Source organism: Rhipicephalus microplus, unplaced genomic scaffold (genome assembly GCF_043290135.1).
Source record: "Rhipicephalus microplus isolate Deutch F79 unplaced genomic scaffold, USDA_Rmic scaffold_13, whole genome shotgun sequence".
NCBI lineage: Eukaryota > Metazoa > Arthropoda > Arachnida > Ixodida > Ixodidae > Rhipicephalus > Rhipicephalus microplus.
Genome location: NW_027464586.1, coordinates 5,452,608 through 5,524,374, shown reverse-complemented (window position 1 = coordinate 5,524,374; position 71,767 = coordinate 5,452,608). Strand labels below are relative to the sequence as shown.

The 71,767-nt window shown below is 52.5% G+C and overlaps 13 non-coding genes across 13 annotated transcripts; all 13 read right to left on the bottom strand.

Moving 5' to 3' along the window:
- Positions 1 to 969: 969 nt before the first annotated feature.
- Positions 970 to 1,046, bottom strand: TRNAN-GUU (transfer RNA asparagine (anticodon GUU)). Its single transcript has one exon. It is a non-coding gene; the product is annotated as a tRNA-Asn (tRNA).
- A 15,714-nt stretch (positions 1,047 to 16,760) lies between these two features.
- On the bottom strand, positions 16,761 to 16,837 carry TRNAN-GUU (transfer RNA asparagine (anticodon GUU)). The gene has a single exon. It is a non-coding gene; the product is annotated as a tRNA-Asn (tRNA).
- Positions 16,838 to 20,570: 3,733 nt separating this feature from the next.
- Positions 20,571 to 20,647, bottom strand: TRNAN-GUU (transfer RNA asparagine (anticodon GUU)). Its single transcript has one exon. It is a non-coding gene; the product is annotated as a tRNA-Asn (tRNA).
- A 3,595-nt stretch (positions 20,648 to 24,242) lies between these two features.
- TRNAN-GUU (transfer RNA asparagine (anticodon GUU)) lies at positions 24,243 to 24,319 on the bottom strand. The gene has a single exon. It is a non-coding gene; the product is annotated as a tRNA-Asn (tRNA).
- Positions 24,320 to 25,863: 1,544 nt separating this feature from the next.
- TRNAN-GUU (transfer RNA asparagine (anticodon GUU)) lies at positions 25,864 to 25,940 on the bottom strand. Its single transcript has one exon. It is a non-coding gene; the product is annotated as a tRNA-Asn (tRNA).
- Positions 25,941 to 28,934: 2,994 nt separating this feature from the next.
- TRNAN-GUU (transfer RNA asparagine (anticodon GUU)) lies at positions 28,935 to 29,011 on the bottom strand. Its single transcript has one exon. It is a non-coding gene; the product is annotated as a tRNA-Asn (tRNA).
- An 805-nt stretch (positions 29,012 to 29,816) lies between these two features.
- TRNAN-GUU (transfer RNA asparagine (anticodon GUU)) lies at positions 29,817 to 29,893 on the bottom strand. The gene has a single exon. It is a non-coding gene; the product is annotated as a tRNA-Asn (tRNA).
- Positions 29,894 to 35,697: 5,804 nt separating this feature from the next.
- On the bottom strand, positions 35,698 to 35,774 carry TRNAN-GUU (transfer RNA asparagine (anticodon GUU)). The gene has a single exon. It is a non-coding gene; the product is annotated as a tRNA-Asn (tRNA).
- Positions 35,775 to 40,202: 4,428 nt separating this feature from the next.
- TRNAN-GUU (transfer RNA asparagine (anticodon GUU)) lies at positions 40,203 to 40,279 on the bottom strand. Its single transcript has one exon. It is a non-coding gene; the product is annotated as a tRNA-Asn (tRNA).
- Positions 40,280 to 45,541: 5,262 nt separating this feature from the next.
- On the bottom strand, positions 45,542 to 45,618 carry TRNAN-GUU (transfer RNA asparagine (anticodon GUU)). The gene has a single exon. It is a non-coding gene; the product is annotated as a tRNA-Asn (tRNA).
- A 4,178-nt stretch (positions 45,619 to 49,796) lies between these two features.
- Positions 49,797 to 49,873, bottom strand: TRNAN-GUU (transfer RNA asparagine (anticodon GUU)). The gene has a single exon. It is a non-coding gene; the product is annotated as a tRNA-Asn (tRNA).
- A 3,746-nt stretch (positions 49,874 to 53,619) lies between these two features.
- On the bottom strand, positions 53,620 to 53,696 carry TRNAN-GUU (transfer RNA asparagine (anticodon GUU)). The gene has a single exon. It is a non-coding gene; the product is annotated as a tRNA-Asn (tRNA).
- Positions 53,697 to 57,980: 4,284 nt separating this feature from the next.
- On the bottom strand, positions 57,981 to 58,057 carry TRNAN-GUU (transfer RNA asparagine (anticodon GUU)). Its single transcript has one exon. It is a non-coding gene; the product is annotated as a tRNA-Asn (tRNA).
- Between the last annotated feature and the right edge of the window lie 13,710 nt (positions 58,058 to 71,767).

The following is a 71,767-nucleotide window of genomic DNA, read 5'->3' as shown; positions in this document are numbered from 1 at the left end:
ATTGCGCCGCGGAGACAGTCGTGCTCCACTCTCACCACCGTGATAACATATCTTCAAAGCTATCAGCCCAAAAAAAAAGCAACACACCACTCCCGGGAGGGCTCCAACCTCCAACCTTTCAGTTAACAGCCGATCGCATAGCCAATTGCGCCACGAAGACAGTCGTGCTCCACTCTCACCACCGTCAGAACATTTCTTCAGAGCTATCAGCCCAAAGAAAAAAAAGCGCCACACCACCACCAGGTGGGCTCGTACCTCCAAACTTTCGGTTAACAGCCGATCGCGCTAGCCAATTGCGCCGCGGAGACAGTCGTGCTCCACTCTCACCACCATCAGAACATATCTTCAAAGCTATCAGCCCAAAGGAAAAAAAGCAATACACCACTCCCGGGAGGACTGGAACCTCCAGCCTTTCAGTTAACAGCCGATCGCATAGCCAATTGCGCCATGGAGACAATCGTGCTCCACTCTCATCACCGTCAGAACATTTCTTCAGAGCTATCAGCCAAAAGGGAAAAAATGGCCGCACCACCACCGGGTGGGCTCCAACCTCCAACCTCTCGGTTAACAGCCGATCGCGCTAGCCAATTGCGCCAAGGAGACAGTCGTGCTCCACTCTCACCACATTCAGAACATATCTTCAAAGCTATCAGCCCAAAGAAAAAAAAGCGCCGCACCTCCACCGGGTAGGCTCGTACCTCCAACCTTTCGGTTAACAGCCCATCGCGCTAGCCAATTGCGCCACAGAGACAGTCCTGCTCCACACTCACCACCATCAGAACATATTTTCAAAGCTATCAGCCCAAAATAAAAAAAGCAACACACCACTCCCGGGAGGGCTCGTACCTCCAACCTTTCGGTTAACAGCCGATCGCGATAGCAAATTGCGCCACGGAGACAGTCGTGCTCCACTCTCACCACCATCAGAACATAACTTCTAAGCTATCAGCCCAAAAAAAAGCAACACACCACTCCCGGGAGGGCTCGAACCTCCAACCTGTCGGTTAACAGCCGACCGCGCTAGCCAATTGCGCCACGGAGACAGTCGTGCTCCACTCTCACCACCATCAGAACATTTCTTCAAAGCTATCAGCCCAAAGAAAAAAAAGCGCCGCACCACCACCGGGTGGGCTCGTACCTCCAACCTCTCGGTAACAGCCAATCGCGCTAGCCAATTGCGCCACGGAGACAGTCCTGCTCCACTCTCACCACCATGAGAACATATCTTCAAAGCTATCAGCCAAAAGAAAAAAAAGCAACACACCACTCCCGGGAGGGCTCGAATCTCCAACCTTCCTTTTAACAGCCTTTCGCATAGCCAATTGCGCCACGGAGACAGTCGTGCTCCACTCTCACCACCGTCAGAACATTTCTTCAGAGCTATCAGCCCAAAAAAAAAATGTGCCGCACCACCACCACCATGTGAGCTCGTACCTCCAACCTTTCGGTTAACAGCCGATCGCGATAGCAAATTGCGCCACGGAGACAGTCGTGCTCCACTCTCACCACCATCAGAACATATCTTCTAAGCTATCAGCCCAAAAAAAGCAACACACCACCACCGGGTGGGCTCGTACCTCCAAACTTTCGGTTAACAGCTCATCGCGCTAGCCAATTGCGCCACGGAGACAGTCGTGCTCCACTCTCACCACCATCAGAACATATCTTCAAAGCTATCAGCCCAAAGAAAAAAAAGCAATACACCACTCCCGGGAGGACTGTAACCTCCAACCTTTCAGTTAACAGCCGATCGCATAGCCAATTGCGCCATGCAGACAATCGTGCTCCACTCTCACCACCGTCAGAACATTTCTTCAGAGCTATCAGCCAAAAGGAAAAAAATCGCCGCACCACCACCGGGTGGCCTCCAACCTCCAACCTCTCGGTTAACAGCCGATCGCGCTAGCCAATTGCGCCAAGGAGACAGTCGTGCTCCACTCTCACCACCATCAGAACATATCTTCAAAGCTATCAGCCCAAAGAAAAAAAAGCGCCGCACCTCCACCGGGTAGGCTCGTACCTCGTTAACAGCTGATCGCGCTAGCCAATTGTGCCACGGAGACAGTCCTGCTCCACACTCACCACCATCAGAATATGTTTTCAAAGCTATCAGCCCAAAATGAAAAAAGCAACACACCACTCCCGGGAGGGCTCGAACCTCCAACCTTTCGGTTAACAGCCGATCGCGCTAGCCAATTGCGCCACGGAGACAGTCGTGCTCCACTCTCACCACCATCAGAACATATCTTCAAAGCTATCAGCCCAAAGAATAAAAAGCAACACACCACTCCCGGGAGGGCTCGTACCTCCAACCTTTCGGTTAACAGCCGATCGCGCTAGTCTATTGCGCCCCGGAGACAGTCGTGCTCCACTCTCACCACCATCAAAACATATCTTCAAAGCTATCAGCCCAAAGAAAAAAAGTGCCGCACCAACACCGTGTGGGCTCGTACCGCCAACCTTTCGGTTAACAGCCGATTGCGATAGCAAATTGCGCCACAGAGACAGTCGTGCTCCACTCTCACCACCATCAGAACATATCTTCTAAGCTATCAGCCCAAAAAAAAGCAACACACCACTCCCGGGAGGGCTGGAACCTCCAACCTTTCAGTTAACAGCCGATCGCATAGCCACTTGCGCCATGGAGACAGTCGTGCTCCACTCTCACCACCGTCAGGACATATCTTCAAAGCTATCAGGCCAAAGAAAAAAAAGCGTCGCACCTCCACCGGGTGGGCTCGTACCTCCAACCTTTCGGTTAACAGCCGATCGCGCTAGCCAATTGCGTCACGGAGACAGTCCTGCTTCACACTCACCACCATCAAAGCATATTTTCAAAGCTATCAGCCCAAAATAAAAAAAGCAACACACCACTCCCGGGAGGGCTCGAACCTGGAACCTGTCGGTTAACAGCCGACCGCGCTAGCCAATTGCGCCACGGAGACAGTCGTGCTCCACTCTCACCACCATCAGAACATTTCTTCAAAGCTATCAGCCCAAAAAAAAGCGCCGCACCACCACCGGGTGGGCTCGTACCTCGAACCTCTCGGTTAACAGCCAATCGCGCTAGTCAATTGCGCCACGGAGACAGTCCTGCTCCACTCTCACCACCATGAGAAAATACCTTCAAAGCTATCAGCCCAAAGAAAAAAAAGCAACACACCACTCCCGGGAGGGCTCGAACCTCCAACCTTTCGGTTAACAGCCTTTCGCATAGCCAATTGCGCCACGGAGACAGTCGTGCTCCACTCTCACCACCGTCAGAACATTTCTTCAGAGCTATCAGCCCAAAGGAAAAAGAAGTGCCGCACCACCACCGTGTGGGCTCGTACCTCCAACCTTTCGGTTAACAGCCGATCGCGATAGCAAATTGCGCCACGGACACAGTCGTGCTCCACTCTAACCACCATCACAACATATCTTCTAAGCTATCAGCCAAAAAAAAGCAACACACAACTCCCGGGAGGGCTGGAACCTCCAACCTCTCGGTTAACAGCCGATCGCGCTAGCCAATTGCGCCACGGAGACAGTCGTGCTCCACTCTCACCACCATCAGGACATATCTTCAAAGCTATCAGGCCAAAGAAAAAAAGCGCCGCACCACCACCGTGTGGGCTCGTACCTCCAACCTTTCGGTTAACAGCCGATCGCGCTAGCCAATTGCGTCACAGAGACAATCCTGCTTCACACTCACCACCATCAAAACATATTTTCAAAGCTATCAGCCCAAAATAAAAAAAAGCAACAAACCACTCCCGGGAGAGCTCGAACCTCCAACCTGTCGGTTAACAGCCGACCGCGCTAGCCAATTGCGCCACGGAGACAGTCGTGCTCCACTCTCACCACCATCAGAACATTTCTTCAAAGCTATCAGCCCAAAGAAAAAAAAGCACCGCACCACCACCGGGTGGGCTCGTACCTCCAACCTCTCGGTTAACAGCCAATCGCGCTAGCCAATTGCGCCACGGAGACAGTCCTGCTCCACTCTCACCACCGTGATAACATATCTTCAAAGCTATCAGCCCAAAGAAAAAAAAAGCAACACACCACTCCCGGGAGGGCTCCAACCTCCAACCTTTCAGTTAACAGCCGCTCGCATAGCCAATTGCGCCACGAAGACAGTCGTGCTCCACTCTCACCACCGTCAGAACATTTCTTCAGAGCTATCAGCCCAAAGAAAAAAAAGCGCCACACCACCACCAGGTGGGCTCGTACCTCCAAACTTTCGGTTAACAGCCGATCGCGCTAGCCAATTGCGCCACGGAGACAGTCGTGCTCCACTCTCACCACCATCAGAACATATCTTCAAAGCTATCAGCCCAAAGAATAAAAAGCAATACACCACTCCCGGGAGGACTGGAACCTCCAGTCTTTCAGTTAACAGCCGATCGCATAGCCAATTGCGCCATGGAGACAATCGTGCTCCACTCTCATCACCGTCAGAACATTTCTTCAGAGCTATCAGCCAAAAGGAAAAAAATCGCCGCACCACCACCGGGTGGGCTCCAACCTCCAACCTCTCGGTTAACAGCCGATCGCGCTAGCCAATTGCGCCAAGGAGACAGTCGTGCTCCACTCTCACCACCATCACAACATATCTTCTAAGCTATCAGCCCAAAAAAAAGCAACACACAACTCCCGGGAGGGCTGGAACCTCCAACCTCTCGGTTAACAGCCGATCGCGCTAGCCAATTGCGCCACGGAGACAGTCGTGCTCCACTCTCACCACCATCAGGACATATCTTCAAAGCTATCAGGCCAAAGAAAAAAAGCGCCGCACCACCACCGTGTGGGCTCGTACCTCCAACCTTTCGGTTAACAGCCGATCGCGCTAGCCAATTGCGTCACAGAGACAATCCTGCTTCACACTCACCACCATCAAAACATATTTTCAAAGCTATCAGCCCAAAATAAAAAAAAGCAACAAACCACTCCCGGGAGAGCTCGAACCTCCAACCTGTCGGTTAACAGCCGACCGCGCTAGCCAATTGCGCCACGGAGACAGTCGTGCTCCACTCTCACCACCATCAGAACATTTCTTCAAAGCTATCAGCCCAAAGAAATAAAAGCACCGCACCACCACCGGGTGGGCTCGTACCTCCAACCTCTCGGTTAACAGCCAATCGCGCTAGCCAATTGCGCCACGGAGACAGTCCTGCTCCACTCTCACCACCGTGATAACATATCTTCAAAGCTATCAGCCCAAAGAAAAAAAAAGCAACACACCACTCCCGGGAGGGCTCCAACCTCCAACCTTTCAGTTAACAGCCGCTCGCATAGCCAATTGCGCCACGAAGACAGTCGTGCTCCACTCTCACCACCGTCAGAACATTTCTTCAGAGCTATCAGCCAAAAGAAAAAAAAGCGCCACACCACCACCAGGTGGGCTCGTACCTCCAAACTTTCGGTTAACAGCCGATCGCGCTAGCCAATTGCGCCACGGAGACAGTCGTGCTCCACTCTCACCACCATCAGAACATATCTTCAAAGCTATCAGCCCAAAGAATAAAAAGCAATACACCACTCCCGGGAGGACTGGAACCTCCAGTCTTTCAGTTAACAGCCGATCGCATAGCCAATTGCGCCATGGAGACAATCGTGCTCCACTCTCATCACCGTCAGAACATTTCTTCAGAGCTATCAGCCAAAAGGAAAAAAATCGCCGCACCACCACCGGGTGGGCTCCAACCTCCAACCTCTCGGTTAACAGCCGATCGCGCTAGCCAATTGCGCCAAGGAGACAGTCGTGCTCCACTCTCACCACCATCACAACATATCTTCTAAGCTATCAGCCCAAAAAAAAGCAACACACAACTCCCGGGAGGGCTGGAACCTCCAACCTCTCGGTTAACAGCCGATCGCGCTAGCCAATTGCGCCACGGAGACAGTCGTGCTCCACTCTCACCACCATCAGGACATATCTTCAAAGCTATCAGGCCAAAGAAAAAAAGCGCCGCACCACCACCGTGTGGGCTCGTACCTCCAACCTTTCGGTTAACAGCCGATCGCGCTAGCCAATTGCGTCACAGAGACAATCCTGCTTCACACTCACCACCATCAAAACATATTTTCAAAGCTATCAGCCCAAAATAAAAAAAAGCAACAAACCACTCCCGGGAGAGCTCGAACCTCCAACCTGTCGGTTAACAGCCGACCGCGCTAGCCAATTGCGCCACGGAGACAGTCGTGCTCCACTCTCACCACCATCAGAACATATCTTCAAAGCTATCAGCCCAAAGAAAAAAAAGCGCCGCACCTCCACCGGGTAGGCTCGTACCTCCAACCTTTCGGTTAACAGCCCATCGCGCTAGCCAATTGCGCCACGGGGACAGTCCTGCTCCACACTCACCACCATCAGAACATATTTTCAAAGCTATCAGCCCAAAATAAAAAAAGCAACACACCACTCCCGGGAGGGCTCGAACGTCCAACCTTTCGGGTAACAGCCGATCGCTCTAGCCAATTGCGCCACGGAGACAGTCGTGCTCCACTCACACCACTGTCAGAACATTTCTTCAGAGCTATCAGCCCAAAAAAAAGCGCCGCACCACCACCGGGTGGGCTCGTACCTCTAACCTTTCGGTTAACAGCCGATCGCGCTAGCCGATTGCGCCACGGAGACAGTCGTGCTCCACTCTCACCACCATCAGAACATATCTTCAAAGCTATCAGCCCAAAGAATAAAAAGCAACACACCACTCCTTGGAGGGCTCGTACCTCCAACCTTTCGGTTAAGAGCCGATCGCGCTAGCCTATTGCGCCACGGAGACAGTCGTGCTCCAGTCTCACCACCATCCGAACATATCTTCAAAGCGATCAGGCCAAAGAAAAAAAAGCGCCGCACCACCACCGGGTGGACTCGTACCTCCAACCTTTCGGTTAACAGCCAATCGCGCTAGCCAATTGCGCCACGGAGACAGTCCTGCTCCACTCTCACCACCGTGATAACATATCTTCAAAGCTATCAGCCCAAAGAAAAAAAAAGCAACACACCACTCCCGGGAGGGCTCCAACCTCCAACCTTTCAGTTAACAGCCGCTCGCATAGCCAATTGCGCCACGAAGACAGTCGTGCTCCACTCTCACCACCGTCAGAACATTTCTTCAGAGCTATCAGCCCAAAGAAAAAAAAGCGCCACACCACCACCAGGTGGGCTCGTACCTCCAAACTTTCGGTTAACAGCCGATCGCGCTAGCCAATTGCGCCACGGAGACAGTCGTGCTCCACTCTCACCACCATCAGAACATATCTTCAAAGCTATCAGCCCAAAGAATAAAAAGCAATACACCACTCCCGGGAGGACTGGAACCTCCAGTCTTTCAGTTAACAGCCGATCGCATAGCCAATTGCGCCATGGAGACAATCGTGCTCCACTCTCATCACCGTCAGAACATTTCTTCAGAGCTATCAGCCAAAAGGAAAAAAATCGCCGCACCACCACCGGGTGGGCTCCAACCTCCAACCTCTCGGTTAACAGCCGATCGCGCTAGCCAATTGCGCCAAGGAGACAGTCGTGCTCCACTCTCACCACCATCACAACATATCTTCTAAGCTATCAGCCCAAAAAAAAGCAACACACAACTCCCGGGAGGGCTGGAACCTCCAACCTCTCGGTTAACAGCCGATCGCACTAGCCAATTGCGCCACGGAGACAGTCGTGCTCCACTCTCACCACCATCAGGACATATCTTCAAAGCTATCAGGCCAAAGAAAAAAAGCGCCGCACCACCACCAGTCGTGCTCCACTCTCACCACCGTCAGAACATTTCTTCAGAGCTATCAGCCCAAAGAAAAAAAAGCGCCACACCACCACCAGGTGGGCTCGTACCTCCAAACTTTCGGTTAACAGCCGATCGCGCTAGCCAATTGCGCCACGGAGACAGTCGTGCTCCACTCTCACCACCATCACAACATATCTTCTAAGCTATCAGCCCAAAAAAAAGCAACACACAACTCCCGGGAGGGCTGGAACCTCCAACCTCTCGGTTAACAGCCGATCGCACTAGCCAATTGCGCCACGGAGACAGTCGTGCTCCACTCTCACCACCATCAGGACATATCTTCAAAGCTATCAGGCCAAAGAAAAAAAGCGCCGCACCACCACCGTGTGGGCTCGTACCTCCAACCTTTCGGTTAACAGCCGATCGCGCTAGCCAGTTGCGTCACAGAGACAATCCTGCTTCACACTCACCACCATCAAAACATATTTTCAAAGCTATCAGCCCAAAATAAAAAAAAGCAACAAACCACTCCCGGGAGAGCTCGAACCTCCAACCTGTCGGTTAACAGCCGACCGCGCTAGCCAATTGCGCCACGGAGACAGTCGTGCTCCACTCTCACCACCATCAGAACATATCTTCAAAGCTATCAGCCCAAAGAAAAAAAAGCGCCGCACCTCCACCGGGTAGGCTCGTACCTCCAACCTTTCGGGTAACAGCCCATCGCGCTAGCCAATTGCGCCACGGGGACAGTCCTGCTCCACACTCACCACCATCAGAACATATTTTCAAAGCTATCAGCCCAAAATAAAAAAAGCAACACACCACTCCCGGGAGGGCTCGAACGTCCAACCTTTCGGGTAACAGCCGATCGCTCTAGCCAATTGCGCCACGGAGACAGTCGTGCTCCACTCACACCACTGTCAGAACATTTCTTCAGAGCTATCAGCCCAAAAAAAAGCGCCGCACCACCACCGGGTGGGCTCGTACCTCTAACCTTTCGGTTAACAGCCGATCGCGCTAGCCGATTGCGCCACGGAGACAGTCGTGCTCCACTCTCACCACCATCAGAACATATCTTCAAAGCTATCAGCCCAAAGAATAAAAAGCAACACACCACTCCTTGGAGGGCTCGTACCTCCAACCTTTCGGTTAAGAGCCGATCGCGCTAGCCTATTGCGCCACGGAGACAGTCGTGCTCCAGTCTCACCACCATCAGAACATATCTTCAAAGCGATCAGGCCAAAGAAAAAAAAGCGCCGCACCACCACCGGGTGGACTCGTACCTCCAACCTTTCGGTTAACAGCCAATCGCGCTAGCCAATTGCGCCACGGAGACAGTCCTGCTCCACTCTCACCACCATCAGAACATATCTTCAAAGCTATCAGCCCAAAGAAAGAAAAGCAACACACCACTCCCGGGAGGGCTCGAACCTCCAACCTTCCGGTTAACAGCCTTTCGCATAGCCAATTGCGCCACGGAGACAGTCGTGCTCCACTCTCACCACCGTCAGAACATTTCTTCAGAGCTATCAGCCCAAAGAAAAAAAAGTGCCGCACCACCAACGTGTGGGCTCGTACCTCCAACCTTTCGATTAACAGCCGATCGCGATAGCAAATTGCGCCACGGAGACAGTCGTGCTCCACTCTCACCACCATCAGAACATATCTTCTTAGCTATCAGCCCAAAAAAAGCAACACACCACTCCCGGGAGGGCTGCAACCTCCAACCTTTCAGTTAACAGCCGATCGCATAGCCACTTGCGCCATGGAGACAGTCGTGCTCCACTCTCACCACCGTCAGAACATTTTTTCGGAGCTATCAGCCCAAAGGGAAAAAATCGCCGCATCACCACCGGGTGGGCTCGAACCTCCAACCTCTCGGTTAACAGCCGATCGCGCTAGCCAATTACACCACGAAGACAGTCGTGCTCCACTCTCACCACCATCAGGACATATCTTCAAAGCTATCAGTCCAAAGAAAAAAAAGCGCCGCACCTCCACCGGGTGGGCTCGTACCTCCAACCTTTCGGTTAACAGCCGATCGCGCTAGCCAAATGCGTCACGGAGACAGTCCTGCTCCACACTCACCACCATCAAAACATATTTTCAAAGCTATCAGCCCAAAATAAAAAAAAGCTACACATCACTCCCGGGAGGGCTCGTACCTCCAACCTCTCGGTTAACAGCCGATCGCGCTAGCCAATTGCGCCACGGAGACAGTCGTTCTCCACTCTCACCACCATCAGGACATATCTTCAAAGCTATCAGCCCAAAGAAAAAAAAGCGCCGCACCTCCACCGGGTGGGCTCGTACCTCCAACCTTTCGGTTAACAGCCGATCGCGCTAGCCAATTGTGTCACGAAGACAGTCCTGCTCCACTCTCACCACCATCAGAAAATATCTTCAAAGCTATCAGCCCAAAGAAAAAAAAGCAACACACCACTCCCGGGAGGGCTCGAACCTCCAACCTTCCGGTTAACAGCCTTTCGCATAGCCAATTGCGCCACGGAGACAGTCGTGCTCCACTCTCACCACCGTCAGAACATTTCTTCAGAGCTATCAGCCCAAAGTAAAAAAGTGCCGCACCACCACCGCGTGGGCTCGTACCTCGAACCTTTCGGTTAACAGCCGATTGCGATAGCAAATTGCGCCACGGAGACAGTCGTGCTCCACTCTCACCACCATCAGAACATATCTTCTAAGCTATCAGCCCCAAAAAAGCAACACACCACTCCCGGGAGGGCTGGAACCTCCAACCTTTCAGTTAACAGCCGATCGCATAGCCACTTGCGCCATGGAGACAGTCGTGCTCCACTCTCACCACCGTCAGGACATATCTTCAAAGCTATCAGGCCAAAGAAAAAAAAGCGCCGCACGTCCACCGGGTGGGCTCGTACCTCCAATCTTTCGGTTAACAGCCGATCGCGCTAGCCAATTGCATCACGGAGACAGTCCTGCTTCGCACTCACCACCATCAAAACATATTTTCAAAGCTATCAGCCCAAAATAAAAAAAGCAACACACCACTCCCGAAGGGCTCGAACCTCCAACCTGTCGGTTAACAGCCGACCGCGTTAGCCAATTGCGCCACGGAGACAGTCGTGCTCCACTCTCACCACCATCAGAACATTTCTTCAAAGCTATCAGCCCAAAGAAAAAAAAGCGCCGCACCACCACCGGGTGGGCTCGTACCTCCAACCTCTCGGTAACAGCCAATCGCGCTAGCCAATTGCGCCACGGAGACAGTCCTGCTCCACTCTCACCACCATGAGAACATATCTTCAAAGCTATCAGCCCAAAGAAAAAAAAGCAACACACCACTCCCGGGAGGGCTCGAACCACCAACCTTCCTGTTAACAGCCTTTCGCATAGCCGATTGCGCCACGGAGACAGTCGTGCTCCACTCTCACCACCTTCAGAACATTTCTTCAGAGCTATCAGCCCAAAGAAAAAAAAAGTGCCGCACCACCACCATGTGGGCTCGTACCTCCAACCTTTCGGTTTACAGCCGATCGCGATAGCTAATTGCGCCACGGAGACAGTCGTGCTCCACTCTCACCACCATCAGAACATATCTTCTAAGCTATCAGCCCAAAAAAAAGCAACACACCACTCCCGGGAGGGCTCGAACCTCCAACCTCTCTGTAACAGCCAATCGCGCTAGCCAGTTGCGCCACGGAGACAGTCCTGCTCCACTCTCACCACCATGAGAACATATCTTCAAAGCTATCAGCCCAAAGAAAAAAAAGCAACACACCACTCCCGGGAGGGCTCGAACCTCCAACCTTCCTGTTAACAGCCTTTCGCATAGCCAATTGCGCTACGGAGACAGTCGTGCTCCACTCTCACCACCGTCAGAACATTTCTTCAGAGCTATCAGCCCAAAGAAAAAAAAAGTGCTGCACCACCACCATGTGGGCTCGTACCTCCAACCTTTCGGTTAACAGCCGATCGCGATAGCAAATTGCGCCACGGAGACAGTCGTGCTCCACTCTCACCACCATCAGAACATATCTTCTAAGCTATCAGCCCAAAAAAAGCAACACACCACTCCCGGGAGGGCTGGAAACTCAGACCTCTCGCTTAACAGCCGACCGCGCTAGCCAATTGCGCCACGGAGACAGTCGTGCTCCACTCTCACCACCATCAGAACATTTCTTCAAAGCTATCAGCCCAAAAAAAAGCGCCGACCCACCACCGGGTGGGCTCGTACCTCCAACCTCTCGGTTAACACCAATCGCGCTAGCCAATTGCGCCACGGAGACAGTCCTGCTCCACTCTCACCACCATGAGAACATATCTTCAAAGCTATCAGCCCAAAGAAAAAAAAGCAACACACCACTCCCGGGAGGGTTCCAACCTCCAGCCTTTCAGTTAACAGCCGATCGCATAGCCAATTGCGCCACGAAGACAGTCGTGCTCCACTCTCACCACCGTCAGAACATTTCTTCAGAGCTATCAGCCCAAAGAAAAAAAAGCAATACACCACTCCCGGGAGGACTCGAACCTCCAACCTTTCAGTTAACAGCCGATCGCATAGCCAATTGCGCCATGGAGACAATCGTGCTCCACTCTCACCACCGTCAGAACATTTCTTCAGAGCTATCAGCCAAAAGAAAAAAAATCGCCGCACCACCACCGGGTGGGCTCCAACCTCCAACCTCTCGGTTAACAGCCGATCGCGCTAGCCAATTGCGCAAGGAGGCAGTCGTGCTCCACTCTCATCACCATCAGAACATATCTTCAAAGCTATCAGCCCAAAGAAAAAAAGCGCCGCACCTCCACCGGGTAGGCTCGTACCTCCAACCTTTCGGTTAACAGCCGATCGCGCTAACCAATTGCGCCACGGAGACAGTCCTGCTCCACACTCACCACCATCAGAACATATTTTCAAAGCTCTAAGCCCAAAATAAAAAAAGCAACACACCACTCCCGGGAGGGCTCGAACCTCAAACCTTTCGGTTAACAGCCAATCGCGCTAGCCAATTGCGCCACGGAGACAGTCGTGCTCCACTCACACCACCGTCAGAACATTTCTTCAGAGCTATCAGCCCAAAGAAAAAAAAAGTGCCGCACCACCACCATGTGGGCTCGTACCTCCAACTTTTCGGTTAACAGCCGATCGCGATAGCAAATTGCGCCACGGAGACAGTCGTGCTCTACTCTCACCACCATCAGAACATATCTTCTAAGCTATCAGCCCAAAAAAAGCAACACACCACTCCCGGGAGGGCTGGAACCTCCAACCTTTCAGTTAACAGCCGATCGCATAGCCACTTGCGCCATGGAGACAGTCGTGCTCCACTCTCACCACCGTCAGGACATATCTTCAAAGCTATCAGGCCAAAGAAAAAAAAGCGCCGCACGTCCACCGGGTGGGCTCGTACCTCCAACCTTTCGGTTAACAGCCGATCGCGCTAGCCAATTGCGTCACGGAGACAGTCCTGCTTCACACTCACCACCAACAAAACATATTTTCAAAGCTATCAGCCCAAAATAAAAAAAGCAACACACCACTCCCGGGAGGGCTCGAACCTCCAACCTGTCCGTTAACAGCCGACCGCGCTAGCCAATTGCGCCACGGAGACAGTCGTGCTGCACTCTCTTCACCATCAGAACATTTCTTCAAAGCTATCAGCCCAAAGAAAAAAAGCGCCGCACCACCACCGGGTGGGCTCGTACCTCCAACCTCTCGGTAACAGCCAATCGCGCTAGCCAATTGCGCCACGGAGACAGTCCTGCTCCACTCTCACCACCATGAAAACATATCTTCAAAGCTATCAGCCCAAAGAAAAAAAAGCAACACACCACTCCCGGGAGGGCTCGAACCTCCAACCTTCCTGTTAACAGCCTTTCGCATAGCCAATTGCGCCACGGGGACAGTCGTGCTCCACTCTCACCACCGTCAGAACATTTCTTCAGAGCTATTAGCCCAAAGAAAAAAAAGTGCCGCACCACCACCATGTGGGCTCGTACCTCCAACCTTTCGGTTAACAGCCGATCGCGATAGCAAATTGCGCCACGGAGACAGTCATGCTCCACTCTCACCACCATCAGAACAAATCTTCTAAGCTATCAGCCCAAAAAAAAAAGCAACACAGCACTCCCGGGAGGGCTGGAACCTCAGACCTCTCAGTTAACAGCCGATCGCGCTAGCCAATTGCGCCACGGCGACAATCGTGCTCCACTCTCACAACCATCAGGACATATCTTCAAAGCTATCAGGCCAAAGAAAAAAAAGCGCCGCACCTCCACCGGGTGGGCTCGTATCTCCAACCTTTCGGTTAACAGCCGATCGCGCTAGCCAATTGCGTCACGGAGACAGTCCTGCTTCACACTCAACACCATCAAAACATATTTTCAAAGCTATCAGCCCAAAATGAAAAAAGCAACACACCACTCCCGGGAGGGCTCGAACCTCCAACATGTCGGTTAACAGCCGACCGCGCTAGCCAATTGCGCCACGGAGACAGTCGTGCTCCACTCTCACCACCATCAGAACATATTTTCAAAGCTATCAGCCCAAAGAAAAAAAAGCAATACACCACTCCCGGGAGGACTCGAACCTCCAACCTTTCAGTTAACAGCCGATCGCATAGCCAATTGCGCCATGGAGACAATCGTGCTCCACTCTCACCACCGTCAGAACATTTCTTCAGAGCTATCAGCCAAAAGGAAAAAAATCGCCGCACCACCACCGGGTGGGCTCCAACCTCCAACCTCTCGGTTAACAGCCGATCGCGCTAGCCAATTGCGCAAGGAGACGGTCATGCTCCACTCTCACCACCATCAGAACATATCTTCAAAGCTATCAGCCCAAAGAAAAAAAAGCGCCGCACCTCCACCGGGTAGGCTCGTACCTCCAACCTTTCGGTTAACAGCCGATCGCGCTAGCCAATTGCGCCACGGAGACAGTCCTGCTCCACACTCACCACCATCAGAACATATTTTCAAAGCTCTAAGCCCAAAACAAAAAAAGCAACACACCACTCCCGGGAGGGCTCGAACCTCCAAACTTTCGGTTAACAGCCGATCGCGCTAGCCAATTGCGCCACGGAGACAGTCGTGCTCCACTCACACCACCGTCAGAACATTTCTTCAGAGCTATCAGCCCAAAGAAAAAAAAAGTGCCGCACCACCACCATGTGGGCTCGTACCTCCAACCTTTCGGTTAACAGCCGATCGCGATAGCAAATTGCGCCACGGAGACAGTCGTGCTCCACTCTCACCACCATCAGAACATTTCTTCAAAGCTATCAGCCCAAAGAAAAAAAAGCGCCGCACCACCACCGGGTGGGCTCGTACCTCCAAACTTTCGGTTAACAGCCGATCGCGCTAGCCAATTGCGCCACGGAGACAGTCGTGCTCCACTCTCACCACCATCAGAACATATCTTCAAAGCTATCAGCCCAAAGAAAAAAAGTGCCGCACCAACACCGTGTGGGCTCGTACCGCCAACCTTTCGGTTAACAGCCGATTGCGATAGCAAATTGCGCCACGGAGACAGTCGTGCTCCACTCTCACCACCATCAGAACATATCTTCTAAGCTATCAGCCCAAAAAAAGCAACACACCACTCCCGGGAGGGCTGGAACCTCCAACCTTTCAGTTAACAGCCGATCGCATAGCCACTTGCGCCATGGAGACAGTCGTGCTCCACTCTCACCACCGTCAGGACATATCTTCAAAGCTATCAGGCCAAAGAAAAAAAACCGTCGCACCTCCACCGGGTGGGCTCGTACCGCCAACCTTTCGGTTAACAGCCGATTGCGATAGCAAATTGCGCCACGGAGACAGTCGTGCTCCACTCTCACCACCATCAGAACATATCTTCTAAGCTATCAGCCCAAAAAAAAAGCAACACACCACTCCCGGGAGGGCTGGAACCTCCAACCTTTCAGTTAACAGCCGATCGCATAGCCACTTGCGCCATGGAGACAGTCGTGCTCCACTCTCACCACCGTCAGGACATATCTTCAAAGCTATCAGGCCAAAGAAAAAAAAGCGTCGCACCTCCACCGGGTGGGCTCGTACCTCCAACCTTTCAGTTAACAGCCGATCGCGCTAGCCAATTGCGTCACGGAGACAGTCCTGCTTCACACTCACCACCATCAAAGCATATTTTCAAAGCTATCAGCCCAAAATAAAAAAAGCAACACACCACTCCCGGGAGGGCTCGAACCTGCAACCTGTCGGTTAACAGCCGACCGCGCTAGCCAATTGCGCCACGGAGACAGTCGTGCTCCACTCTCACCACCATCAGAACATTTCTTCAAAGCTATCAGCCCAAAAAAAGCACCGCACCACCACCGGGTGGGCTCGTACCTCGAACCTCTCGGTTAACAGCCAATCGCGCTAGTCAATTGCGCCACGGAGACAGTCCTGCTCCACTCTCACCACCATGAGAAAATACCTTCAAAGCTATCAGCCCAAAGAAAAAAAGCAACACACCACTCCCGGGAGGGCTCGAACCTCCAACCTTCCGGATAACAGCCTTTCGCAAAGCCAATTGCGCCACGGAGACAGTCGTGCTCCACTCTCACCACCGTCAGAACATTTCCTCAGAGCTATCAGCCCAAAGAAAAAAAAAGTGCCGCACCACCACCGTGTGGGCTCGTACCTCCAACCTTTCGGTTAACAGCCGATCGCGATAGCAAATTGCGCCACGGACACAGTCGTGCTCCACTCTCACCACCATCACAACATATCTTCTAAGCTATCGGCCCAAAAAAAAAGCAACACACAACTCCCGGGAGGGCTGGAACCTCCAACCTCTCGGTTAACAGCCGATCGCGCTAGCCAATTGCGCCACGGAGGCAGTCGTGCTCCACTCTCACCACCATCAGGACATATCTTCAAAGCTATCAGGCCAAAGAAAAAAAGCGCCGCACCACCACCGTGTGGGCTCGTACCTCCAACCTTTCGGTTAACAGCCGATCGCGCTAGCCAATTGCGTCACGGAGACAATCCTGCTTCACACTCACCACCATCAAAACATATTTTCAAAGCTATCAGCCCAAAATAAAAAAAGCAACAAACCACTCCCGGGAGGGCTCGAACCTCCAACCTGTCGGTTAACAGCCGACCGCGCTAGCCAATTGCGCCACGGAGACAGTCGTGCTCCACTCTCACCACCATCAGAACATTTCTTCAAAGCTATCAGCCCAAAGAAAAAAAAGCGCCGCACCACCACCGGGTGGGCTCGTACCTCCAACCTCTCGGTTAACAACCAATCGCGCTAGCCAATTGCGCCACGGAGACAGTCCTACTCCACTCTCACCACCGTGATAACATATCTTCAAAGCTATCAGCCCAAAAAAAAGCAACACACCACTCCCGGGAGGGCTCCAACCTCCAACCTTTCAGTTAACAGCCGATCGCATAGCCAATTGCGCCACGAAGACAGTCGTGCTCCACTCTCACCACCGTCAGAACATTTCTTCAGAGCTATCAGCCCAAAGAAAAAAAAGCGCCACACCACCACCAGGTGGGCTCGTACCTCCAAACTTTCGGTTAACAGCCGATCGCGCTAGCCAATTGCGCCGCGGAGACAGTCGTGCTCCACTCTCACCACCATCAGAACATATCTTCAAAGCTATCAGCCCAAAGGAAAAAAAGCAATACACCACTCCCGGGAGGACTGGAACCTCCAGCCCTCCAGTTGACAGCCGATCGCATAGCCAATTGCGCCATGGAGACAATCGTGCTCCACTCTCATCACCGTCAGAACATTTCTTCAGAGCTCTCAGCCAAAAGGAAAAAAATGGCCGCACCACCACCGGGTGGGCTCCAACCTCCAACCTCTCGGTTAACAGCCGATCGCGCTAGCCAATTGCGCCAAGGAGACAGTCGTGCTCCACTCTCACCACATTCAGAACATATCTTCGAAGCTATCAGCCCAAAGAAAAAAAAGCGCCGCACCTCCACCGGGTAGGCTCGTACCTCCAACCTTTCGGTTAACAGCCCATCGCGCTAGCCAATTGCGCCACGGAGACAGTCCTGCTCCACACTCACCACCATCAGAACATATTTTCAAAGCTATCAGCCCAAAATAAAAAAAGCAACACACCACTCCCGGGAGGGCTCGAACCTCCAACCTTTCGGTTAACAGCCGATGGCGCTAGCCAATTGCGCCACGGAGACAGTCGTGCTCCACTCACACCACCGTCAGAACATTTCTTCAGAGCTATCAGCCCAAAGAAAAAAAAGTGCCGCACCACCACCATGTGGGCTCGTACCTCCAACCTTTCGGTTAACAGCCGATCGCGATAGCAAATTGCGCCACGGAGACAGTCGTGCTCCACTCTCACCACCATCAGAACATAACTTCTAAGCTATCAGCCCAAAAAAAAGCAACACACCACTCCCGGGAGGGCTCGAACCTCCAACCTGTCGGTTAACAGCCGACCGCGCTAGCCATTTGCGCCACGGAGACAGTCGTGCTCCACTCTCACCACCATCAGAACATTTCTTCAAAGCTATCAGCCCAAAGAAAAAAAAGCGCCGCACCACCACCGGGTGGGCTCGTACCTCCAACCTCTCGGTAACAGCCAATCGCGCTAGCCAATTGCGCCACGGAGACAGTCCTGCTCCACTCTCACCACCATGAGAACATATCTTCAAAGCTATCCGCCAAAAGAAAAAAAAGCAACACACCACTCCCGGGAGGGCTCGAACCTCCAACCTTCCTTTAACCAGCCTTTCGCATAGCCAAATGCGCCACGGAGACAGTCGTGCTCCACTCTCACCACCGTCAGAACATTTCTTCAGAGCTATCAGCCCAAAGAAAAAAAAAGTGCCGCACCACCACCATGTGAGCTCGTACCTCCAACCTTTCGGTTAACAGCCGATCGCGATAGCAAATTGCGCCACGGAGACAGTCGTGCTCCACTCTCACCACCATCAGAACATATCTTCTAAGCTATCAGCCCAAAAAAAGCAACACACCACCACCGGGTGGGCTCGTACCTCCAAACTTTCGGTTAACAGCTGATCGCGCTAGCCAATTGCGCCACGGAGACAGTCGTGCTCCACTCTCACCACCATCAGAACATATCTTCAAAGCTATCAGCCCAAAGAAAAAAAAGCAATACACCACTCCCGGGAGGACTGTAACCTCCAACCTTTCAGTTAACAGCCGATCGCATAGCCAATTGCGCCATGCAGACAATCGTGCTCCACTCTCACCACCGTCAGAACATTTCTTCAGAGCTATCAGCCAAAAGGAAAAAAATCGCCGCACCACCACCGGGTGGGCTCCAACCTCCAACCTCTCGGTTAACAGCCGATCGCGCTAGCCAATTGCGCCAAGGAGACAGTCGTGCTCCACTCTCACCACCATCAGAACATATCTTCAAAGCTATCAGCCCAAAGAAAAAAAAGCGCCACACCTCCACCGGGTAGGCTCGTACCTCGTTAACAGCTGATCGCGCTAGGCAATTGCGCCACGGAGACAGTCCTGCTCCACACTCACCACCATCAGAATATGTTTTCAAAGCTATCAGCCCAAAATGAAAAAAGCAACACACCACTCCCGGGAGGGCTCGAACCTCCAACCTTTCGGTTAACAGCCGATCGCGCTAGCCAATTGCGCCACGGAGACAGTCGTGCTCCACTCTCACCACCATCAGAACATATCTTCAAAGCTATCAGCCCAAAGAATAAAAAGCAACACACCACTCCCGGGAGGGCTCGTACCTCCAACCTTTCGGTTAACAGCCGATCGCGCTAGTCTATTGCGCCCCGGAGACAGTCGTGCTCCACTCTCACCACCATCAAAACATATCTTCAAAGCTATCAGCCCAAGGAAAAAAAGTGCCGCACCAACACCGTGTGGGCTCGTACCGCCAACCTTTCGGTTAACAGCCGATTGCGATAGCAAATTGCGCCACAGAGACAGTCGTGCTTCACTCTCACCACCATCAGAACATATCTTCTAAGCTATCAGCCCAAAAAAAAGCAACACACCACTCCCGGGAGGGCTGGAACCTCCAACCTTTCAGTTAACAGCCGATCGCATAGCCACTTGCGCCATGGAGACAGTCGTGCTCCACTCTCACCACCGTCAGGACATATCTTCAAAGCTATCAGGCCAAAGAAAAAAAAGCGTCGCAACTCCACCGGGTGGGCTCGTACCTCCAACCTTTCGGTTAACAGCCGATCGCGCTAGCCAATTGCGTCACGGAGACAGTCCTGCTTCACACTCACCACCATCAAAGCATATTTTCAAAGCTATCAGCCCAAAATAAAAAAAGCAACACACCACTCCCGGGAGGGCTCGAACCTGGAACCTGTCGGTTAACAGCCTTTCGCATAGCCAATTGCGCCACGGAGACAGTCGTGCTCCACTCTCACCACCGTCAGAACATTTCTTCAGAGCTATCAGCCCAAAGGAAAAAGAAGTGCCGCACCACCACCGTGTGGGCTCGTACCTCCAACCTTTCGGTTAACAGCCGATCGCGATAGCAAATTGCGCCACGGACACAGTCGTGCTCCACTCTCACCACCATCACAACATATCTTCTAAGCTATCAGCCCAAAAAAAAGCAACACACAACTCCCGGGAGGGCTGGAACCTCCAACCTCTCGGTTAACAGCCGATCGCGCTAGCCAATTGCGCCACGGAGACAGTCGTGCTCCACTCTCACCACCATCAGGACATATCTTCAAAGCTATCAGGCCAAAGAAAAAAAGCGCCGCACCACCACCGTGTGGGCTCGTACCTCCAACCTTTCAATTAACAGCCGATCGCGCTAGCCAATTGCGTCACGGAGACAATCCTGCTTCACACTCACCACCATCAAAACATATTTTCAAAGCTATCAGCCCAAAATAAAAAAAGCAACAAACCACTCCCGGGAGGGCTCGAACCTCCAACCTGTCGGTTAACAGCCGACCGCGCTAGCCAATTGCGCCACGGAGACAGTCGTGCTCCACTCTCACCACCATCAGAACATTTCTTCAAAGCTATCAGCCCAAAGAAAAAAAAGCGCCGCACCACCACCGGGTGGGCTCGTACCTCCAACCTCTCGGTTAACAGCCAATCGCGCTAGCCAATTGCGCCACGGAGACAGTCCTGCTCCACTCTCACCACCGTGATAACATATCTTCAAAGCTATCAGCCCAAAGAAAAAAAAAGCAACACACCACTCCCGGGAGGGCTCCAACCTCCAACCTTTCAGTTAACAGCCGATCGCATAGCCAATTGCGCCACGAAGACAGTCGTGCTCCACTCTCACCACCGTCAGAACATTTCTTCAGAGCTATCAGCCCAAAGAAAAAAAAGCGCCACACCACCACCAGGTGGGCTCGTACCTCCAAACTTTCGGTTAACAGCCGATCGCGCTAGCCAATTGCGCCATGGAGACAGTCGTGCTCCACTCTCACCACCATCAGAACATATCTTCAAAGCTATCAGCCCAAAGAATCAAAAGCAATACACCACTCCCGGGAGGACTGGAACCTCCAGTCTTTCAGTTAACAGCCGATCGCATAGCCAATTGCGCCATGGAGACAATCGTGCTCCACTCTCATCACCATCAGAACATTTCTTCAGAGCTATCAGCCAAAAGGAAAAAAATCGCCGCACCACCACCGGGTGGGCTCCAACCTCCAACCTCTCGGTTAACAGCCGATCGCGCTAGCCAATTGCGCCAAGGAGACAGTCGTGCTCCACTCTCACCACATTCAGAACATATCTTCAAAGCTATCAGCCCAAAGAAAAAAAAGCGCCGCACCTCCACCGGGTAGGCTCGTACCTCCAACCTTTCGGTTAACAGCCCATCGCGCTAGCCAATTGCGCCACGGGGACAGTCCTGCTCCACACTCACCACCATCAGAACATATTTTCAAAGCTATCAGCCCAAAATAAAAAAAGCAACACACCACTCCCGGGAGGGCTCGAACCTCCAACCTTTCGGTTAACAGCCGATCGCGCTAGCCAATTGTGCCACGGAGACAGTCGTGCTCCACTCACACCACTGTCAGAACATTTCTTCAGAGCTATCAGCCCAAAAAAAAGCGCCGCACCACCACCGGGTGGGCTCGTACCTCTAACCTTTCGGTTAACAGCCGATCGCGCTAGCCGATTGCGCCACGGAGACAGTCGTGCTCCACTCTCACCACCATCAGAACATATCTTCAAAGCTATCAGCCCAAAGAATAAAAAGCAACACACCACTCCTTGGAGGGCTCGTACCTCCAACCTTTCGGTTAAGAGCCGATCGCGCTAGCCTATTGCGCCACGGAGACAGTCGTGCTCCAGTCTCACCACCATCAGAACATATCTTCAAAGCGATCAGCCCAAAGAAAAAAAAGCGCCGCACCACCACCGGGTGGACTCGTACCTCCAACCTTTCGGTTAACAGCCAATCGCGCTAGCCAATTGCGCCACGGAGACAGTCCTGCTCCACTCTCACCACCATCAGAACATATCTTCAAAGCTATCAGCCCAAAGAAAGAAAAGCAACACACCACTCCCGGGAGGGCTCGAACCTCCAACCTTCCGGTTAACAGCCTTTCGCATAGCCAATTGCGCCACGGAGACAGTCGTGCTCCACTCTCACCACCGTCAGAACATTTCTTCAGAGCTATCAGCCCAAAGAAAAAAAAGTGCCGCACCACCAACGTGTGGGCTCGTACCTCCAACCTTTCGGTTAACAGCCGATCGCGATAGCAAAGTGCGCCACGGAGACAGTCGTGCTCCACTCTCACCACCATCAGAACATATCTTCTTAGCTATCAGCCCAAAAAAAGCAACACACCACTCCCGGGAGGGCTGCAACCTCCAACCTTTCAGTTAACAGCCGATCGCATAGCCACTTGCGCCATGGAGACAGTCGTGCTCCACTCTCACCACCGTCAGAACATTTTTTCGGAGCTATCAGCCCAAAGGGAAAAAATCGCCGCATCACCACCGGGTGGGCTCGAACCTCCAACCTCTCGGTTAACAGCCGATCGCGCTAGCCAATTACACCACGAAGACAGTCGTGCTCCACTCTCACCACCATCAGGACATATCTTCAAAGCTATCAGTCCAAAGAAAAAAAAGCGCCGCACCTCCACCGGGTGGGCTCGTACCTCCAACCTTTCGGTTAACAGCCGATCGCGCTAGCCAAATGCGTCACGGAGACAGTCCTGCTCCACACTCACCACCATCAAAACATATTTTCAAAGCTATCAGCCCAAAATAAAAAAAAGCTACACATCACTCCCGGGAGGGCTCGTACCTCCAACCTCTCGGTTAACAGCCGATCGCGCTAGCCAATTGCGCCACGGAGACAGTCGTGCTCCACTCTCACCACCTTCAGAACATTTCTTCAGAGCTATCAGCCCAAAGAAAAAAAAAAGTGCCGCACCACCACCATGTGGGCTCGTACCTCCAACCTTTCGGTTAACAGCCGATCGCGATAGCTAATTGCGCCACGGAGACAGTCGTGCTCCACTCTCACCACCATCAGAACATATCTTCTAAGCTATCAGCCCAAAAAAAAGCAACACACCACTCCCGGGAGGGCTCGAACCTCCAACCTCTCTGTAACAGCCAATCGCGCTAGCCAGTTGTGCCACGGAGACAGTCCTGCTCCACTCTTACCACCATGAGAACATATCTTCAAAGCTATCAGCCCAAAGAAAAAAAAGCAACACACCACTCCCGGGAGGGCTCGAACCTCCAAACTTCCTGTTAACAGCCTTTCGCATAGCCAATTGCGCCACGGAGACAGTCGTGCTCCACTCTCACCACCGTCAGAACATTTCTTCAGAGCTATCAGCCCAAAGAAAAAAAAAGTGCCGCACCACCACCATGTGGGCTCGTACCTCCAACCTTTCGGTTAACAGCCGATCGCGATAGCAAATTGCGCCACGGAGACAGTCGTGCTCCACTCTCACCACCATCAGAACATATCTTCTAAGCTATCAGCCCGAAAAAAGCAACACACCACTCCCGGGAGGGCTGGAACCTCAGACCTCTCGGTTAACAGCCGACCGCGCTAGCCAATTGCGCCACGGAGACAGTCGTGCTCCACTCTCACCACCATCAGAACATTTCTTCAAAGCTATCAGCCCAAAAAAAAGCGCCGCACCACCACCGGGTGGGCTCGTACCTCCAACCTCTCGGTTAACACCAATCGCGCTAGCCAATTGCGCCACGGAGACAGTCCTGCTGCACTCTCACCACCATGAGAACATATCTTCAAAGCTATCAGCCCAAAGAAAAAAAAGCAACACACCACTCCCGGGAGGGTTCCAACCTCAAACCTTTCGGTTAACAGCCGATCGCGCTAGCCAATTGCGCCACGGAGACAGTCGTGCTCCACTCACACCACCGTCAGAACATTTCTTCAGAGCTATCAGCCCAAAGAAAAAAAAAGTGCCGCACCACCACCATGTGGGCTCGTACCTCCAACTTTTCGGTTAACAGCCGATCGCGATAGCAAATTGCGCCACGGAGACAGTCGTGCTCTACTCTCACCACCATCAGAACATATCTTCTAAGCTATCAGCCCAAAAAAAGCAACACACCACTCCCGGGAGGGCTCGAACCTCCAACCTATCGGTTAACAGCCGACCGCGCTAGCCAATTGCGCCACGGAGACAGTTGTGCTCCACTCTCACCACCGTCAGAACATTTCTTCAGAGCTATCAGCCCAAAGAAAAAAAAAGTGCCGCACCACCACCATGTGGGCTCGTACCTCCAACCTTTCGGTTAACAGCCGATCGCGATAGCAAATTGCGCCACGGAGACAGTCGTGCTCCACTCTCACCACCATCAGAACATATCTTCTAAGCTATCAGCGCAAAAAAAAGCAACACACCACTCCCGGGAGGGCTGGAACCTCAGACCTCTCGGTTAACAGCTGATCGCGCTAGCCAATCTCGCCACGGAGACAGTCGTGCTCCACTCTCACCACCATCAGGACATATCTTCAAAGCTATCAGGCCAAAGAAAAAAAAGCGCCGCACCTCCACCGGTAGGGCTCGTACCTCCAACCTTTCGGTTAACAGCCGATCGCGCTAGCCAATTGCGTCACAGAGAGAGTCCTGCTTCACACTCACCACCATCAAAACATATTTTCAAAGCTATCAGCCCAAAATAAAAAAAAGCAACACACCACTCCCGGGAGGGCTCGAACCTCTAACCTGTCGGTTAACAGCCGACCGCGCTAGCCAATTGCGCAACGGAGACAGTCGTGCTCCACTCTCACCACCATCAGAACATTTCTTCAAAGCTATCAGCCCAAAGAAAAAAAAGCGCCGCACCACCACCGGGTGGGCTCGTACCTCCAAACTTTCGGTTAACAGCCGATCGCGCTAGCCAATTGCGCCACGGAGACAGTCGTGCTCCACTCTCACCACCATCAGAACATATCTTCAAAGCTATCAGCCCAAAGAAAAAAAAGCAATACACCACTCCCGGGAGGACTGGAACCTCCAACCTTTCAGTTAACAGCCGATCGCATAGCCAATTGAGCCATGGAGACAATCGTGCTCCACTCTCGCCACTGTCAGAACATTTCTTCAGAGCTATCAGCCAAAAGGAAAAAAATCGCCGCACCACCACCGGGTGGGCTCCAACCTCCAACCTCTCGGTTAACAGCCGATCGCGCTAGCCAATTGCGCCAAGGAGACAGTCGTGCTCCACTCTCTCCACCATCAGAACATATCTTCAAAGCTATCAGCCCAAAGAAAAAAAAGCGCCGCACCTCCACCGGGTAGGCTCGTACCTCCAACCTTTCGGTTAACAGCCGATCGCGCTAACCAATTGCGCCACGGAGACAGTCCTGCTCCACACTCACCACCATCAGAACATATTTTCAAAGCTCTAAGCCCAAAATAAAAAAAGCAACACACCACTCCCGGGAGGGCTCGAACCTCCAACCTTTCGGTTAACAGCCGATCGCGCTAGCCAATTGCGCCACGGAGACAGTCGTGCTCCACTCACACCACCGTCAGAACATTTCTTCAGAGCTATCAGCCCAAAGAAAAAAAAAGTGCCGCACCACCACCTTGTGGGCTCGTACCTCCAACTTTTCGGTTAACAGCCGATCTCGATAGCAAATTGCGCCACGGAGACAGTCGTGCTCTACTCTCACCACCATCAGAACATATCTTCTAAGCTATCAGCCCAAAAAAAGCAACACACCACTCCCGGGAGGGCTCGAACCTCCAACCTGTCGGTTAACAGCCGACCGCGCTAGCCAATTGCGCCACGGAGACAGTTGTGCTCCACTCTCACCACCGTCAGAACATTTCTTCAGAGCTATCAGCCCAAAGAAAAAAAAAGTGCCGCACCACCACCATGTGGGCTCGTACCTCCAACCTTTCGGTTAACAGCCGATCGCGATAGCAAATTGCGCCACGGAGACAGTCGTGCTCCACTCTCACCGCCATCAGAACATATCTTCTAAGCTATCAGCCCAAAAAAAAGCAACACACCACTCCCGGGAGGGCTGGAACCTCAGACCTCTCGGTTAACAGCTGATCGCGCTAGCCAATTGCGCCACGGAGACAGTCGTGCTCCACTCTCACCACCATCAGGACATATCTTCAAAGCTATCAGGCCAAAGAAAAAAAAGCGCCGCACCTCCACCGGTAGGGCTCGTACCTCCAACCTTTCGGTTAACAGCCGATCGCGCTAGCCAATTGCGTCACGGAGAGAGTCCTGCTTCACACTCACCACCATCAAAACATATTTTCAAAGCTATCAGCCCAAAATAAAAAAAATCGCCGCACCACCACCGGGTGGGCTCCAACCTCCAACCTTTCGGTTAACAGCCCATCGCGCTAGTCAATTGCGCCACGGAGACAGTCCTGCTCCACACTCACCACCATCAGAACATATTTTTAAAGCTATAAGCCCAAAATAAAAAAAAGCAACACACCACTCCCGGGAGGGCTCGAACCTCCAACCTTTCGGTTAACAGCCGATCGCGCTAGCCAATTGCGCCACGGAGACAGTCGTGCTCCACTCACACCACTGTCAGAACATTTCTTCAGAGCTATCAGCCCAAAAAAAAGCGCCGCACCACCACCGGGTGGGCTCGTACCTCTAACCTTTCGGTTAACAGCCGATCGCGCTAGCCGATTGCGCCACGGAGACAGTCGTGCTCCACTCTCACCACCATCAGAACATATCTTAAAGCTATCAGCCCAAAGAATAAAAAGCAACACACCACTCCTTGGAGGGCTCGTACATCCAACCTTTCGGTTAAGAGCCGATCGCGCTAGCCTATTGCGCCACGGAGACAGTCGTGCTCCACTCTCACCACCATCAGAACATATCTTCAAAGCGATCAGCCCAAAGAAAAAAAAGCGCCGCACCACCACCGGGTGGACTCGTACCTCCAACCTTTCGGTTAACAGCCAATCGCGCTAGCCAATTGCGCCACGGAGACAGCCCTGCTCCACACTCACCACCATCAGAACATATCTTCAAAGCTATCAGCCCAAAAAAAGCAACACACCACTCCCGGGAGGGCTGGAACCTCCAACCTTTCAGTTAACAGCTGATCGCATAGCCACTTGCGCCATGGAGACAGTCGTGCTCCACTCTCACCACCATCAGAACATTTTTTCAGAGCTATCAGCCCAAAGAGAAAAAATCGCCGCATCACCACCGGGTGGGCTCGAACCTCCAACCTGTCGGTTAACAGCCGATCGCGCTAGCCAATTACGCCACGAAGACAGTCGTGCTCCACTCTCACCACCATCAGGACATATCTTCAAAGCTATCAGTCCAAAAAAAAAGCGCCGCACCTCCACCGGGTGGGCTCGTACCTCCAACCTTTCGGTTAACAGCCGATCGCGCTAGCCAAATGCGTCACGGAGACAGTCCTGCTCCACACTCACCACCATCAAAACATATTTTCAAAGCTATCAGCCCAAAATAAAAAAAAGCTACACACCACTCCCAGGAGGGCTCCAACCTCCAACCTTTTGGTTAACAGCCGACCGCGCTAGCCAATTGCGCCACGGAGACAGTCATGCTCCACTCTCACCACCATCAGAACATTTCTTCAAAGCTATCAGCCCAAAGAAAAAAAAGCGCCGCACCACCAACGGGTGGGCTCGAACCTCCAACCTGTCGGTTAACAGCCGACCGCGCTAGCCAATTGCGCCACGGAGACAGTCGTGCTCCACTCTCACCACCATCAGAACATTTCTTTAAAGCTATCAGCACAAAGAAAAAAAAGCGCCACACCACCACTGGGTGGGCTCGTACCTCCAACCTTTCGGTTAACAGCCGATCGCGATAGCAAATTGCGCCACGGAGACAGTCGTGCTCCACTCTCACCACCATCAGAACATATCTTCTAAGCTATCAGCCCAAAAAAAGCAACACACCACTCCCGGGAGGGCTGGAACCTCCAACCTTTCAGTTAACAGCCGATCGCATAGCCACTTGCGCCATGGAGACAGTCGTGCTCCACTCTCACCACCGTCAGGACATATCTTCAAAGCTATCAGGCCAAAGAAAAAAAAGCGCCGCACGTCCACCGGGTGGGCTCGTACCTCCAACCTTTCGGTTAACAGCCGATCGCGCTAGCCAATTGCGTCACGGAGACAGTCCTGCTTCACACTCACCACCATCAAAACATATTTTCAAAGCTATCAGCCCAAAATAAAAAAAGCAACACACCACTCCCGGGAGGGCTCGAACCTCCAACCTGTCCGTTAACAGCCGACCGCGCTAGCCAATTGCGCCACGGAGACAGTCGTGCTCCACTCTCTTCACCATCAGAACATTTCTTCAAAGCTATCAGCCCAAAGAAAAAAAAGCGCCGCACCACCACCGGGTGGGCTCGTACCTCAAACCTCTCGGTAACAGCCAATCGCGCTAGCCAATTGCGCCACGGAGACAGTCCTGCTCCACTCTCACCACCATGAAAAGCTATCAGCCCAAAGAAAAAAAAGCAACACACCACTCCCGGGAGGGCTCGAACCTCCAACCTTCCTGTTAACAGCCTTTCGCATAGCCAATTGCGCCACGGGGACAGTCGTGCTCCACTCTCTCCACCGTCAGAACATTTCTTCAGAGCTATCAGCCCAAAGAAAAAAAAAGTGCCGCACCACCACCATGTGGGCTCGTACCTCCAACCTTTCGGTTAACAGCCGATCGCGATAGCAAATTGCGCCACGGAGACAGTCGTGCTCCACTCTCACCACCATCAGAACATATCTTCTAAGCTATCAGCCCAAAAAAAAGCAACACACCACTCCCGGGAGGGCTCGAACCTCCAACCTGTCGGTTAACAGCCGACCGCGCTAGCCAATTGCGCCACGGAGACAGTCGTGATCCACTCTCACCACCATCAGAACATTTCTTTAAAGCTATCAGCTGAAAGAAAAAAAAGCGCCACACCACCACTGGGTGGGCTCGTACCTCCAACCTCTCGCTAACAGCCAATCGCGCTAGCCAATTGCGCCACGGAGACAGTCCTGCTCCGCTCTCACCACCATGAGAACATATCTTCAAAGCTATTAGCCCAAAGAAAAAAAAGCAACACACCACTCCCGGGAGGGCTCGAACCTCCAACCTTCCTGTTAACAGCCTTTCGCATAGCCAATTGCGCCACGGAGACAGTCGTGCTCCACTCTCACCACCGTCAGAACATTTCTTCAGAGCTATCAGCCCAAAGAAAAAAAAGTGCCGCACCACCACCATGTGGGCTCGTACCTCCAACATTTCGGTTAACAGCCGATCGCGATAGCAAATTGCGCCACGGAGACAGTCATGCTCCACTCTCACCACCATCAGAACGTATTTTCTAAGCTATCAGCCCAAAAAAAAGCAACACAGCACTCCCGGGAGGGCTGGAACCTCAGACCTCTCAGTTAACAGCCGATCGCGCTAGCCAATTGCGCCACGGAGACAATCGTGCTCCACTCTCACAACCATCAGGACATATCTTCAAAGCTATCAGGCCAAAGAAAAAAAAGCGCCGCACCTCCACCGGGTGGGCTCGTACCTCCAACCTTTCGGTTAACAGCCGATCGCGCTAGCCAATTGCGTCACGGAGACAGTCCTGCTTCACACTCAACACCATCAAAACATATTTTCAAAGCTATCAGCCCAAAATAAAAAAAGCAACACACCACTCCCGGGAGGGCTCGAACCTCCAACCTGTCGGTTAACAGCCGACCGCGCTAGCCAATTGCGCCACGGAGACAGTCGTGCTCCACTCTCACCACCATCAGAACATTTCTTCAAAGCTATCAGCCCAAAGAAAAAAAAGCGCCGCACCACCACCGGGTGGGCTCGTACCTCCAACCTCTCGGTTAACACCAATCGCGCTAGCCAATTGCGCCACGGAGACAGTCCTGCTCCACTCTCACCACCATGAGAACATATCTTCAAAGCTATCAGCCCAAAGAAAAAAAAAGCAACACACCACTCCCGGGAGGGCTCCAACCTCCAGCCTTTCAGTTAACAGCCGATCGCATAGCCAATTGCGCCACGAAGACAGTCGTGCTCCACTCTCACCACCGTCAGAACATTTCTTCAGAGCTATCAGCCCAAAGAAAAAAAAGCGCCACACCACCACCGGGTGGGCTCGTACCTCCAAACTTTCGGTTAACAGCCGATCGCGCTAGCCAATTGCGCCACAGAGACAGTCGTGCTCCACTCTCACCACCATCAGAACATATTTTCAAAGCTATCAGCCCAAAGAAAAAAAAGCAATACACCACTCCCAGGAGGACTCGAACCTCCAACCTTTCAGTTAACAGCCGATCGCATAGCCAATTGCGCCATGGAGACAATCGTGCTCCACTCTCACCACCGTCAGAACATTTCTTCAGAGCTATCAGCCAAAAGGAAAAAAATCGCCGCACCACCACCGGGTGGGCTCCAACCTCCAACCTCTCGGTTAACAGCCGATCGCGCTAGCTAATTGCGCAAGGAGACAGTCGTGCTCCACTCTCACCACCATCAGAACATATCTCCAAAGCTATCAGCCCAAAGAAAAAAAAGCGCCGCACCTCCACCGGGTAGGCTCGTACCTCCAACCTTTCGGTTAACAGCCGATCGCGCTAGCCAATTGCGCCACGGAGACAGTCCTGCTCTACACTCACCACCATCAGAACATATTTTCAAAGCTCTAAGCCCAAAATAAAAAAAGCAACACACCACTCCCGGGAGGGCTCGAACCTCCAACCTTTCGGTTAACTGCCGATCGCGCTAGCCAATTGCGCCACGGAGACAGTCGTGCTCCACTCACACCACCGTCAGAACATTTCTTCAGAGCTATCAGCCCAAAGAAAAAAAAGCGCCGCACCACCACCGGGTGGGCTCGTACCTCCAAACTTTCGGTTAACAGCCGATCGCGCTAGCCAATTGCGCCACGGAGACAGTCGTGCTCCACTCTCACCACCATCAGAATATATCTTCAAAGCTATCAGCCCAAAGAAAAAAAAGCGCCGCACCACCACCGGGTGGGCTCGTACCTCCAAACTTTCGGTTAACAGCCGATTGCGCTAGCCAATTGCGCCACGGAGACAGTCGTGCTCCACTCTCACCACCATCAGAACATATCTTCAAAGCTATCAGCCCAAAGAAAAAACAGCAATACACCACTCCCGGGAGGACTGGAACCGCCAACCTTTCAGTTAACAGCCGATCGCATAGCCAATTGCGCCATGGAGACAGTCGTGCTCCACTCACACCACTGTCAGAACATTTCTTCAGAGCTATCAGCCCAAAAAAAAGCGCCGCACCACCACCGGGTGGGCTCGTACCTCCAAACTTTCGGTTAACAGCCGATCGCGCTAGCCAATTGCGCCACGGAGACAGTCGTGCTCCACTCTCACCACCATCAGAATATATCTTCAAAGCTATCAGCCCAAAGAAAAAAAAGCGCCGCACCACCACCGGGTGGGCTCGTACCTCCAAACTTTCGGTTAACAGCCGATTGCGCTAGCCAATTGCGCCACGGAGACAGTCGTGCTCCACTCTCACCACCATCAGAACATATCTTCAAAGCTATCAGCCCAAAGAAAAAAAAGCAATACACCACTCCCGGGAGGACTGGAACCTCCAACCTTTCAGTTAACAGCCGATCGCATAGCCAATTGCGCCATGGAGACAGTCGTGCTCCACTCACACCACTGTCAGAACATTTCTTCAGAGCTATCAGCCCAAAAAAAAGCGCCGCACCACCACCGGGTGGGCTCGTACCTCTAACCTTTCGGTTAACAGCCGATCGCGCTAGCCGATTGCGCCACGAAGACAGTCGTGCTCCACTCTCACCACCATCAGAACATATCTTCAAAGCTATCAGCCCAAAGAATAAAAAGCAACACACCACTCCTTGGAGGGCTCGTACCTCCAACCTTTCGGTTAAGAGCCGATCGCGCTAGCCTATTGCGCCACGGAGACAGTCGTGCTCCACTCTCACCACCATCAGAACATATCTTCAAAGCGATCAGCCCAAAGAAAAAAAAGCGCCGCACCACCACCGGGTGGACTCGTACCTCCAACCTTTCGGTTAACAGCCAATCGCGCTAGCCAATTGCGCCATGGAGACAGTCCTGCTCCACTCTCACCACCATCAGAACATATCTTCGAAGCTATCAGCTCAAAGAAAAAAAAAGCAACACACCACTCCCGGGAGGGCTCGAACCTCCAACCTTCCGGTTAACAGCCGATCGCGATAGCAAATTGCGCCACGGAGACAGTAATGCTCCACTTTCACCACCATCAGAACATATCTTCTTAGCTATCAGCCCAAAAAAAAAGCAACACACCACTCCCGAGAGGGCTGGAACCTCCAACCTTTCAGTTAACAGCCGATCGCATAGCCACTTGCGCCATGGAGACAGTCGTGCTCCACTCTCACCACCATCAGAACTTTTTTTCAGAGCTATCAGCCCAAACGGAAAAAATCGCCGTATCACCACCGGGTGGGCTCGTACCTCCAACCTCTCGGTAACAGCCAATCGCGCTAGCCAATTGCGCCACGGAGACAGTCCTGCTCCACTCTCACCACCATGAAAACATATCTTCAAAGCTATCAGCCCAAAGAAAAAAAAGCAACACACCACTCCCGGGAGGGCTCGAACCTCCAACCTTCCTGTTAACAGCCTTTCGCATAGCCAATTGCGCCACGGAGACAGTCGTGCTCCACACTCACCACCATCAGAACATATTTTCAAAGCTCTAAGCCCAAAATAAAAAAAGCAACACACCACTCCCGGGAGGGCTCGAACCTCCAACCTTTCGGTTAACAGCCGATCGCGCTAGCCAATTGCGCCACGGAGACAGTCGTGCTCCACTCACACCACCGTCAGAACATTTCTTCAGAGCTATCAGCCCAAAGAAAAAAAAAGTGCCGCACAACCACCATGTGGGCTCGTACCTCCAACCTTTCGGTTAACAGCCGATCGCGATAGCAAATTGCGCCACGGAGACAGTCGTGCTCCACTCTCACCACCATCAGAACATTTCTTCAAAGCTATCAGCCCAAAGAAAGAAAAGCGCCGCACCACCATCGGGTGGGCTCGTACCTCCAAACTTTAAGGTTAACAGCCGATCGCGCTAGCCAATTGCGCCACGGAGACAGTCGTGCTCCACTCTCACCACCATCAGAGCATATCTTCAAAGCTATCAGCCCAAAGAAAAAAAAGCGCCGCACCACCACCGGGTGGGCTCGTACCTCCAAACTTTCGGTTAACAGCCGATCGCGCTAGCCAATACGCCACGGAGACAGTCGTGCTCCACTCTCACCACCATCAGAACATATCTTCAAAGCTATCAGCCCAAAGAAAAAAAAGCAATACACCACTCCCGGGAGGACTGGAACCTCCAACCTTTCAGTTAACAGCCGATCGCATAGCCAATTGCGCCATGGAGACAATCGTGCTCCACTCTCACCACCGTCAGAACATTTCTTCAGAGCTATCAGCCAAAAGGAAAAAAATCGCCGCACCACCACCGGGTGGACTCGTACCTCCAACCTTTCGGTTAACAGCCAATCGCGCTAGCCAATTGCGCCACGGAGACAGTCCTGCTCCACTCTCACCACCATCAGAACATATCTTCAAAGCTGTCAGCTCAAAGAAAAAAAAGCAACACACCACTCCCGGGAGGGCTCGAACCTCCAACCTTCCGGTTAACAGCCTTTCGCATAGCCAATTGCGCCACGGAGACAGTCGTGCTCCACTCTCACCACCGTCAGAACATTTCTTCAGAGCTATCAGCCTAAAAAAAAGTGCCGCACCACCACCGTGTGGGCTCGTACCTCCAACCTTTGGGTTAACAGCCGATCGCGATAGCAAATTGCGCCACGGAGACAGTCGTGCTCCACTCTCACCACCATCAGAACATATCTTCTTAGCTATCAGCCCAAAAAAAAGCCACACACCACTCCCGAGAGGGCTGGAACCTCCAACCTTTCAGTTAACAGCCGATCGCATAGCCACTTGCGCCATGGAGACAGTCGTGCTCAACTCTCACCACCATAAGATCTTTTTTTCAGAGCTATCAGCCCAAAGGGAAAAAATCGCCGCATCACCACCGGGTGGGCTCGAACCTCCAACCTCTCGGTTAACAGCCGATCGCGCTAGCCAATTACGCCACGAAGACAGTCGTGCTCCACTCTCACCACCATCAGGACATATCTTCAAAGCTATCAGTCCAAAGAAAAAAAAGCGCCGCACCTCCACCGGGTGGGCTCGTACCTCCAACCTTTCGGTTAACAGCCGATCGCGCTAGCCAAATGCGTCACGGAGACAGTCGTTCTCCACTCTCACCACCATCAGGACATATCTTCAAAGCCATCAGCCCAAAGAAAAAAAGCGCCGCACCTCCACCGGGTGGGCTCGTACCTCCAACCTCTCGGTAACAGCCAATCGCGCTAGCCAATTGCGCCACGGAGACAGTCCTGCTCCACTCTCACCACCATGAAAACATATCTTCAAAGCTATCAGCCCAAAGAAAAAAAAGCAACACACCACTCCCGGGAGGGCTCGAACCTCCAACCTTCCTGTTAACAGCCTTTCGCATAGCCAATTACGCCACGGCGACAGTCGTGCTCCACTCTCACCACCGTCAGAACATTTCTTCAGAGCTATCAGCCCAAAGAAAAAAAAAGTGCCGCACCACCACCATGTGGGCTCGTACCTCCAACCTTTCGGTTAACAGCCGATCGCGATAGCAAATTGCGCCACGGAGACAGTCGTGCTCCCCTCTCACCACCAACAGAACATATCTTCTAAGCTATCAGCCCAAAAAAAAGCAACACACCACTCCCAGGAGGGCTCGAACCTCCAACCTGTCGGTTAACAGCCGACCGCGCTAGCCAATTGCGCCACGGAGACAGTCGCGCTCCACTCTCACCACCATGAGAACATATCTTCAAAGCTATCAGCCCAAAGAAAAAAAAGCAACACACCACTCCCGGGAGGGCTCGAACCTCCAACCTTCCTGTTAACAGCTTTTCGCATAGCCAATTGCGCCACGGAGACAGTCGTGCTCCACTCTCACCACCGTCAGAACATTTCTTCAGAGCTATCAGCCCAAAGAAAAAAAAGTGCCGCACCACCACCATTTGGGCTCGTACCTCCAACATTTCGGTTAACAGCCGATCGCGATAGCAAATTGCGCCACGGAGACAGTCATGCTCCACTCTCACCACCATCAGAACATATCTTTTAAGCTATCAGCCCCAAAAAAAGCAACACAGCACTCCCGGGAGGGCTGGAACCTCAGACCTCTCGGTTAACAGCCGATCGCGCTAGCCAATTGCGCCACGGAGACAATCGTGCTCCACTCTCACCACCATCAGGACATATCTTCAAAGCTATCAGGCCAAAGAAAAAAAAGCGCCGCACCTCCACCGGGTGGGCTCGTACCTCCAACCTTTCGGTTAACAGCCGATCGCGCTAGCCAATTGCGTCACGAAGACAGTCCTGCTTCACACTCACCACCATCAAAACATATTTTCAAAGCTATCAGCCCAAAATAAAAAAAGCAACACACCACTCCCGGGAGGGCTCGAACCTCCAACCTGTCGGTTAACAGCCGACCGCGCTAGCCAATTGCGCCACGGAGACAGTCGTGCTCCACTCTCACCACCATCAGAACATTTCTTCAAAGCTATCAGCCCAAAGAAAAAAAAACGCCGCACCACCACCGGGTGGGCTCGTACCTCCAACCTCTCGGTTAACACCAATCGCGCTAGCCAATTGCGCCACGGAGACAGTCCTGCTCCACTCTCACCACCATGAGAACATATCTTCAAAGCTATCAGCCCAAAGAAAAAAAAAGCAACACACCACTCCCGGGAGGGCTCCAACCTCCAGCCTTTCAGTTAACAGCCGATCGCATAGCCAATTGCGCCACGAAGACAGTCGTGCTCCACTCTCACCACCGTCAGAACATTTCTTCAGAGCTATCAGCCCAAAGAAAAAAAAGCGCCACACCACCACCGGGTGGGCTCGTACCTCCAAACTTTCGGTTAACAGCCGATCGCGCTAGCCAATTGCGCCACGGAGACAGTCGTGCTCCACTCTCACCACCATCAGAACATATTTTCAAAGCTATCAGCCCAAAGAAAAAAAAGCAATACACCACTCCCGGGCGGACTCGAACCTCCAACCTTTCAGTTAACAGCCGATCGCATAGCCAATTGCGCCATGGAGACAATCGTGCTCCACTCTCACCACCGTCAGAACATTTCTTCAGAGCTATCAGCCAAAAGGAAAAAAATCGCCGCACCACCACCGGGTGGGCTCCAACCTCCAACCTCTCGGTTAACAGCCGATCGCGCTAGCCAATTGCGCAAGGAGACAGTCGTGCTCCACTCTCACCACCATCAGAACATATCTTCAAAGCTATCAGCCCAAAGAAACAAAAGCGCCGCACCTCCACCGGGTAGGCTCGTACCTCCAACCTTTCGGTTAACAGCCGATCGCGCTAGCCAATTGCGCCACGGAGACAGTCCTGCTCCACACTCACCACCATCAGAACATATTTTCAAAGCTCTAAGCCCAAAATAAAAAAAGCAACACACCACTCCCGGGAGGGCTCGAACCTCCAACCTTTCGGTTAACAGCCGATCGCGCTAGCCAATTGCGCCACGGAGACAGTCGTGCTCCACTCACACCACCGTCAGAACATTTCTTCAGAGCTATCAGCCCAAAGAAAAAAAAAGTGCCGCACCACCACCATGTGGGCTCGTACCTCCAACCTTTCGGTTAACAGCCGATCGCGATAGCAAATTGCGCCACGGAGACAGTCGTGCTCCACTCTCACCACCATCAGAACATAACTTCTAAGCTATCAGCCCAAAAAAAAGCAACACACCACTCCCGGGAGGGCTCGAACCTCCAACCTGTCGGTTAACAGCCGACCGCGCTAGCTAATTGCGCCACGGAGACAGTCGTGCTCCACTCTCACCACCATCAGAACATTTCTTCAAAGCTATCAGCCCAAAGAAAAAAAAATTGCCCGCAGCTTCCCTCGGGGGAACACCGAGGAGGATGCGGACCATATAATTGGTTAACGGGGTGTTAAAGTGCGACTTACTTGGGTCGATGGCTAAATTGGTTAACGTGGTTGTGAAATGGGGTGTTAAATTGCGACTTACTTGGGTCGATGGCTAAATTGGTTAACGTGGTTGTAGGAGGGGGTGTTAAATGAGTGAACACGTACACACGTATGCGAAAGGGCGGCGCTGGTCGAAGGGACGTCGATCATTGTGTTTGTGGATTCGTTGGAATTCATTTCACCGCGACCTTGGACGTCGACGCGCCATACAAACCAACCAACGAGCGGCAACTGAGCGAGTGAGCGCCAACCTTGAGTATATATACAGCACGACGGCGCATGCACTGTCAGCTGTTGAATGTTCTCGAAGCGCGACGCCACATGCGCGTCCACTGGAGAATCAGGAGAATTGTAGATGTCGAACGCGGTGTGTAGAGGAGGAAGGGTGCACAGATGGTGGAGGAGTGAAGCGCGCGCGGTGTGTAGAGGAGGAAGGGATGCACAGATGGTGGAAGAGTGGGCGACGGCGCGACGGCGCATGCGCGCGCGTCAGCTGTCGAATGTTCGAGAAGCGGTGCGGACGGCACGGACGGCGCGGACGGCGCACTACAAGGCGCGAGTATAAGATGCTCCGCATCTAAAAGCACTGCACCACCACCGGGTGGGCTCGTACCTCCAACCTCTCGGTAACAACCAATCGCGCTAGCCAATTGCGCCACGGAGACAGTCCTGCTCCACTCTCACCACCATGAGAACATATCTTCAAAGCTATCAGCCCAAAGAAAAAAAAGCAACACACCACTCCCGGGAGGGCTCGAACCTCCAACCTTCCTTTTAACAGCCTTTCGCATAGCCAATTGCACCACGGAGACAGTCGTGCTCCACTCGCACCACCATCAGAACATTTCTTCAAAGCCATCAGCCCAAAGAAAAAAAAGCGCCGCACCACCACCGGGTGGGCTCGTACCTCCAACCTCTCGGTTAACACCAATCGCGCTGGCCTATTGCGCCACGGAGACAGTCCTGCTCCACTCTCACCACCGTCAGAACATTTCTTCAGAGCTATCAGCCAAAAGGAAAAATTCGCCGCACCACCACCGGGTGGGCTCCAACCTCCAACCTCTCGGTTAACAGCCGATCGCGCTAGCCAATTGCGCCAAGGAGACAGTCGTGCTCCACTCTCACCACCATCGGAACATATCTTCAAAGCTATCAGCCCAAAGAAAAAAAAGCGCCGCACCACCACCGGGTGGGCTCGTACCTCCAACCTCTCGGTTAACACCAATCGCGCTGGCCTATTGCGCCACGGAGACAGTCCTGCTCCACTCTCACCATCGTCAGAACATTTCTTCAGAGCTATCAGCCAAAAGGTAAAAAATCGCCGCACCACCACCGGGTGGGCTCCAACCTCCAACCTCTCGGTTAACAGCCGATCGCGCTAGCCAATTGCGCCAAGGAGACAGTCGTGCTCCACTCTCACCACCATCGGAACATATCTTCAAAGCTATCAGCCCAAATAAAAAAAGCAACACACCACTCCCGGGAGGGCTCGAACCTCCAACCTTTCGGTTAACAGCCGATCGTGCTAGCCAATTGCGCCATGGAGACAGTCGTGCTCCACTCACACCACTGTCAGAACATTTCTCCAGAGCACTCAGCCCCAAAAAAAGCGCTGCACCACCACCGGGTGGGCTCGTACCTCTAACCTTTCGGTTAACAGCCGATCGCGCTAGCCAATTGCGCCACGGAGACAGTCGTGCTCCACTCTCACCACCATCAGAACATATCTTCAAAGCTATCAGCCCAAAGAATAAAAAGCGACACACCACCACCGGGTGGACTCGTACCTCCAACCTTTCGGTTAACAGCCAATCGCGCTAGCCAATTGCGCCACGGAGACAGTGCTGCTCCACTCTCACCACCATCAGAACATATCTTCAAAGCTATCTGCCCAAAGAAAAAAAAGCAACACACCATTCCCGGGAGGGCTCGAACCTCCAACCTTCCGGTTAACAGCCTTTTGCATAGCCAATTGCGCCACGAAGACAGTCGTGCTCCACTCTCACCACCGTCAGAACATTTCTTCAGAGCTATCAGCCCAAAGAAAAAAAAGTGCCGCACCACCACCGTGTGGGCTCGTACCTTTAACCTTTCGGTTAACAGCCGATCGCGATAGCAAATTGCGCCACGGAGACAGTCGTGCTCCGCTCTCACCACCATCAGAACATATCTTCTAAGCTATCAGCCCAAAAAAAGCAACACACCACTCCCGGGAGGGCTGGAACCTCCAACCTTTCAGTTAACAGCCGATCGCATAGCCAATTGCGCCATGGAGACAGTCTTGCTCCACTCTCACCACCGTCAGAACATTTTTTCAGAGCTATCATCCCAAAGGGAAAAAATCACCGCATCACCATTGGGTGGGCTTGAACCTCTAACCTCTCGGTTAACAGCCGATCGCGCTAGCCAATTGCGCCACGAAGAAAGTCGTGCTCCACTCTCACCCCCATCAGGACATATCTTCAAAGCTATCAGTCCAAAGAAAAAAAAGCGCCGCACCTCCACCGGGTAGGCTCGTACCTCCAACCTTTCGGTTAACAGCCGATCGCGCTAGCCAAATGCGTCACGGAGACAGTCCTGCTCCACACTCACCACCAACAAAACATATTTTCAAAGCTATCAGCCAAAAATGAAAAAAGCAACACACCACTCCCGGGAGGGCTCAAACCTCCAACCTTTCGGTTAACAGCCGACCGCGCTAGCCAATTGCGCCACGGAGACAGTCGTGCTCCACTCTCACCACCATCAGAACATTTCTTCAAAGCTATCAGCCAAAAAAAAAAGCGCCGCACCACCAACGGGTGAGCTCGTACCTTTAACCTTTCGGTTAACAGCCGATCGCGATAGCAAATTGCGCCACGGAGACAGTCGTGCTCCGCTCTCACCACCATCAGAACATATCTTCTAAGCTATCAGCCCAAAAAAAAGCAACACACCACTCCCGGGAGGGCTCGAACCTCCAACCTGTCGGTTAACAGCCGACCGCGCTAGCCAATTGCGCCACGGAGACAGTCGTGCTCCACTCTCACCACCATCAGAACATTTCTTCAAAGCTATCAGCCCAAAGAAAAAAAAGCGCCGCACCACCACCGGGTGGGCTCGTACCTCCAACCTCTCGGTAACAGCCAATCGCGCTAGCCAATTGCGCCACGGAGACAGTCCTGCTCCACTCTCACCACCATGAGAACATATCTTCACAGCTATCAGCCCAAAGAAAAAAAAGCAACACACCACTCCCGGGAGGGCTCGAACCTCCAACCTTCCTTTTAACAGCCTTTCGCATAGCCAATTGCGCCACGGAGACAGTCGTGCTCCACTCTCACCACCGTCAGAACATTTCTTCAGAGCTATCAGCCCAAAGAAAAAAAAAGTGCCGCACCACCACCATGTGGGCTCGTACCTCCAACCTTCCGGTTAACAGCCGATCGCGATAGCAAATTGCGCCACGGAGACAGTCGTTCACCACCATCAGAACATATCTTCTAAGCTATCAGCCCAACCTCATGCCTCTCGGTTAACAGCCGATCGCATAGCCAATTGCGCCACGAAGACAGTCGTGCTCCACTCTCACCACCGTCAGAACATTTCTTCAGAGCTATCAGCCCAAAGAAAAAAAAGCGCCACACCACCACCGGGTGGGCTCGTACCTCCAAACTTTCGGTTAACAGCCGATCGCGCTAGCTAATTGCGCCACGGAGACAGTCGTGCTCCACTCTCACCACCATCAGAACATATTTTCAAAGCTATCAGCCCAAAGAAAAAAAAGCAATACACCACTCCCGGGCGGACTCGAACCTCCAACCTTTCAGTTAACAGCCGATCGCATAGCCAATTGCGCCATGGAGACAATCGTGCTCCACTCTCACCACCGTCAGAACATTTCTTCAGAGCTATCAGCCAAAAGGAAAAAAATCGCCGCACCACCACCGGGTGGGCTCCAACCTCCAACCTCTCGGTTAACAGCCGATCGCGCTAGCCAATTGCACAAGGAGACAGTCGTGCTCCACTCTCACCACCATCAGAACATATCTTCAAAGCTATCAGCCCAAAGAAACAAAAGCGCCGCACCTCCACCGGGTAGGCTCGTACCTCCAACCTTTCGGTTAACAGCCGATCGCGCTAGCCAATTGCGCCACGGAGACAGTCCTGCTCCACACTCACCACCATCAGAACATATTTTCAAAGCTCTAAGCCCAAAATAAAAAAAGCAACACACCACTCCCGGGAGGGCTCGAACCTCCAACCTTTCGGTTAACAGCCGATCGCGCTAGCCAATTGCGCCACGGAGACAGTCGTGCTCCACTCACACCACCGTCAGAACATTTCTTCAGAGCTATCAGCCCAAAGAAAAAAAAAGTGCCGCACCACCACCATGTGGGCTCGTACCTCCAACCTTTCGGTTAACAGCCGATCGCGATAGCAAATTGCGCCACGGAGACAGTCGTGCTCCACTCTCACCACCATCAGAACATAACTTCTAAGCTATCAGCCCAAAAAAAAGCAACACACCACTCCCGGGAGGGCTCGAACCTCCAACCTGTCGGTTAACAGCCGACCGCGCTAGCTAATTGCGCCACGGAGACAGTCGTGCTCCACTCGCACCACCATCAGAACATTTCTTCAAAGCTATCAGCCCAAAGAAAAAAAATTGCCCGCAGCTTCCCTCGGGGGAACACCGAGGAGGATGCGGACCATATAATTGGTTAACGGGGTGTTAAAGTGCGACTTACTTGGGTCGATGGCTAAATTGGTTAACGTGGTTGTGAAATGGGGTGTTAAATTGCGACTTACTTGGGTCGATGGCTAAATTGGTTAACGTGGTTGTAGGAGGGGGTGTTAAATGAGTGAACACGTACACACGTATGCGAAAGGGCGGCGCTGGTCGAAGGGACGTCGATCATTGTGTTTGTGGATTCGTTGGAATTCATTTCACCGCGACCTTGGACGTCGACGCGCCGTACAAACCAACCGACGAGCGGCAACTGAGCGAGTGAGCGCCAACCTTGAGTATATATACAGCACGACGGCGCATGCACTGTCAGCTGTTGAATGTTCTCGAAGCGCGACGCCACATGCGCGTCCACTGGAGAATCAGGAGAATTGTAGATGTCGAACGCGGTGTGTAGAGGAGGAAGGGTGCACAGATGGTGGAGGAGTGAAGCGCGTGCGGTGTGTAGAGGAGGAAGGGATGCACAGATGGTGGAAGAGTGGGCGATGGCGCGACGGCGCATGCGCGCGCGTCAGCTGTCGAATGTTCGAGAAGCGGTGCGGACGGCACGGACGGCGCGGACGGCGCACTACAAGGCGCGAGTATAAGATGCTCCGCATCTAAAAGCACTGCACCACCACCGGGTGGGCTCGTACCTCCAACCTCTCGGTAACAACCAATCGCGCTAGCCAATTGCGCCACGGAGACAGTCCTGCTCCACTCTCACCACCATGAGAACATATCTTCAAAGCTATCAGCCCAAAGAAAAAAAAGCAACACACCACTCCCGGGAGGGCTCGAACCTCCAACCTTCCTTTTAACAGCCTTTCGCATAGCCAATTGCACCACGGAGACAGTCGTGCTCCACTCTCACCACCGTCAGAACATTTCTTCAGAGCTATCAGCCAAAAGGAAAAAAATCGCCGCACCACCACCGGGTGGGCTCCAACCTCAAACCTCTCGGTTAACAGCCGATCGCGCTAGCCAATTGCGCAAGGAGACAGTCCTGCTTCACACTCACCACCATCAAAACATATTTTCAAAGCTATCAGCCCAAAATAAAAAAAGCAACACACCACTCCCGGGAGGGCTCGAACCTCTAACCTGTCGGTTAACAGCCGACCGCGCTAGCCAGTTGCGCCACGGAGACAGTCGTGCTCCACTCGCACCACCATCAGAACATTTCTTCAAAGCTATCAGCCCAAAGAAAAAAAAGCGCCGCACCACCACCGGGTGGGCTCGTACCTCCAACCTCTCGGTTAACACCAATCGCGCTGGCCTATTGCGCCACGGAGACAGTCCTGCTCCACTCTCACCACCGTCAGAACATTTCTTCAGAGCTATCAGCCAAAAGGAAAAATTCGCCGCACCACCACCGGGTGGGCTCCAACCTCCAACCTCTCGGTTAACAGCCGATCGCGCTAGCCAATTGCGCCAAGGAGACAGTCGTGCTCCACTCTCACCACCATCGGAACATATCTTCAAAGCTATCAGCCCAAAGAAAAAAAAGCGCCGCACCACCACCGGGTGGGCTCGTACCTCCAACCTCTCGGTTAACACCAATCGCGCTGGCCTATTGCGCCACGGAGACAGTCCTGCTCCACTCTCACCACCGTCAGAACATTTCTTCAGAGCTATCAGCCAAAAGGAAAAATTCGCCGCACCACCACCGGGTGGGCTCCAACCTCCAACCTCTCGGTTAACAGCCGATCGCGCTAGCCAATTGCGCCAAGGAGACAGTCGTGCTCCACTCTCACCACCATCGGAACATATCTTCAAAGCTATCAGCCCAAAGAAAAAAAAGCGCCGCACCACCACCCGGTGGGCTCGTACCTCCAACCTCTCGGTTAACACCAATCGCGCTGGCCTATTGCGCCACGGAGACAGTCCTGCTCCACTCTCACCACCGTCAGAACATTTCTTCAGAGCTATCAGCCAAAAGGAAAAAAATCGCCGCACCACCACCGGGTGGGCTCCAACCTCCAACCTCTCGGTTAACAGCCGATCGCGCTAGCCAATTGCGCCAAGGAGACAGTCGTGCTCCACTCTCACCACCATCGGAACATATCTTCAAAGCTATCAGCCCAAATAAAAAAAGCAACACACCACTCCCGGGAGGGCTCGAACCTCCAACCTTTCGGTTAACAGCCGATCGTGCTAGCCAATTGCGCCATGGAGACAGTCGTGCTCCACTCACACCACTGTCAGAACATTTCTCCAGAGCTCTCAGCCCCAAAAAAAGCGCTGCACCACCACCGGGTGGGCTCGTACCTCTAACCTTTCGGTTAACAGCCGATCGCGCTAGCCAATTGCGCCACGGAGACAGTCGTGCTCCACTCTCACCACCATCAGAACATATCTTCAAAGCTATCAGCCCAAAGAATAAAAAGCGACACACCACCACCGGGTGGACTCGTACCTCCAACCTTTCGGTTAACAGCCAATCGCGCTAGCCAATTGCGCCACGGAGACAGTGCTGCTCCACTCTCACCACCATCAGAACATATCTTCAAAGCTATCTGCCCAAAGAAAAAAAAGCAACACACCATTCCCGGGAGGGCTCGAACCTCCAACCTTCCGGTTAACAGCCTTTTGCATAGCCAATTGCGCCACGGAGACAGTCGTGCTCCACTCTCACCACCGTCAGAACATTTCTTCAGAGCTATCAGCCCAAAGAAAAAAAAGTGCCGCACCACCACCGTGTGGGCTCGTACCTTTAACCTTTCGGTTAACAGCCGATCGCGATAGCAAATTGCGCCACGGAGACAGTCGTGCTCCGCTCTCACCACCATCAGAACATATCTTCTAAGCTATCAGCCCAAAAAAAAGCAACACACCACTCCCGGGAGGGCTGGAACCTCCAACCTTTCAGTTAACAGCCGATCGCATAGCCAATTGCGCCATGGAGACAGTCTTGCTCCACTCTCACCACCGTCAGAACATTTTTTCAGAGCTATCATCCCAAAGGGAAAAAATCACCGCATCACCATTGGGTGGGCTTGAACCTCTAACCTCTCGGTTAACAGCCGATCGCGCTAGCCAATTGCGCCACGAAGACAGTCGTGCTCCACTCTCACCCCCATCAGGACATATCTTCAAAGCTATCAGTCCAAAGAAAAAAAAGCGCCGCACCTCCACCGGGTAGGCTCGTACCTCCAACCTTTCGGTTAACAGCCGATCGCGCTAGCCAAATGCGTCACGGAGACAGTCCTGCTCCACACTCACCACCAACAAAACATATTTTCAAAGCTATCAGCCAAAAATGAAAAAAGCAACACACCACTCCCGGGAGGGCTCAAACCTCCAACCTTTCGGTTAACAGCCGACCGCGCTAGCCAATTGCGCCACGGAGACAGTCGTGCTCCACTCTCACCACCATCAGAACATTTCTTCAAAGCTATCAGCCCAAAAAAAGCGCCGCACCACCAACGGGTGAGCTCGTACCTTTAACCTTTCGGTTAACAGCCGATCGCGATAGCAAATTGCGCCACGGAGACAGTCGTGCTCCGCTCTCACCACCATCAGAACATATCTTCTAAGCTATCAGCCCAAAAAAAAGCAACACACCACTCCCGGGAGGGCTCGAACCTCCAACCTGTCGGTTAACAGCCGACCGCGCTAGCCAATTGCGCCACGGAGACAGTCGTGCTCCACTCTCACCACCATCAGAACATTTCTTCAAAGCTATCAGCCCAAAGAAAAAAAAGCGCCGCACCACCACCGGGTGGGCTCGTACCTCCAACCTCTCGGTAACAGCCAATCGCGCTAGCCAATTGCGCCACGGAGACAGTCCTGCTCCACTCTCACCACCATGAGAACATATCTTCACAGCTATCAGCCCAAAGAAAAAAAAGCAACACACCACTCCCGGGAGGGCTCGAACCTCCAACCTTCCTTTTAACAGCCTTTCGCATAGCCAATTGCGCCACGGAGACAGTCGTGCTCCACTCTCACCACCGTCAGAACATTTCTTCAGAGCTATCAGCCCAAAGAAAAAAAAGTGCCGCACCACCACCATGTGGGCTCGTACCTCCAACCTTTCGGTTAACAGCCGATCGCGATAGCAAATTGCGCCACGGAGACAGTCGTTCTCCACTCTCACCACCATCAGAACATATCTTCTAAGCTATCAGCCCAAAAAAAGCAACACACCACTCCCGGGAGGGCTGGAACCTCATGCCTCTCGGTTAACAGCCGATCGCGCTAGCCAATTGCGCCACGGAGACAGTCGTGCTCCACTCTCACCAGCATCAGGACATATCTTCAAAGCTATCAGGCCAAAGAAAAAAAAGCGCCGCACCTCCACCGGGTGGGCTCGTACCTCCAACCTTTCGGTTAACAGCCGATCGCGCTAGCCAATTGCGTCACGGAGACAGTCCTGCTTCACACTCACCACCATCAAAACATATTTTCAAAGCTATCAGCCCAAAATAAAAAAAGCAACACACCACTCCCGGGAGGGCTCGAACCTCTAACCTGTCGGTTAACAGCCGACCGCGCTAGCTTATTGCGCCACGGAGACAGTCGTGCTCCACTCTCACCACCATCAGAACATTTCTTCAAAGCTATCAGCCCAAAGAAAAAAAAGCGCCGCACCACCACCGGGTGGGCTCGTACCTCCAACCTCTCGGTTAACACCAATCGCGCTGGCCTATTGCGCCACGGAGACAGTCCTGCTCCACTCTCACCACCGTCAGAACATTTCTTCAGAGCTATCAGCCAAAAGGAAAAAAATCGCCGCACCACCACCGGGTGGGCTCCAACCTCCAACCTCTCGGTTAACAGCCGATCGCGCTAGCCAATTGCGCCAAGGAGACAGTCGTGCTCCACTCTCACCACCATCAGAACATATCTTCAAAGCTATCAGCCCAAAGAAAAAAAAAGCGCCGCACCTCCACCGGGTAGGCTCGTACCTCCAACCTTTCGGTTAACAGCCGATCGCGCTAGCCAATTGCGCCACGGAGACAGTCCTGCTCCACACTCACCACCATCAGAACATATTTTCAAAGCTCTAAGCCCAAAATAAAAAAAAGCAACACACCACTCCCGGGAGGGCTCGAACCTCCAATCTTTCGGTTAACAGCCGATCGCGCTAGCCAATTGCGCCACGGAGACAGTCGTGCTCCACTCACACCACTGTCAGAACATTTCTCCAGAGCTATCAGCCCAAAAAAAGCGCTGCACCACCACCGGGTGGGCTCGTACCTCTAACCTTTCGGTTAACAGCCGATCGCGCTAGCCAATTGCGCCACGGAGACAGTCGTGCTCCACTCTCACCACCATCAGAACATATCTTCAAAGCTATCAGCCCAAAGAATAAAAAGCAACACACCACTCCCGGGAGGGCTCGAACCTCCAACCTTCCGGTTAACAGCCTTTTGCATAGCCAATTGCGCCACGGAGACAGTCGTGCTCCACTCTCACCACCGTCAGAACATTTCTTCAGAGCTATCAGCCCAAAGAAAAAAAAAGTGCCGCACCACCACCGTGTGGGCTCGTACCTTTAACCTTTCGGTTAACAGCCGATCGCGATAGCAATTTGCGCCACGGAGACAGTCGTGCTCCGCTCTCACCACCATCAGAACATATCTTCTAAGCTATCAGCCCAAAAAAAAGCAACACACCACTCCCGGGAGGGCTGGAACCTCCAACCTTTCAGTTAACAGCCGATCGCATAGCCAATTGCGCCATGGAGACAGTCTTGCTCCACTCTCACCACCGTCAGAACATTTTTTTCAGAGCTATCATCCCAAAGGGAAAAAATCGCCGCATCACCAATGGGTGGGCTCGTACCTCCAACCTTTCGGTTAACAGCCGATCGCGCTGGCCTATTGCGCCACGGAGACAGTCCTGCTCCACTCTCACCACCGTCAGAACATTTCTTCAGAGCTATCAGCCAAAAGGAAAAATTCGCCGCACCACCACCGGGTGGGCTCCAACCTCCAACCTCTCGGTTAACAGCCGATCGCGCTAGCCAATTGCGCCAAGGAGACAGTCGTGCTCCACTCTCACCACCATCGGAACATATCTTCAAAGCTATCAGCCCAAAGAAAAAAAAGCGCCGCACCACCACCGGGTGGGCTCGTACCTCCAACCTCTCGGTTAACACCAATCGCGCTGGCCTATTGCGCCACGGAGACAGTCCTGCTCCACTCTCACCACCGTCAGAACATTTCTTCAGAGCTATCAGCCAAAAGGAAAAAAATCGCCGCACCACCACCGGGTGGGCTCCAACCTCCAACCTCTCGGTTAACAGCCGATCGCGCTAGCCAATTGCGCCAAGGAGACAGTCGTGCTCCACTCTCACCACCATCGGCACATATATTCAAAGCTATCAGCCCAAATAAAAAAAGCAACACACCACTCCCGGGAGGGCTCGAACCTCCAACCTTTCGGTTAACAGCCGATCGTGCTAGCCAATTGCGCCACGGAGACAGTCGTGCTCCACTCACACCACTGTCAGAACATTTCTCCAGAGCTATCAGCCCAAAAAAAGCGCTGCACCACCGCCGGGTGGGCTCGTACCTCTAACCTTTCGGTTAACAGCCGATCGCGCTAGCCAATTGCGCCACGGAGACAGTCGTGCTCCACTCTCACCACCATCAGAACATATCTTCAAAGCTATCAGCCCAAAGAATAAAAAGCGACACACCACCACCGGGTGGACTCGTACCTCCAACCTTTCGGTTAACAGCCAATCGCGCTAGCCAATTGCGCCACGGAGACAGTGCTGCTCCACTCTCACCACCATCAGAACATATCTTCAAAGCTATCTGCCCAAAGAAAAAAAAGCAACACACCATTCCCGGGAGGGCTCGAACCTCCAACCTTCCGGTTAACAGCCTTTTGCATAGCCAATTGCGCCACGGAGACAGTCGTGCTCCACTCTCACCACCGTCCGAACATTTCTTCAGAGCTATCAGCCCAAAGAAAAAAAAGTGCCGCACCACCACCGTGTGGGCTCGTACCTTTAACCTTTCGGTTAACAGCCGATCGCGATAGCAAATTGCGCCACGGAGACAGTCGTGCTCCGCTCTCACCACCATCAGAACATATCTTCTAAGCTATCAGCCCAAAAAAAAGCAACACACCACTCCCGGGAGGGCTGGAACCTCCAACCTTTCAGTTAACAGCCAATCGCATAGCCAATTGCGCCATGGAGACAGTCTTGCTCCACTCTCACCACCGTCAGAACATTTTTTCAGAGCTATCATCCCAAAGGGAAAAAATCACCGCATCACCATTGGGTGGGCTTGAACCTCTAACATCTCGGTTACCAGCCGATCGCGCTAGCCAATTGCGCCACGAAGACAGTTGTGCTCCACTCTCACCCCCATCAGGACATATCTTCAAAGCTATCAGTCCAAAGAAAAAAAAGCGCCGCACCTCCACCGGGTAGGCTCGTACCTCCAACCTTTCGGTTAACAGCCGATCGCGCTAGCCAAATGCGTCACGGAGACAGTCCTGCTCCACACTCACCACCAACAAAACATATTTTCAAAGCTATCAGCCAAAAATGAAAAAAGCAACACACCACTCCCGGTAGGGCTCAAACCTCCAACCTTTCGGTTAACAGCCGACCGCGCTAGCCAATTGCGCCACGGAGACAGTCGTGCTCCACTCTCACCACCATCAGAACATTTCTTCAAAGCTATCAGCCCAAAAAAAAGCGCCGCACCACCAACGGGTGAGCTCGTACCTTTAACCTTTCGGTTAACAGCCGATCGCGATAGCAAATTGCGCCACGGAGACAGCCGTGCTCCGCTCTCACCACCATCAGAACATATCTTCTAAGCTATCAGCCCAAAAAAAAGCAACACACCACTCCCGGGAGGGCTCGAACCTCCAACCTGTCGGTTAACAGCCGACCGCGCTAGCCAATTGCGCCACGGAGACAGTCGTGCTCCACTCTCACCACCATCAGAACATTTCTTCAAAGCTATCAGCCCAAAGAAAAAAAAGCGCCGCACCACCACCGGGTGGGCTCGTACCTCCAACCTCTCGGTAACAGCCAATCGCGCTAGCCAATTGCGCCACGGAGACAGTCCTGCTCCACTCTCACCACCATGAGAACATATCTTCACAGCTATCAGCCCAAAGAAAAAAAAGCAACACACCACTCCCGGGAGGGCTCGAACCTCCAACCTTCCTTTTAACAGCCTTTCGCATAGCCAATTGCGCCACGGAGACAGTCGTGCTCCACTCTCACCACCGTCAGAACATTTCTTCAGAGCTATCAGCCCAAAGAAAAAAAAGTGCCGCACCACCACCATGTGGGCTCGTACCTCCAACCTTTCGGTTAACAGCCGATCGCGGTAGCAAATTGCGCCACGGAGACAGTCGTTCTCCACTCTCACCACCATCAGAACATATCTTCTAAGCTATCAGCCCAAAAAAAGCAACACACCACTCCCGGCCGGGCTGGAACCTCATGCCTCTCGGTTAACAGCCGATCGCGCTAGCCAATTGCGCCACGGAGACAGTCGTGCTCCACTCTCACCACCATCAGGACATATCTTCAAAGCTATCAGGCCAAAGAAAAAAAAGCGCCGCACCTCCACCGGGTGGGCTCGTACCTCCAACCTTTCGGTTAACAGCCGATCGCGCTAGCCAATTGCGTCACGGAGACAGTCCTGCTTCACACTCACCACCATCAAAACATATTTTCAAAGCTATCAGCCCAAAATAAAAAAAGCAACACACCACTCCCGGGAGGGCTCGAACCTCTAACCTGTCGGTTAACAGCCGACCGCGCTAGCTTATTGCGCCACGGAGACAGTCGTGCTCCACTCTCACCACCATCAGAACATTTCTTCAAAGCTATCAGCCCAAAGAAAAAAAAGCGCCGCACCACCACCGGGTGGGCTCGTACCTCCAACCTCTCGGTTAACACCAATCGCGCTGGCCTATTGCGCCACGGAGACAGTCCTGCTCCACTCTCACCACCGTCAGAACATTTCTTCAGAGCTATCAGCCAAAAGGAAAAAAATCGCCGCACCACCACCGGGTGGGCTCCAACCTCCAACCTCTCGGTTAACAGCCGATCGCGCTAGCCAATTGCGCCAAGGAGACAGTCGTGCTCCACTCTCACCACCATCAGAACATATCTTCAAAGCTATCAGCCCAAAGAAAAAAAAGCGCCGCACCTCCACCGGGTAGGCTCGTACCTCCAACCTTTCGGTTAACAGCCGATCGCGCTAGCCAATTGCGCCACGGAGACAGTCCTGCTCCACACTCACCACCATCTGAACATATTTTCAAAGCTCTAAGCCCAAAATAAAAAAAAGCAACACACCACTCCCGGGAGGGCTCGAACCTCCAATCTTTCGGTTAACAGCCGATCGCGCTAGCCAATTGCGCCACGGAGACAGTCGTGCTCCACTCACACCACTGTCAGAACATTTCTCCAGAGCTATCAGCCCAAAAAAAAGCGCTGCACCACCACCGGGTGGGCTCGTACCTCTAACCTTTCGGTTAACAGCCGATCGCGCTAGCCAATTGCGCCACGGAGACAGTCGTGCTCCACTCTCACCACCATCAGAACATATCTTCAAAGCTATCAGCCCAAAGAATAAAAAGCAACACACCACCACCGGGTGGACTCGTACCTCCAACCTTTCGGTTAACAGCCAATCGCGCTAGCCAATTGCGCCACGGAGACAGTGCTGCTCCACTCTCACCACCATCAGAACATATCTTCAAAGCTATCTGCCCAAAGAGAAAAAAGCAACACACCACTCCCGGGAGGGCTCGAACCTCCAACCTTCCGGTTAACAGCCTTTTGCATAGCCAATTGCGCCACGGAGACAGTCGTGCTCCACTCTCACCACCGTCAGAACATTTCTTCAGAGCTATCAGCCCAAAGAAAAAAAAAGTGCCGCACCACCACCGTGTGGGCTCGTACCTTTAACCTATCGGTTAACAGCCGATCGCGATAGCAAATTGCGCCACGGAGACAGTCGTGCTCCGCTCTCACCACCATCAGAACATATCTTCTAAGCTATCATCCCAAAAAAAAGCAACACACCACTCCCGGGAGGGCTGGAACCTCCAACCTTTCAGTTAACAGCCGATCGCATAGCCAATTGCGCCATGGAGACAGTCTTGCTCCACTCTCACCACCGTCAGAACATTTTTTTCAGAGCTATCATCCCAAAGGGAAAAAATCGCCGCATCACCAATGGGTGGGCTCGTACCTCCAACCTTTCGGTTAACAGCCGATCGCGCTAGCCAAATGCGTCACGGAGACAGTCCTGCTCCACACTCACAACCAACAAAACATATTTTTAAAGCTATCAGCCCAAAATAAAAAAAGCAACACACCACTCCCGGGAGGGCTCAAACCTCCAACCTTTCGGTTAACAGCCGACCGCGCTAGCCAATTGCGCCACGGAGACAGTCGTGCTCCACTCTCACCACCATCAGAACATTTATTCAAAGCTATCAGCCCAAAAAAAAGCGCCGCACCACCAACGGGTGAGCTCGTACCTTTAACCTTTCGGTTAACAGCCGATCGCGATAGCAAATTGCGCCACGGAGACAGTCGTGCTCCGCTCTCACCACCATCAGAACATACCTTCTAAGCTATCAGCCCAAAAAAAAGCAACACACCACTCCCGGGAGGGCTGGAACCTCCAACCTTTCAGTTAACAGCCGATCGCATAGCCAATTGCGCCATGGAGACAGTCTTGCTCCACTCTCACCACCGCCAGAACATTTTTTCAGAGCTATCATCCCAAAGGGAAAAAATCGCCGCATCACCATCGGGTGGGCTCGAACCTCCAACCTCTCGGTTAACAGCCGATCGCGCTAGCCAATTGCGCCACGAAGACAGTCGTGCTCCACTCTCACCCCCATCAGGACATATCTTCAAAGCTATCAGTCCAAAGAAAAAAAAGCGCCGCACCTCCACCGGGTGGGCTCGTACCTCCAACCTTTCGGTTAACAGCCGATCGCGCTAGCCAAATGCGTCACGGAGACAGTCCTGCTCCACACTCACCACCAACAAAACATATTTTCAAAGCTATCAGCCCAAAATAAAAAAAGCAACACACCACTCCCGGGAGCGCTCAAACCTCCAACCTCTCGGTTAACAGCCGATCGCGCTAGCCAATTGCGCCACGGAGACAGTCGTGCTCCACTCTCACCACCATCAGAACATTTCTTCAAAGCTATCAGCCCAAAGAAAAAAAAGCGCCGCACCACCAGCGGGTGGGCTCGTACCTCCAACCTTTCGGTTAACAGCAGATCGCGCTAGCCAATTGCGCCACGGAGACAGTCCTACTCCACTCTCACCACCATGAGAACATATCTTCAAATCTATAAGCCCAAAGAAAAAAAAGCAACACACCACTCCCGGGAGGGCTCCAACCTCCAACCTTTCAGTTAACAGCCGATCGCGCTAGCCAATTGCACCACGGAGACAGTCGTGCTCCACTCTCACCACCATCAGGACATATCTTCAAAGCTATCAGTCCAAAGAAAAAAAGCGCCGTACCTCCACCGGGTGGGCTCATACCTCCTACCTTTCGGTTAACAGCCGATCGCGCTAGCCAATTGCGTCACGGAGACTGTCCTGCTCCACACTCACCACCATCAAAACATATTTTCAAAGCTGTCAGCCCAAAATACAAAAAGCAACACGCCACTCCCGGGAGGGCTCGAACCTCCAACCTGTCGGTTAACAGCCGACCGCGCTAGCCAATTGCGCCACGGAGACAGTCGCGCTCCACTCTCACCACCATCAGAACATTTCTTCAAAGCTATCAGCCCAAAGAAAAAAAAGCGCCGCACCACCACCGGGTGGGCTCGTACCTCCAACCTCTCGGTAACAGCCAATCGCGCTAGCCAATTGCGCCACGGAGACAGTCCTGCTCCACTCTCACCACCATGAGAACATATCTTCAAAGCTATCAGCCCAAAGAAAAAAAAGCAACACACCACTCCCGGGAGGGCTCGAACCTCTAACCTGTCGGTTAACAGCCGACCGCGCTAGCCAATTGCGCCACGGAGACAGTCGTGCTCCACTCGCACCACCATCAGAACATTTCTTCAAAGCTATCAGCCCAAAGAAAAAAAAGCGCCGCACCACCACCGGGTGGGCTCGAACCTCCAACCTTTCGGTTAACAGCCGATCGTGCTAGCCAATTGCGCCACGGAGACAGTCGTGCTCCACTCACACCACTGTCAGAACATTTCTCCAGAGCTATCAGCCAAAAGGAAAAAAATCGCCGCACCACCACCGGGTGGGCTCCAACCTCCAACCTCTCGGTTAACAGCCGATCGCACTAGCCAATTGCGCCAAGGAGACAGTCGTGCTCCACTCTCACCACCATCGGAACATATCTTCAGAGCTATCAGCCAAAAGGAAAAATTCGCCGCACCACCACCGGGTGGGCTCCAACCTCCAACCTCTCGGTTACCAGCCGATCGCGCTAGCCAATTGCGCCAAGGAGACAGTCGTGCTCCACTCTCACCACCATCGGAACATATCTTCAAAGCTATCAGCCCAAAGAAAAAAAAAGCGCCGCACCACCACCGGGTGGGCTCGTACCTCCAACCTCTCGGTTAACACCAATCGCGCTGGCCTATTGCGCCACGGAGACAGTCGTGCTCCACTCGCACCACCATCAGAACATTTCTTCAAAGCTATCAGCCCAAAGAAAAAAAAATTGCCCGCAGCTTCCCTCGGGGGAACACCGAGGAGGATGCGGACCATATAATTGGTTAACGGGGTGTTAAAGTGCGACTTACTTGGGTCGATGGCTAAATTGGTTAACGTGGTTGTGAAATGGGGTGTTAAATTGCGACTTACTTGGGTCGATGGCTAAATTGGTTAACGTGGTTGTAGGAGGGGGTGTTAAATGAGTGAACACGTACACACGTATGCGAAAGGGCGGCGCTGGTCGAAGGGACGTCGATCATTGTGTTTGTGGATTCGTTGGAATTCATTTCACCGCGACCTTGGACGTCGACGCGCCGTACAAACCAACCGACGAGCGGCAACTGAGCGAGTGAGCGCCAACCTTGAGTATATATACAGCACGACGGCGCATGCACTGTCAGCTGTTGAATGTTCTCGAAGCGCGACGCCACATGCGCGTCCACTGGAGAATCAGGAGAATTGTAGATGTCGAACGCGGTGTGTAGAGGAGGAAGGGTGCACAGATGGTGGAGGAGTGAAGCGCGCGCGGTGTGTAGAGGAGGAAGGGATGCACAGATGGTGGAAGAGTGGGCGACGGCGCGACGGCGCATGCGCGCGCGTCAGCTGTCGAATGTTCGAGAAGCGGTGCGGACGGCGCGGACGGCGCGGACGGCGCACTACAAGGCGCGAGTATAAGATGCTCCGCATCTAAAAGCGCTGCACCACCACCGGGTGGGCTCGTACCTCCAACCTCTCGGTAACAACCAATCGCGCTAGCCAATTGCGCCACGGAGACAGTCCTGCTCCACTCTCACCACCATGAGAACATATCTTCAAAGCTATCAGCCCAAAGAAAAAAAAGCAACACACCACTCCCGGGAGGGCTCGAACCTCCAACCTTCCTTTTAACAGCCTTTCGCATAGCCAATTGCACCACGGAGACAGTCGTGCTCCACTCTCACCACCGTCAGAACATTTCTTCAGAGCTATCAGCCCAAAGAAAAAAAAGTGCCGCACCACCACCATGTGGGCTCGTACCTCCAACCTTTCGGTTAACAGCCGATCGCGATAGCCAATTGCGTCACGGAGACAGTCCTGCTTCACACTCACCACCATCAAAACATATTTTCAAAGCTATCAGCCCAAAATAAAAAAAGCAACACACCACTCCCGGGAGGGCTCGAACCTCTAACCTGTCGGTTAACAGCCGACCGCGCTAGCCAATTGCGCCACGGAGACAGTCGTGCTTCACTCGCACCACCATCAGAACATTTCTTCAAAGCTATCAGCCCAAAGAAAAAAAAGCGCCGCACCACCACCGGGTGGGCTCGTACCTCCAACCTCTCGGTTAACACCAATCGCGCTGGCCTATTGCGCCACGGAGACAGTCCTGCTCCACTCTCACCACCGTCAGAACATTTCTTCAGAGCTATCAGCCAAAAGGAAAAATTCGCCGCACCACCACCGGGTGGGCTCCAACCTCCAACCTCTCGGTTACCAGCCGATCGCGCTAGCCAATTGCGCCAAGGAGACAGTCGTGCTCCACTCTCACCACCATCGGAACATATCTTCAAAGCTATCAGCCCAAAGAAAAAAAAGCGCCGCACCACCACCGGGTGGGCTCGTACCTCCAACCTCTCGGTTAACACCAATCGCGCTGGCCTATTGCGCCACGGAGACAGTCCTGCTCCACTCTCACCACCGTCAGAACATTTCTTCAGAGCTATCAGCCAAAAGGAAAAAAATCGCCGCACCACCACCGGGTGGGCTCCAACCTCCAACCTCTCGGTTAACAGCCGATCGCACTAGCCAATTGCGCCAAGGAGACAGTCGTGCTCCACTCTCACCACCATCGGAACATATCTTCAAAGCTATCAGCCCAAATAAAAAAGCAACACACCACTCCCGGGAGGGCTCGAACCTCCAACCTTTCGGTTAACAGCCGATCGTGCTAGCCAATTGCGCCACGGAGACAGTCGTGCTCCACTCACACCACTGTCAGAACATTTCTCCAGAGCTATCAGCCCAAAAAAAAGCGCTGCACCACCACCGGGTGGGCACGTACCTCTAACCTTTCGGCTAACAGCCGATCGCGCTAGCCAATTGCGCCACGGAGACAGTCGTGCTCCACTCTCACCACCATCAGAACATATCTTCAAAGCTATCAGCCCAAAGAATAAAAAGCGACACACCACCACCGGGTGGACTCGTACCTCCAACCTTTCGGTTAACAGCCAATCGCGCTAGCCAATTGCGCCACGGAGACAGTGCTGCTCCACTCTCACCACCATCAGAACATATCTTCAAAGCTATCTGCCCAAAGAAAAAAAAGCAACACACCATTCCCGGGAGGGCTCGAACCTCCAACCTTCCGGTTAACAGCCTTTTGCATAGCCAATTGCGCCACGGAAACAGTCGTGCTCCACTCTCACCACCGTCAGAACATTTCTTCAGAGCTATCAGCCCAAAGAAAAAAAAGTGCCGCACCACCTCCGTGTGGGCTCGTACCTTTAACCTTTCGGTTAACAGCCGATCGCGATAGCAAATTGCGCCACGGAGACAGTCGTGCTCCGCTCTCACCACCATCAGAACATATCTTCTAAGCTATCAGCCCAAAAAAAAGCAACACACCACTCCCGGGAGGGCTGGAACCTCCAACCTTTCAGTTAACAGCCGATCGCATAGCCAATTGCGCCATGGAGACAGTCTTGCTCCACTCTCACCACCGTCAGAACATTTTTTCAGAGCTATCATCCCAAAGGGAAAAAATCACCGCATCACCATTGGGTGGGCTTGAACCTCTAACCTGTCGGTTAACAGCCGATCGCGCTAGCCAATTGCGCCACGAAGACAGTCGTGCTCCACTCTCACCCCCATCAGGACATATCTTCAAAGCTATCAGTCCAAAGAAAAAAAAGCGCCGCACCTCCACCGGGTAGGCTCGTACCTCCAACCTTTCGGTTAACAGCCGATCGCGCTAGCCAAATGCGTCACGGAGACAGTCCTGCTCCACACTCACCACCAACAAAACATATTTTCAAAGCTATCAGCCAAAAATGAAAAAAGCAACACACCACTCCCGGGAGGGCTCAAACCTCCAACCTTTCGGTTAACAGCCGACCGCGCTAGCCAATTGCGCCACGGAGACAGTCGTGCTCCACTCTCACCACCATCAGAACATTTCTTCAAAGCTATCAGCCCAAAAAAAAGCGCCGCACCACCAACGGGTGAGCTCGTACCTTTAACTTTTCGGTTAACAGCTGATCGCGATAGCAAATTGCGCCACGGAGACAGTCGTGCTCCGCTCTCACCACCATCAGAACATATCTTCTAAGCTATCAGCCCCAAAAAAAAGCAACACACCACTCCCGGGAGGGCTCGAACCTCCAACCTGTCGGTTAACAGCCGACCGCGCTAGCCAATTGCGCCACGGAGACAGTCGTGCTCCACTCTCACCACCATCAGAACATTTCTTCAAAGCTATCAGCCCAAAGAAAAAAAAGCGCCGCACCACCACCGGGTGGGCTCGTACCTCCAACCTCTCGGTAACAGCCAATCGCGCTAGCTAATTGCGCCACGGAGACAGTCCTGCTCCACTCTCACCACCATGAGAACATATCTTCACAGCTATCAGCCCAAAGAAAAAAAAGCAACACACCACTCCCGGGAGGGCTCGAACCTCCAATCTTTCGGTTAACAGCCGATCGCGCTAGCCAATTGCGCCACGGAGACAGTCGTGCTCCACTCACACCACTGTCAGAACATTTCTCCAGAGCTATCAGCCCAAAAAAAGCGCTGCACCACCACCGGGTGGGCTCGTACCTCTAACCTTTCGGTTAACAGCCGATCGCGCTAGCCAATTGCGCCACGGAGACAGTCGTGCTCCACTCTCACCACCATCAGAACATATCTTCAAAGCTATCAGCCCAAAGAATAAAAAGCAACACACCACCACCGGGTGGACTCGTACCTCCAACCTTTCGGTTAACAGCCAATCGCGCTAGCCAATTGCGCCACGGAGACAGTGCTGCTCCACTCTCACCACCATCAGAACATATCTTCAAAGCTATCTGCCCAAAGAGAAAAAAGCAACACACCACTCCCGGGAGGGCTCGAAGCTCCAACCTTCCGGTTAACAGCCTTTTGCATAGCCAATTGCGCCACGGAGACAGTCGTGCTCCACTCTCACCACCGTCAGAACATTTCTTCAGAGCTATCAGCCCAAAGAAAAAAAAAGTGCCGCACCACCACCGTGTGGGCTCGTACCTTTAACCTTTCGGTTAACAGCCGATCGCGATAGCAAATTGCGCCACGGAGACAGTCGTGCTCCGCTCTCACCACCATCAGAACATATCTTCTAAGCTATCAGCCCAAAAAAAGCAACACACCACTCCCGGGAGGGCTGGAACCTCCAACCTTTCAGTTAACAGCCGATCGCATAGCCAATTGCGCCATGGAGACAGTCTTGCTCCACTCTCACCACCGTCAGAACATTTTTTTCAGAGCTATCATCCCAAAGGAAAAAAATCGCCGCATCACCAATGGGTGGGCTCGTACCTCCAACCTTTCGGTTAACAGCCGATCGCGCTAGTCAAATGCGTCACGGAGACAGTCCTGCTCCACACTCACCACCAACAAAACATATTTTTAAAGCTATCAGCCCAAAATAAAAAAAGCAACACACCACTCCCGGGAGGGCTCAAACCTCCAACCTTTCGGTTAACAGCCGACCGCGCTAGCCAATTGCGCCACGGAGACAGTCGTGCTCCACTCTCACCACCATCAGAACATTTCTTCAAAGCTATCAGCCCCAAAAAAAAAGCGCCGCACCACCAACGGGTGAGCTCGTACCTTTAACCTTTCGGTTAACAGCCGATCGCGATAGCAAATTGCGCCACGGAGACAGTCGTGCTCCGCTCTCACCACCATCAGAACATATCTTCTAAGCTATCAGCCCAAAAAAAAAGCAACACACCACTCCCGGGAGGGCTGGAACCTCCAACCTTTCAGTTAACAGCCGATCGAATAGCCAATTGCGCCATGGAGACAGTCTTGCTCCACTCTCACCACCGCCAGAACATTTTTTCAGAGCTATCATCCCAAAGGGAAAAAATCGCCGCATCACCATCGGGTGGGCTCGAACCTCCAACCTCTCGGTTAACAGCCGATCGCGCTAGCCAATTGCGCCACGAAGACAGTCGTGCTCCACTCTCACCCCCATCAGGACATATCTTCAAAGCTATCAGTCCAAAGAAAAAAAAGCGCCGCACCTCCACCGGGTGGGCTCGTACCTCCAACCTTTCGGTTAACAGCCGATCGCGCTAGCCAAATGCGTCACGGAGACAGTCCTGCTCCACACTCAGCACCAACAAAACATATTTTCAAAGCTATCATCCCAAAATAAAAAAAGCAACACACCACTCCCGGGAGGGCTCAAACCTCCAACCTCTCGGTTAACAGCCGATCGCGCTAGCCAATTGCGCCACGGAGACAGTCGTGCTCCACTCTCACCACCATCAGGACATATCTTCAAAGCTATCAGTCCAAAGAAAAAAAAGCGCCGCACCTCCACCGGGTGGGCTCGTACCTCCAACCTTTCGGTTAACAGCCGATCGCGCTAGCCAATTGCGTCACGGAGACAGTCCTGCTCCACACTCACCACCATCAAAACATATTTTCAAAGCTATCAGCCCAAAATAAAAAAAGCAACACGCCACTCCCGGGAGGGCTCGAACCTCCAACCTTTCAGTTAACAGCCGACCGCGCTAGCCAATTGCGCCACGGAGACAGTCGTGCTCCACTCTCACCACCATCAGAACATTTCTTCAAAGCTATCAGCCCAAAGAAAAAAAAGCGCCGCACCACCACCGGGTGGACTCGTACCTCAAACCTTTTGGTTAACAGCAGATCGCGCTAGCCAATTGTGCCACGGAGACAGTCCTGCTCCACTCTCACCACCATGAGAACATATCTTCAAAGCTATAAGCCCAAAGAAAAAAAAGCAACACACCACTCCCGGGAGGGCTCCAACCTCCAACCTTTCAGTTGACAGCCGATCGCATAGCCAATTGCGCCACGAAGACAGTCGTGCTCCACTCTCACCACCGTCAGAACATTTCTTCAGAGCTATCAGCTTAAAGAAAAAAAAAGCGCCACACCACCACCATGTGGGCCCGTACCTCCAACCTTTCGGTTAACAGCCGATCGCGCTAGCCAATTGCGCCATGGAGACAGTCGTGCTCCACTCTCACCACCATCAGAACATATCTTCAAAGCTATCAGCCCAAAGAAAAAAAAAGCAATACACCACTCCTGGGAGGACTCGAACCTCCACCGTTTCAGTTAACAGCCGATCGCATAGCCAATTGCGCCATGGAGACAGTCGTGCTCCACTCTCACCACCGTCAGAACATTTCTTCATAGCTATCAGCCAAAAGGAAGAAAATCGCCGCACCACCACCGGGTGGGCTCCAACCTCCAACCTCTCGGTTAACAGCCGATCGCGCTAGCCAATTGCGCCACGGAGACAGTCGTGCTCCACTCTCACCACCATCAGAACATATCTTCAAAGCTATCAGCCCAAAGAAAAAAAAAAGCGCCGCAGCTCCAGCGGGTAGGCTCGTACCTCCAACCTTTCGGTTAACAGCCGATCGCGCTAGCCAATTGCGCCACGGAGACCGTCCTGCTCCACACTCACCACCATCAAAACATATTTTCAAAGCTATCAGCCCAAAATAAAAAAAGCAACACACCACTCCCGGGAGGGCTCGAACCTCCAAACTTTCGGTTAACAGCCGATCGCGCTAGCCAATTGCGCCATGGAGACAGTCGTGCTCCACTCACACCACTGTCAGAACATTTCTTCAGAGCTATCACCCAAAGAAAAAAAGCGCTGCACCACCACCGGGTGGGCTCGTACCTCTAACCTTTCGGTTAACAGCCGATCGCGCTAGCCAATTTCGCCACGGAGACAGTCGTGCTCCACTCTCACCACCATCAGAACATATCTTCAAAGCTATCAGCCCAAAATAAAAAAAGCAACACACCACTCCCGGGAGGGCTCGAACCTCCAACCTTTCGGTTAACAGCCGATCGCGCTAGCCAATTGCGCCACGGGGACAGTCCTGCTCCACTCTCACCACCATCAGAACATATCTTCTAAGCTATCAGCCCAAAAAAAAGCAACACACCACTCCCGGGAGGGCTGGAACCTCCAACCTCTCGGTTAACAGCCAATCGCGCTAGCCAATTGCGCCACGGAGACAGTCGTGCTCCACTCTCACCACCATCAGGACATATCTTCAAAGCTATCAGGCCAAAGAAAAAAAGCGCCGCACCACCAACGTGTGGGCTCGTACCTCCAACCTTTCGGTTAACAGCCGATCGCGCTAGCCAATTGCGCCACGGAGACAGTCGTGCTCCACTCTCACCACCATGAGAACATATCTTCAAAGCTATCAGCCCAAAGAAAAAAAAGCAACACACCACTCCCGGGAGGGCTCCAACCTCCAGCCTTTCAGTTAACAGCCGATCGCATAGCCAATTGCGCCACGAAGACAGTCGTGCTCCACTCTCACCACCGTCAGAACATTTCTTCAGAGCTATCAGCCCAAAGAAAAAAAAGCGCCACACCACCACCGGGTGGGCTCGTACCTCCAAACTTTCGGTTAACAGCCGATCGCGCTAGCCAATTGTGCCACGGAGACAGTCGTGCTCCACTCTCACCACCATCAGAACATATTTTCAAAGCTATCAGCCCAAAGGAAAAAAAGCAATACACCACTCCCGGGAGGACTCGAACCTCCAACCTTTCAGTTAACTGCCGATCGCGCTAGCCCATTGCGCCACGGAGACAGTCTTGCTCCCCTCTCACCACCATCAGAACATATCTTCAAAGCTATCAGCCCAAAGAAAAAAAGCACCGCACCACCACCGGGTTGGCTCGAACCTCCAACCTTTCGGTTAACAGCCGATCGCGCTAGCCAATTGCGCCACGGAGCCAGTCCTGCTCCACTCTCACCACAATTAGAACATATCTTCAAAGCTATCAGCCCAAAGAAAAAAAAGCGCCGCACTACCACGAGTGTTGAAGATTGGGCGAGTTGGTTCATCGTACTTGAACTGGTATAGCGCATTACGGGGAAGAAGAAACGGCCGAGCAGACCGACACAAGAGGACAGAGCGCTAACTTCCAACTGAGCTTTATTGTCAAATTGCATCAAAAAAGTAGACCGGCGCAAGCATACAAAACCACCCTAACGCAACGACAAGATAACACACAACATCACACCGTCACATATCACACATTCATAGGCGGTTACTCTGATTAAGGAAGGCCACTTCATGTTCAGATAAACACAAAGAAGGGGCACTAATACACGTGCTGCCAGCTCTTGCTATACAATGCGCTTCTATAATTTCCCGAGTTAATTGCGACGGGTGCTTTTTTATCACTTCACACTGGTCAAACATGGGGGTACATCCACAATCGCGACAGTGAATTCCAATGTGGCCCTGGATTGCTTTGTGAGCATTATAATGGTGCTCTTTTAGCCTTTCATTAAGGCATCGCCCCGTTTGGCCGAAATACCACATACCACACGAGAATGGAATCGCGTAAACAACCCCCACTACACACGGCACAAACCGAGTTTTGTGCTTAGTTGCGCAACCAGTGGTGTGCGATTTGAGAGGGTTGACAGCTTTGCAAAGCCGCTGTAACTTATCCGGCGCTGAAAACACCACTTTTACGCTGCATTTCTCCCCTATCTTTTTTAGCCGGTGGGAAATGTCATGCACGTCATGGATGCAACTCTGAGGCCCAGCCGGAATCTAACGACCGAAAAAGACCCGTAGTTTTACCCTACGTGCATGACATTTCCCACCGGCTAAAAAAGATAGGGGAGAAATGCAGCGTAAAAGTGGTGTTTTCAGCGCCGGATAAGTTACAGCGGCTTTGCAAAGCTGTCAACCCTCTCAAATCGCACACCACTGGTTGCGCAACTAAGCACAAAACTCAGTTTGTGCCGTGTGTAGTGGGGGTTGTTTACGCGATTCCATTCTCGTGTGGTATGTGGTATTTCGGCCAAACGGGGCGATGCCTTAATGAAAGGCTAAAAGAGCACCATTATAATGCTCACAAAGCAATCCAGGGCCACATTGGAATTCACTGTCGCGATTGTGGATGTACCCCCATGTTTGACCAGTGTGAAGTGATAAAAAAGCACCCGTCGCAATTAACTCGGGAAATTATAGAAGCGCATTGTATAGCAAGAGCTGGCAGCACATGTATTAGTGCCCCTTCTTTGTGTTTATCTGAACATGAAGTGGCCTTCCTTAATCAGAGTAACCGCCTATGAATGTGTGATATGTGACGGTGTGATGTTGTGTGTTATCTTGTCGTTGCGTTAGGGTGGTTTTGTATGCTTGCGCCGGTCTACTTATTTGATGCAATTTGACAATAAAGCTCAGTTGGAAGTTAGCGCTCTGTCCTCTTGTGTCGGTCTGCTCTGCCGTTTCTTCTTCCCCGTAATGCGCTATACCAGTTCAAGGCCGCACTACCACCGGGTGGGCTCGAACCTCCAACCTTTTGGTTAACAGCAGCTCGCGCTAGCCAATTGCGCCACGGAGACAATCATGCTCCACTCTCACCACCATCAGAACATATCTTCAAAGATATCAGCGCAAAGAAAAAAGCAACACACTCCACCCGGGAGGGCTCGAACCTCCAACTTTTCGGTTAACAGCCGATCGCGCTAGCCATTTGCGCCACAGGGACCGTCCTGCTCCACTCTCACCACCGTCAGACCATTTCTTCAGAGCTATCACCCCAAGGAAAAAAAAGCGCCGCACCACCACCGGGTGGGCTCGAACCACCAACCTTTCGGTTAACAGCCGATCGCGCTAGCCAATTGCCCCACGAAGACAGTCCTGCTCCACTCTCACCAAAATCAGAACATAGCTTCAAAGCTATTACCGCAAAGAAAAAAGCAACACACCACTCTCGGGAGGGCTCATAACTCCAACCTTTCGGTCAACAGCCGATCGCGCTAGCCCATTGCGCCACGGAGACAGTCTTGCTCCCGTCTCACCACCATCAGAACATATCTTCAAAGCTATTAGCGCAAAGAAAAAAAGCGCCGCACCACCACCGGGTGGGCTCGAAGCTCCAACCTTTCGGTTAACAGCCGATCGCGCTAGCCAATTGCGCCACGGATACAGTCCTGCTCCACTCTCACCACCATCAGAACATATCTTCAAAGCTATCAGTGCAAAGAAAAATGCAACACACCACTCCCGGGAGGGCTCGAAACTCCAACCTTTCGGTTAACAGCCGATCGCGCTAGCCCATTGCGCCACGGGGACAGTCTTGCTCCACTCTCACCACCATATGAACATATCTTCAAAGCTATCAGCGCAAAGAAAAACAAAGCGCTGCACTACCACCGGGTGGGCTCAAAACTCCAACCTTTCGGTTAACAGCCGATCGCGCTAGCCCATTGCGCCACGGAGACAGTCTTCCTCCACTCTCACCACCATCAGAACATATCTTCAAAGCTATCAGCGCAAAGAAAAAAGCAACACACCAATCCCGGGAGGGCTCGAAACTCCAACCTTTCGGTCAACAGCCGATCGCGCTAGCCCATTGCGCCACGGAGACAATCTTGCTCCCCTCTCACCACCATCAGAACATATCTTCAAAGCTATCAGCCCGAAGAAAAAAAAAGCACCGCACCACCACCGGTTGGGCTCGAACCTCCAACCTTTCGGTTCACAGCCAATCGCGCTAGCCAATTGCGCCACGGAGACAGTCCTGCTCCACTCTCACCATCATCAGAACATATCTTCAAAGCTATCAGCGCAAAGAAAAAACCAACACACCACTCCCGGCAGGGCTTGAAACTCCAACCTTTCGGTCAACTGCCGATCGCGCTAGCCCATTGCGCCACGGAGACAGTTTTGCTCCCCTCTCACCACCATCAGAACATATCTTCAAAGCTATCAGCCCAAAGAAAAAAAGCACCGCCCCACCACCGGGTGGGCTCGAACCTCCAACCTTTCGAGTAACAGCCGATCGCGCTAGCCAATTTCGCCACGGAGACAGTCGTGCTCCACTCTCACCACCATCAGAACATATCTTCAAAGCTATCAGCGCAAAGAAAAAAGCAACACACCACTCCCGGCACGGCTTGAAACTCCAACCTTTCGGTCAACTGCCGATCGCGCTAGCCCATTGCGCCACGGAGACAGTCTTGCTCCCCTCTCACCACCATCAGAACATATCTTCAAAGCTATCAGCCCAAAGAAAAAAAGCACCGCACCACCACCGGGTTGGCTCGAACCTCCAACCTTTCGGTTAACAGCCGATCGCGCTAGCCAATTGCGCCACGGAGCCAGCCCTGCTCCACTCTCACCACAATTAGAACATATCTTCAAAGCTATCAGCCCAAAGAAAAAAAAAGCGCCGCACTACCACGAGTGTTGAAGATTGGGCGAGTTGGTTCATCGTACTTGAACTGGTATAGCGCATTACGGGGAAGAAGAAACGGCCGAGCAGACCGACACAAGAGGACAGAGCTCTAACTTCCAACTGAGCTTTATTGTCAAATTGCATCAAATAAGTAGACCGGCGCAAGCATACAAAACCACCCTAACGCAACGACAAGATAACACACAACATCACACCGTCACATATCACACATTCATAGGCGGTTACTCTGATTAAGGAAGGCCACTTCATGTTCAGATAAACACAAAGAAGGGGCACTAATACACGTGCTGCCAGCTCTTGCTATACAATGCGCTTCTATAATTTCCCGAGTTAATTGCGACAGGTGCTTTTTTATCACTTCACACTGGTCAAACATGGGGGTACATCCACAATCGCGACAGTGAATTCCAATGTGGCCCTGGATTGCTTTGTGAGCATTATAATGGTGCTCTTTTAGCCTTTCATTAAGGCATCGCCCCGTTTGGCCGAAATACCACATACCACACGAGAATGGAATAGCGTAAACAACCCCCACTACACACGGCACAAACCGAGTTTTGTGCTTAGTTGCGCAACCAGTGGTGTGCGATTTGAGAGGGTTGACAGCTTTGCAAAGCCGCTGTAACTTATCCGGCGCTGAAAACACCACTTTTACGCTGCATTTCTCCCCTATCTTTTTTAGCCGGTGGGAAATGTCATGCACGTCATGGATGCAACTCTGAGGCCCAGCCGGAATCTAACGACCGAAAAAGACCCGTAGTTTTACCCTACGTGCATGACATTTCCCACCGGCTAAAAAAGATAGGGGAGAAATGCAGCGTAAAAGTGGTGTTTTCAGCGCCGGATAAGTTACAGCGGCTTTGCAAAGCTGTCAACCCTCTCAAATCGCACACCACTGGTTGCGCAACTAAGCACAAAACTCGGTTTGTGCCGTGTGTAGTGGGGGTTGTTTACGCGATTCCATTCTCGTGTGGTATGTGGTATTTCGGCCAAACGGGGCGATGCCTTAATGAAAGGCTAAAAGAGCACCATTATAATGCTCACAAAGCAATCCAGGGCCACATTGGAATTCACTGTCGCGATTGTGTATGTACCCCCATGTTTGACCAGTGTGAAGTGATAAAAAAGCACCCGTCGCAATTAACTCGGGAAATTATAGAAGCGCATTGTATAGCAAGAGCTGGCAGCACGTGTATTAGTGCCCCTTCTTTGTGTTTATCTGAACATGAAGTGGCCTTCCTTAATCAGAGTAACCGCCTATGAATGTGCGATATGTGACGGTGTGATGTTGTGTGTTATCTTGTCGTTGCGTTAGGGTGGTTTTGTATGCTTGCGCCGGTCTACTTATTTGATGCAATTTGACAATAAAGCTCAGTTGGAAGTTAGCGCTCTGTCCTCTTGAGTCGGTCTGCTCGGCCGTTTCTTCTTCCCCGTAATGCGCTATACCAGTTCAAGGCCGCACTACCACCGGGTGGGCTCGAACCTCCAACATTTTGGTTAACAGCAGCTCGCGCTAGCCAATTGCGCCACGGAGACAATCGTGCTCCACTCTCACCACCATCAGAACATATCTTCAAAGATATCAGCGCAAGAAAAAAGCAACACACTCCACCCGGGAGGGCTCGAACCTCCAACTTTTCGGTTAACAGCCGATCGCGCTAGCCATTTGCGCCACGGGGACCGTCCTGCTCCACTCTCACCACCGTCAGACCATTTCTTCAGAGCTATCACCCCAAGGAAAAAAAAAAGCGCCGCACCACCACCGGGTGGGCTCGAACCACCAACCTTTCGGTTAACAGCCGATCGCGCTAGCCAATTGTGCCACGAAGACAGTCCTGCTCTACTCTCACCAAAATCAGAACATAGCTTCAAAGCTATTACCGCAAAGAAAAAAGCAACACACCACTCTCGGGAGGGCTCATAACTCCAACCTTTCGGTCAACAGCCGATCGCGCTAGCCCATTGCGCCACGGAGACAGTCTTGCTCCCGTCTCACCACCATCAGAACATATCTTCAAAGCTATTAGCGCAAAGAAAAAAAGCGCCGCACCACCACCGGGTGGGCTCGAACCTCCAACCTTTCGGTTAACAGCCGATCGCGCTAGCCAATTGCGCCACGGATACAGTCCTGCTCCACTCTCACCACCATCAGAACATATCTTCAAAGCTATCAGTGCAAAGAAAAATGCAACACACCACTCCCGGGAGGGCTCGAAACTCCAACCTTTCGGTTAACAGCCGATCGCGCTAGCCCATTGCGCCACGGGGACAGTCTTGCTCCACTCTCACCACCATATGAACATATCTTCAAAGCTATCAGCGCAAAGAAAAACAAAGCGCTGCACTACCACCGGGTGGGCTCGAAACTCCAACCTTTCGGTTAACAGCCGATCGCGCTCGCCCATTGCGCCACGGAGACAGTCTTGCTCCACTCTCACCACCATCAGAACATATCTTCAAAGCTATCAGCGCAAAGAAAAAAGCAACACACCACTCCCGGGAGGGCTCGAAACTCCAACCTTTCGGTCAACAGCCGATCGCGCTAGCCCATTGCGCCACGGAGACAATCTTGCTCCCCTCTCACCACCATCAGAACATATCTTCAAAGCTATCAGCCCGAAGAAAAAAAAAGCACCGCACCACCACCGGTTGGGCTCGAACCTCCAACCTTTCGGTTCACAGCCAATCGCGCTAGCCAATTGCGCCACGGAGACAGTCCTGCTCCACTCTCACCACCATCAGAACATATCTTCAAAGCTATCGGCCCAAAGAAAAAAAAGCACCGCACCACCACCGGGTGGGCTCGAACCTCCAACCTTTCGGTTCACAGCCAATCGCGCTAGCCAATTGCGCCACGGAGACAGTCCTGCTCCACTCTCACCACCATCAGAACATATCTTCAAAGCTATCAGCACAAAGAAAAAAAAGCGCCGCACCACCACCGGGTGGGCTCGAAACTCCAACCTTTAGGTTAACAGCCGATCGCGCTAGCCAATTGCGCCTTGGAGACAGTCCTGCTCCACTCTCACCACCATCAGAACATATCTTCAAAGCTATTACCACAAAGAAAAAAAAGCGCCTCACCACCACCGGGTGGGCTCGAACCTCCAACCTTTCGGTTAACAGCCGATCGCGCTAGCCAATTGCGCCACGGATACAGTCCTGCTCCACTCTCACCACCATCAGAACATATCTTCAAAGCTATCAGTGCAAAGAAAAATGCAACACACCACTCCCGGGAGGGCTCGAAACTCCAACCTTTCGGTTAACAGCCGATCGCGCTAGCCAATTGCGCCACGGGGACAGTCTTGCTCCACTCTCACCACCATATGAACATATCTTCAAAGCTATCAGCGCAAAGAAAAAAAAGCGCCGCACCACCACCGGGTGGGCTCGAACCTCCAACCTTTCGGTTAACAGCCGATTGCGCAAGCCAATTGCGCCACGGAGACAGTCCTGCTCCACTCTCACCACCATCAAAACATATCTTCAAAGCTATCAGCCCAAAGAAAAAAAAGCACCGCACCACCACCGGGTGGGCTCGAACCTCCAACCTTTCGGTTAACAGCCAATCGCGCTAGCCAATTGCGCCATGGAGACAGTCCTGCTCCACTCTCACCACCATCAGAACATATCTTCAAAGCTATCAGCACAAAGAAAAAAAAGCGCCACAACATCACCGGGTGGGCTCGAACCTCCGACCTTTCGGTTAACAGCCGATCGCGCTTGCCAATTGTGCCACGGGGACAGTCTTGCTCCACTCTCACCACCATCAGAACATATCTTCAAAGCTATCAGCTCAAAGAAAAAAAAGCGCCGCACCACCACCGAGTAGGCTCGAACCTCCAACCTTTCGGTTAACAGCCAATCGCGCTAGCCGATTGCGCCACGGAGACAGTCTTGCTCCCGTCTCACCACCATCAGAACATATCTTCAAAGCTATTAGCGCAAAGAAAAAAAGCGCCGCACCACCACCGGGTGGGCTCGAACCTCCAACCTTTCGGTTAACAGCCGATCGCGCTAGCCAATTGCGCCACGGATACAGTCCTGCTCCACTCTCACCACCATCAGAACATATCTTCAAAGCTATCAGTGCAAAGAAAAATGCAACACACCACTCCCGGGAGGGCTCGAAACTCCAACCTTTCGGTTAACAGCCGATCGCGCTAGCCCATTGCGCCACGGGGACAGTCTTGCTCCACTCTCACCACCATATGAACATATCTTCAAAGCTATCAGCGCAAAGAAAAACAAAGCGCTGCACTACCACCGGGTGGGCTCGAAACTCCAACCTTTCGGTTAACAGCCGATCGCGCTAGCCCATTGCGCCACGGAGACAGTCTTCCTCCACTCTCACCACCATCAGAACATATCTTCAAAGCTATCAGCGCAAAGAAAAAAGCAACACACCACTCCCGGGAGGGCTCGAAACTCCAACCTTTCGGTCAACAGCCGATCGCGCTAGCCCATTGCGCCACGGAGACAATCTTGCTCCCCTCTCACCACCATCAGAACATATCTTCAAAGCTATCAGCCCGAAGAAAAAAAAAGCACCGCACCACCACCGGTTGGGCTCGAACCTCCAACCTTTCGGTTCACAGCCAATCGCGCCAGCCAATTGCGCCACGGAGACAGTCCTGCTCCACTCTCACCACCATCAGAACATATCTTCAAAGCTATCAGCGCAAAGAAAAAACCAACACACCACTCCCGGCAGGGCTTGAAACTCCAACCTTTCGGTCAACTGCCGATCGCGCTAGCCCATTGCGCCACGGAGACAGTTTTGCTCCCCTCTCACCACCATCAGAACATATCTTCAAAGCTATCAGCCCAAAGAAAAAAAGCACCGCACCACCACCGGGTGGGCTCGAACCTCCAACCTTTCGAGTAACAGCCGATCGCGCTAGCCAATTTCGCCACGGAGACAGTCGTGCTCCACTCTCACCACCATCAGAACATATCTTCAAAGCTATCAGCGCAAAGAAAAAAGCAACACACCACTCCCGGCAGGGCTTGAAACTCCAACCTTTCGGTCAACTGCCGATCGCGCTAGCCCATTGCGCCACGGAGACAGTCTTGCTCCCCTCTCACCACCATCAGAACATATCTTCAAAGCTATCAGCCCAAAGAAAAAAAGCACCGCACCACCACCGGGTTGGCTCGAACCTCCAACCTTTCGGTTAACAGCCGATCGCGCTAGCCAATTGCGCCACGGAGCCAGCCCTGCTCCACTCTCACCACAATTAGAACATATCTTCAAAGCTATCAGCCCAAAGAAAAAAAAAGCGCCGCACTACCACGAGTGTTGAAGATTGGGCGAGTTGGTTCATCGTACTTGAACTGGTATAGCGCATTACGGGGAAGAAGAAACGGCCGAGCAGACCGACACAAGAGGACAGAGCGCTAACTTCCAACTGAGCTTTATTGTCAAATTGCATCAAATAAGTAGACCGGCGCAAGCATACAAAACCACCCTAACGCAACGACAAGATAACACACAACATCACACCGTCACATATCACACATTCATAGGCGGTTACTCTGATTAAGGAAGGCCACTTCATGTTCAGATAAACACAAAGAAGGGGCACTAATACACGTGCTGCCAGCTCTTGCTATACAATGCGCTTCTATAATTTCCCGAGTTAATTGCGACAGG